We start from the raw sequence: 72,089 nt of genomic DNA, 5'->3' as shown, positions 1-72,089 counted from the left end.
AAATACATCCCAATGATCATAAAATAGTTTCTCCGATAATGTGTACAATCACACCGGCGCCTTCCCACGGTCCTCGCTAGTACCTGAAACACATAACACAACGTTTTATAACACAACATCTGTAAGCATCAATGCTTAGTGAGTTCCCCAAAATACAACTTACGCACATACGCCTTTCTAGGCCCTAACCTTCCGGTCCATGTGTCTCAGGGGACTTCCGTCCCGACTAGGTAAACCTTTCGGTCCGACCTACGTCAACCTTACGGTCCACATCACAACGCCTTCCGGCCATTAACGTATACGCCTTCCGGCCCATAACATAATGCCTTCCGGCCCATATCAAGCATATCATACATGGCACATATAAACGATTAACTTATCACATACAATGCATATAACTCATAACATATCCGACCTTCTGGTCACACAATAAAAACCCTTCCGGGTACAATATAGTGAGAAAACTCACCTCGTGGAAAGTCTAAGATCTCGCGTACTCGCTATCTCCAAATCCCAACGACGACTCTACCTCGCCTAATCATAAAAATATCATTTAATAATCAAAGACTTCCACAACTAAACTTTACCCCATTATCATCATTCCTCAGAGGGTAAAAGACAATTTTACCCTTCCTTGACCCAAGGTCTTCATGTTGACCAAAACCCTAAAAGTCAACAAAAGTCAACCCTGTGAGTACGCGGGGCGTACTGTTTGATGTACGCGGGGCGTATATCGCCAACCCATGGATCGGGGTCTCCACCCAGTACGCTACGCGTACTGGGAGTTACGCCCAACGTAACCATCAGACTTTAACATACTTCATTTCTGGTCTTAATCGGTTAAGCCATTACTCCAACTTTTAGATCCAACTTTGCTTATGCGTCTAAACCCATAAAGTCGAGACCTTTAAGCCTTGGAATAGCTGTAAAGGCTCCAACACTTCTTAACATCATTCTATTCCAACTCAAGGACCTAGATCTCATGCATGGTGCAACATTCACGTCTAAGATATCATTTTTATGAGTCTACACCTCCAATAGACCAGAAATATGATGGATCTAAGCTTCTGGAGGCCATTTGCACAAAAAGCCTCCACCTTTGGGACTAAAACCCTAGAAAATGGTACTTGAAGCATATAACATGAACCATATGTCAATATCCAAACTTTTTACCTGATAATGAAGCCTCAACCTTTGCAAAGCTCAGATCCACACTTGAACACCACTTCTAGCCTTCCCAATGAGCTCTTCTTCTCCTTTGCTACCTTGGAATGGCACCAACAAGCTTAGAATACTCACAAAATGGCCTAAGAACGAATGCACACTCTCTTTAGGGTTTCTCTCTGAGGTATGGTGGCTGAGAAGTCCAGCCGCACATTCCTTTTATGGCCCTCCAAAAGAATTAGGGTTTTTAGGTCTGGACCGGTTACGCCCAGCGTAACCTTGGGTACGCCCAACGTACCTGAGGGTGAACACATCCAAATGAAGCGCACGAGTACGCGCAACGTACACCTTGTACGCCCAACATACTCGCCTAACATGAAAGCCCTAAAATGACAACATATCAAAGATGCAGGGCCAATAGAAGGATACCTGTATTTCGGGCTGTTACAATTCTCCCCCACTAGAACCAGACTTCATCCCCGAAGTCTCATACTGAAAACGACTCCGAATACTGGTCCCGCATATCAGACTCCGACTCCCATGTCATCTCGGACCCCTTCCGATGTTGCCACTGCACTTGTACCAAGGGTACTTCCTTGTTCCTCAGAACCTTAACCTTCCGATCCCTGATCGCCACTGGTCTCTCCACATAGTTCAGGCCTGCATCCACCTGAATATCATCTAATGGCACCACTGCCGACTCGTCGGCAATACATTTCGTCAACTGCGAGACATGAAAGGTATTATGGATCTGTCCCAACTCAGTAGGTAGATCCAACCGGTAGGCTACCCTAGCAATTACCCTGAAAGCTCCAATATACCGGGGTCCCAACTGATGGGTTTTGAGCATTCTAACACTTCCTAAGTGTACATGCAACCCTAATAACCTTGGATCTATGTTTGTCTAATTATCATGCAAAGTTGAATTCCAAGGCTATATTCCTATCTAGCATACATAGGGAACAATTTTTAACTTGAATGAAAGATATAATAACTTACCTTGTTGCTGCTTATGTTCCTTGAAACCTTGTGAGCCTAGCACCCCAAGTGTGATGCCTCAAATGCTTCACACAACACCAAATGCTCTTGGAATGATTTTTGAGAGAATACACACTTCTTGAAATCGGCCTAGCCCTCTTGTTTCATATGTGTAGCCGATTTTGGTGGAGAATAGGATTCTTATATAGTGTTGACACATCTAAGGTTACACCATGTAAACCCTATTGTGTCATGACTCTTCATTTCCATGACCCATGGGTTTGTAACTCCCATGGAGCATCCATGGAGCATCCTATGGGTGGAACCCAACTTGATAATCCATGGAGCCTCTTAGCCCACTATAAAGGATATGGATGATTTACATAATCAACCCATATATTTAATTAGTTATCTTTTGATCACTTAATTAATTCTAAATTAATTCTTGATCAAACTAATCAAATAATATTATTAATATATTAGAACTTATAATATATTAATAATCTCCAAATGTTATTTCTCTCATTTAGTCTATCCAATTGCATATTGCCATGCAACCCAAATGGACCATGCCGGGTCGGGTCAAGTACATACCAGAAATAGTTATGGACTTAGACACCTTATCCAACAGTCTCCCACTTGGATAAGTCTAATAACTATTACTGCAAGTATGACTTCAGGAACCGATCGACAATCGTAGCTCTTTTCAAGGTTTCTCGGAACTGAGAAGATGATGGTACTCCATTTAAGATAAGTGATCATATAATCCCTGTTTTAGATATCAGCCGGACAAATACATGGAACAATGTCTTACTTATTGTCCAGCAGTTTGTTTCCCGATTTCCGATTTGTTTGACAAAGAACTTAATTGAACACATCAACTTAGTTCTGACCGGGCCCGGTACATAGGTCAAAACAAAATCATCGAGGGGCCCAGATTGATGGGTTTTGAGCATTCTAACACTTCCTAAGTGTACATGCAACCCTAATAACCTTGGATCTATGTTTGTCTAATTTGTCTAGCATACATGGGGAACAATTTTAACATAAAGTATAGATAGAATAACTTACCTTGTTGTTGCTTGTGTTCCTTGAAACCTTGTGAGCCTAGCACCCCAAGTGGTGATGCCTCAAATGCTTCACACAACACCAAATGCTCTTGGAAGAACTTATGAGAGTATACTCACTTCTTCAAATCGGCCAAGCCCTCTATTTCTTTGTTGCAACCGATTTTGGTGGAGATTATGTTTCTTATATAGTGTTGACACATCTAGGGTTAAACCCTAATGTGTCATGACTCTTCATTTCCATGACCCATGGGTTTGTAACTCCCATGGAGCATCCATGGAGCATCTTAGCCCACTATACAAGATATGGATGATTTACTTAATCAACCCATATATTTAATTAGTTATCTTTTGATCACTTAATTAATTCTAAATTAATTCTTGATCAAACTAATCAAATAATATTATTAATATATTAGAACTTATAATATATTAATAATCTCCAAGCGTTATTTCTCTCATTTAGTTTATCCAATTGCATGGTGCCATGCAACCCAAATGGACCATGCCGGGTCGGGTCAAGTACATACCAGAAATAGTTATGGACTTAGACACCTTATCTAACAGTCTCCCACTTGGATAAGTCTAGTAACTATTACTGCAAGTATGACTTCAGGAACCGATCGACAATCGTAGCTCTTTACAAGGTTTCTCGAAACTTGAGAAGATGATGGTACGCCATTTAAGATAAGTGATCATATAATCCTCTGTTCTAGATATCAGTCGGACAAATACATGGAACAATGTCTTACTTATTGTCCCACATTTGTTTCCCGATTTCCGATTTGTTTGACAAAGAACTTTATTGAACACATCAATCTAGTTCTGACCGGGCCCGGTACATAGGTCAAAACAAAATCATCGAGGGGCCCAGATATCAGCTTCTAATCCAAGAAGGAATAGATAAACTTCGACTCATATGTTTGTTCTACTACTCATTGAATTACACATAAGAGCACGATTTTATAACATCGAGTTACCAATGCGTTTTTCGTACAATCAATGCATAACCAACTCGTAAGTAACAAATCATATCTCTAGGTTTAAAGACTTATATGATATTACCGTCTCACGATCACTCGAGATAGAATTCCATGAAGTGATTCCAGTGAGCGTGGGTTGAGTCCAATGCTCAGAACTTATGAGCACTCATGATTGTTGTAGCCTTGTCCCAGACCTCTACAATCAAACATGACAGTCTTGATTCATACCTACTTCCAACATATGACCGACTGTGGAGGTTTGAATAATATGTTATACCAAACAAAATTATTCTGGAAGTCAAAACATGCAAAAGAAATATAGTAAACGATCGACAAGAGATAGCAACACTTTACTCATAAATAAAACACTTTTATTCATCATCAAATGTCAATTACACTTTACAAATTTCGAGATTATCTAACTACTAAATCTAATATCATCCTTCAGCCCTATGCTCCGAGCATGCTGGAGATGCTTAACCCGAGTCAGTCCCTTCGTGAGGGGATCTGCCAGATTCTCATCTGATGATACCCTCTTTGCCACGAGGAGTCCTTCTTCGATCCGATGTCTGATGAAATGGTATTTTCTGTCGATGTGTCTGGATCTCCCGTGATCCCTTGGTTCCTTGGCTAAGGCAACAGCACTTTCACTATCACAGAAAATTTCCATCGGCTCTTTAATAGCTGGTACAACTCCAAGGTCTCCAATGAAGTTCCTCAGCCATAACGCCTCCTTTGCCGCTTCGCTAGCTGCAATATACTCTGATTCACAAGTAGAATATGCCACTGTCTCTTGCTTGGAACTCTTCCAAGAAATTGCTCCTCCATTTAGGGTAAAGACCCAGCCCGACTGAGAGCGGAAGTTATCCCTATCAGTCTGGAAGCTAGCATCACTATACCCTACAACTCTCAAGTCATCACTCCCACCGAGGGTAAGGACCCAGTCCTTAGTCCTTCGTAGGTACTTGAGAATATTCTTTACTGTAGTCCAGTGTGCCTTGCCAGGATTCCCCTGAAACCTGCTAACCATGCTCAAGGCAAAGGCTATATCAGGTCGAGTACACGTCATAGCATACATGATCGAACCTACAGCCGAAGCATAAGGTACTCGACTCATTTCTGCTATCTCAGCCTCAGTGCTAGGGCTTTGTGTCTTACTCAGCTTGGCGCTACTCTGGATGGGTAACTCTCCTTTCTTGGAGTCTTGCATTCTAAATCTCTTCAGAATCTTCTCCAAGTAGGTACTTTGACTAAGTCCAATTAGTCTTTTACTCCGATTTCTCAAAATCCTTATCCCCAAAATATAGGCAGCTTCACCAAGGTCCTTCATAGCGAAACACTTTCCAAGCCAGGACTTTACTTCCTGCAGGGTTGGAATGTCGTTTCCTATGAGTAGTATGTCATCCACATACAATACCAAAAAGCTAACTATACTCCCACTAGCCTTGACATATACACAAGATTCATCTTCACTCCTAGAAAAGCCAAATTCCTTGACCTTTTCATCAAAGCAAAGATTCCATCTGCGAGGTGCTTGCTTTAATCCATAAATGGATTTCTCAAGCTTACACACTCAATTAGGGTACTCGTTACTGACAAAACCTTCTGGCTGACTCATGTAAACATCTTCAGCCAACTTTCCATTAAGGAAAGCGGTTTTGACATCCATTTGCCAAATTTCATAGTCATGAAATGCGGCTATGGCTAACAGAACCCGAATAGACTTAATCTTGGCTACCGGAGAAAAGGTCTCATCATAGTCCACTCCAGGAATTTGAGAGAAGCCCTTTGCAACCAGTCTAGCCTTATAAGTGTGTACTTTACCATCCATGTCGGTCTTCTTCTTGAAGACCCATTTGCACCCTACAGTCTTTCGACCTGGTACATTCTCAACCAAGTTCCAAACTTGATTGTCATCCATGGATTGTATCTCGCTATCCATAGCCTCTTTCCATTTGGCAGACTCGGGGCCCGCCATGGCTTCCTCGTAGCTGTTAGGGTCATCTTGACTTACTAGTGTCTCATCACTAATAAGTGTCTCACCTTCTGCAGTAATATGGAATCCATAGTAATGCTCCGGTGCACTCCTAACTCTCGTGGAACGCCTCAGAGGTACAGATTCGTCAATTGGCTCAACAGGAGTTTCCTCCTCAAGTTGAGGGCTAGAGTTTGAAGTTCCTTCACCACTTGACTCTTGAATTTCTTCAAGATCAACTTGCCTCCCACTGTCTCCTTGGCTTATAAACTCTCTCTCTCGAAAGACTCCTCTTCTTGCTACAAAGACCACATTGTCACTAGGTCTGTAGAAGAGGTAACCAAAGGATTGCTGTGGGTAGCCGATGAAAATACACCTCTCGCTTCGGGGTTCGAGCTTATCATGAGTCTCGCGTCTCACGAAAGCCTCGTAGCCCCAAATCTTGATGTGGTCTAGTTTAGGTACTTTACCAGTCCACATCTCGTGAGGAGTTTTGGCAACTTTCTTTGTAGGGACTAGATTAAGGATATGGGCGGCAGTCTCTAAGGCATACCCCCAGAATGATATTGGTAGCGATGCTCGACTCATCATGGAACGAACCATGTCCAACAAGGTTCGATTACGCCTCTCAGCCACACCATTCAACTGCGGTGTCCTGGGAGGTGTCAATTGTGAGATAATCCCACATTCCTTTAGATAGTCAAGGAACTCTGAACTAAGATACTCACCACCTCGATCGGATCGAAGCATCTTAATGTTCCTGCCCAATTGATTCTCGACTTCCTGTTTAAATTCCTTAAACTTCTCGAAAGTCTCTGACTTATGCTTGATTAAGTAGACATATCCATATCTACTGTAATCATCGGTAAAAGTCAAATAATAACGATTAGCATCCCTTGTGGCATGTTTGAATGGTCCACACACATCCGTGTGTATAAGGTCCAACAAACCTTCACCCCTTTCACATGAGCCTGTGAAGGGTGACTTTGTCATTTTTCCAAGTAAGCATGATTCGCAACTATCATTTGACTTTAGGTCAAACGACTCCAGGACTCCATCCTTTTGGAGTTGGCCTATGCGTTTCTTGCTTATATGTCCAAGACGACAATGCCATAACGATGCTTTATCCAAGTTATTATTATTAGTAGAATCAATACACAAAACATTATTTCCTAAGTTATCTACAATAGATACAGCTTCATACACACCATCACAAGGTAATGCTTTAAAATAAAGTACATTATTAAAGAAAGCATTAATCGAACCAACTTCATTATCAAACGAAAAGGTGAAACCTTGTTTGTACAATGCATGAAAGGAAATAATATTTCTTGCCATTTCTGGCGAATAACAACATTTATTCAAATCTAAATTTAACCCACTACTTAGCGATAAAGTATAAACTCCAATCTTGGTGACAGGTGTAACTTTCCTATTCCCCATGATTAAGTTTATTCTTCCTTGCTCCACATTCTCACTTCTTCCTAGTCCCTGCAAGTCACAACAAATATGAATACCGCAACCTGTATCAAGGACCCAAGATTTCGAATGGGGTGAGTTATTAGAAATGATAGTGTAAATACCTGCATGGTTGGGTTTGACTTTCCCATCCTTTACATCTTGCTGGTACTTTGGGCAGTTCCGCTTCCAATGAGCTTTTTCTTGGCAATAGAAGCATTCCGCCTCTTTTGGGTCAGAAGAAGGAGTAATGAAACCTTTCTTGGTTCCACTTGAAGAAGAGCCATCAAGGGTCCGAGCCTTGGTACCCTTTGAAGATCTCTTTGTCTTCCTCCCTCGACTTTGCCCGATTGCCAAGACCGGAGTTGTTTCTGGAGTAGGAGTGATAGCAACCGACTTCCCCTTAAGACCTGTTTCTGCGGTCTTGAGAAGTCCCTGAAGTTTGCTGAGGGTGACCTCTTCCTTGTTCATGTGATATGTCATGCGGAATTGATCATAGCACGATGGTAAGGAGTGCAAAATGATATCTATTGCAAGCTCCTCAGGGAAGTTCACATTGAGCTTCAGCAACCGATCCACATACCTTTGCATTTTCTGCATGTGGCTCGTGACGGACTCTCCGTCCTTCATCATGGTTGTTATCATGGAGCAGATGACTTCGTACCTCTCTTGTCGTGCACTTTGATGGTATCTTTCCATCAAATCTTGGTGCATTTCATAAGGGTAGAAGTCTTCATAAGACGTTTGGAGTTCAGCTGTCATGGTGGCTAACATGATGCAAGCCACCTTGGTTGCATCTCTTTCATGAGTATGAAAGTCAGCGATCTCCTGGGGAGTTGCAGTGGACTCTTCAATTTCCTTAAGCTCCTTGTCAAGGACATATTCTTTGTCCTCGTAGCGGGTAATCATCCTGATGTTTCTGATCCACTTATTGAAGTTGGATCCATCAAAGGTGACTTTCCCACACAGACTCATAAGAGTAAAGGAGCCATTAGGATTCGAGCCAGAAGCATTAGTTGAAGACATCTGAAAAAGAAGAACAAGTTTAGTTTAGATTTAAGAGAGTCCTTAATAAAACACCCAAATGTAATATTAAGGCTAGGATCCAATCACAATATAATATAACTTAGAAGAGGTATGCCGTAATCTAAGCTATACCATATTTGAAAGGTAGGTGAATAACGATTCACCAATTTCCACCACGAAAACCGAAATATTAAATATTTAGTTTTTATTGGTTTTAGAAATTCCTAGATTCTTTGAGATCCAATGAACTTTTCAAAGGCATGTTTCGATCTCGGGAGTGCCCTCCAGGTTTTGTGACTGGGATGCCGAGGATCACAAAACGAGGTGTGAAGTAACCATGCAAATCACTTGGTACCCTTAAAGTTTATCACTCAATCGATGTGCCGGTAAACCACACACGCTCCACCGATACTATAATAAACCTTAAGTCACCCTTTACCTACCTTGTTAAGTCCAAGTTAGTGTGCCGGTTAACCACACACGCTCCACCAACGACTCAGACAAAGTGTAAAGTGTAATTTCATGGATTAGCACCTTATTCACATTTTTCCTAAATTAACTAAGATTGGGAATTTAATAAACATTTAGTTACTTTATATATTCATCATACTTTGAATGAGAATTTATAAGTCCTTGTCTTACCCGTTCGGCTAACGACCCTCCACCAGTCAAGCAAGCGGTGGGTGAGAATATACACCCATTAAGTCACCATTTTATAGGCAACAACCTTATACCCAACTTATAGACCGGCTTCGTGAATGAGGCGTACTAGCGGTAAGACGACTTGTTCTTATACATATATATATAATTATTAAATCATCATAATATAAGTATAAGGGTTGAATTTTAACTTTTAAAATTCTAGGGGTTGGAACTAAAGTTTTAACTTAACTTTACTTGTTCCAAAACTTGAGGGCAAGTTTTGTAACTTTCAAAACTTTTCATTTCTTGTAACTTATGAGTTTAATAGAGTCATAAAATGAAGACTCTTCATTTTTATAACTCTTGTGTTTTCTTAATGGTTTTAACTCAAGTGTGACTCTTGGTTTTCCATAACTTAAGGATAAGTTATGGACTCCATTAAAACACATTATGATCAAGAATTAAACTACCAAATAGGTTACAAATAATTCCTATGATCATCTAAAACATCATAAGAACAAGAACATGAATATGAACATAATCAAAAATTACATAAAACTTTGTAATTTTGATAACTAGTTGTTGTAAATGAATTAGCAAGACATTACACCACCAAAAAACAAGTTTACATTTACTAAAACAGTTTAGGGTAATGTTTCTAATTCATTTTCCAGCAACTGAATCGAAATTCTGCACTCATTCGACCCTACTCGCCGAGTGCATGAACATGACTCGCCGAGTTGGTTGAAGATACACATGGACTCGACGAGTCCCCCCAATAGACTCGACGAGTCCGATCGCAGACAGCAAATTTTCGATTCTGTTTTTCAACTTTTAAGCACAAATAAGAACAAACAAGCCTAGGCTCTGATACCACTGATGGGTTTTGAGCATTCTAACACTTCCTAAGTGTACATGCAACCCTAATAACCTTGGATCTATGTTTGTCTAATTTGTCATGCAAAGTTGATTTCCAAGGTTATATTCCTATCTAGCATACATGGGGAACAATTTTAACATAAAGTATAGATAGAATAACTTACCTTGTTGTTGCTTGTGTTCCTTGAAACCTTGTGAGCCTAGCACCCCAAGTGGTGATGCCTCAAATGCTTCACACAACACCAAATGCTCTTGGAAGAACTTATGAGAGTATACTCACTTCTTCAAATCGGCCAAGCCCTCTATTTCTTTGTTGCAACCGATTTTGGTGGAGATTATGTTTCTTATATAGTGTTGACACATCTAGGGTTAAAACCTAATGTGTCATGACTCTTCATTTCCATGACCCATGGGTTTGTAACTCCCATGGAGCATCCATGGAGCATCTTAGCCCACTATACAAGATATGGATGATTTACTTAATCAACCCATATATTTAATTAGTTATCTTTTGATCACTTAATTAATTCTAAATTAATTCTTGATCAAACTAATCAAATAATATTATTAATATATTAGAACTTATAATATATTAATAATCTCCAATCGTTATTTCTCTCATTTAGTTTATCCAATTGCATGGTGCCATGCAACCCAAATGGACCATGCCGGGTCGGGTCAAGTACATACCAGAAATAGTTATGGACTTAGACACCTTATCCAACACAGATATCAGCTTCTAATCCAAGAAGGAACAGATAAACTTCGACTCATATGTTTGTTCTACCACTCATTGAATTATACACAAAAGCACGTTTTATAACATTGAGTTACCAATGCGTTTTCGTACAATCAATGCATAACCAACTTGTAAGTAACAAATCATATCTCTAGGTTTGAAGACTTATATGATATTACCGTCTCATGATCACTCGAGATAGAATTCCATGAAGTGATTCCAGTGAGCGTGGGTTGAGTCCAATGCTCAGAACTTATGAGCACTCATGATTGTTGTAGCCTTGTCCAACACCGTAGACCTCTACAACCAATCATGACAGTCTTGATTTATACCTACTTCCGACATATGACCGACTGTGGAGGTTTGAATAATATGTTATACCAAACAAAATTATTCTCGAAGTCAAAACATGCAAAAGAAATATAGTAAACGATCGAAAAGAGATAGCAACACTTTACTTATAAATAAAACACCTTTTATTCATCATCTAATGTCAATTACACTTTACAAATTTTGAGGTTATCTAACTGCTAAATCTAATATCATCCTTCAGTCCTATGCTCCGAGCATGCTGGAGATGCTTATCCGAGTCAGTCCCTTCGTGAGGGGATCTGCTGGGTTCTCATCCGATGATACCCTCTTTGCCACGAGGAGTCCTTCTTTTATTCGATGTCGAATAAAATGGTATTTTCTGTCGATGTGTCTGGATCTCCCGTGATCCCTTGGTTTGTTGGCTAAGGCAATAGCGCTTTCACTATCACAGAAAATTTCCATTGGCTCTTTAATAGTTGGTACAACTCCATGGTCTCCGATGAAGTTCTTTAGCCATATAGCCTCCTTTGCCGCCTCGCTTGCTGCAATATACTCTGATTCACAAGTTGAATCAGCCACTGTCTCTTGCTTGGAACTCTTCCAAGAAATTGCTCCTCCGTTTAGGGTAAAGACCCAGCCCGACTGAGAGCGGAAATTATCCCTATCAGTCTGGAAGCTAGCATCACTATACCCTACAACTCTCAAGTCATCACTCCCACCGAGGGTAAGGACCCAGTCCTTTGTCCTTCGTAGGTACTTGAGGATATTCTTTACCGCAATCCAGTGTGCCTTGCCAGGGTTCCCCTGATACCTGCTAACCATGCTCAGGGCAAAGGCTATATCAGGTCGAGTACATGTCATAGCATACATGATCGATCCTACTACCGAAGCATAAGGTATTCGACTAATTTCTGCTATCTCAGTCTCAATGCTAGGGCTTTGTGTCTTACTCAATCTGGCATTACTCTGGATGGGTAGCTCTCCTTTCTTGGAGTCCTGCATGCTGAATCTCTTCAGCACCTTATCCAAGTAGTCACTCTGACAAAGTCCAATTAGTCTTTTACTCCAATCTTTCAAGATCCTTATCCCTAGAATATAGGCAGCTTCACCAAGGTCCTTCATAGCGAAACACTTCCCAAGCCAGGAATTTACTTCCTGCAGCCTTGACATAAACACAAGATTCATCTTCACTCCTACAGAAGCGAAATTCCTTGACCTTTTCATCAAAGCAAAGATTCCATCTGCAAGGTGCTTGCTTTAATCCATAAATGGATTTCTCAAGCTTACACACTCTATTAGGGTACTCGTTGCTGACAAAACCTTCTGTCTGACTCATGTAAACATCTTCAGCCAACTTTCCATTAAGGAAAGCGGTTTTGCCATCCATTTGCCAAATTTCATAGTCATGAAATGCAGCTATGGCTAACATAACCCTAATAGACTTAATCTTGGCTACTAGAGAAAAGGTCTCATCATAATCCACTCCAGGAATTTGAGAGAATCCCATTGCAACCAGTCGAGCCTTATAAGTGTGTACATTACCATCCATGTCGATCTTCTTCTTGAAGATCCATTTGCACCCTACAGTCTTACGACCTGGTACATTCTCAACCAAGTTCCAAACTTGATTGTCATACATGGATTGTATCTCGCTATCCAAAGCCTCTTTCCATTTAGCAGACTCAGGGCCTGCCATGGCTTCCTCGTAGCTGTTAGGATCATCCAAGCCTACTAGTGTCCCATCATTAATAAGTGTCTCACCTTCTGTAGTAATGTCGAAACCATAGTAATGCTCAGGTGCACCCCTAACTCTCGTGGAACGCCTCATAGGTACAGATTCGTCAATTGGCTCAACAGGAGTTTCCTCCTCAAGTTAAGGGCTAGTGTTTGAAGTTCCTTCACCAATTGAATCTTGAATTTCTTCAAGATCAATTTGCCTCCCACTATCTCCTTGGCTTATAAACTCTCTTTCTCGAAAGACTCCTCTTCTTGCTACAAAGACCACATTATCACTAGGTCTGTAGAAGAGGTAACCAAAGGATTGATGTGGGTAGCCGATGAAAATACACCTCTCGCTTCGAGGTTCGAGCTTATCATATGTCTCGCGTCTCACGAAAGCCTCACAACCCCAAATCATGATGAGGTCTAGTTTGGGTACTTTACCAGTCCACATCTTGTGAGGAGTTTTGGCAACTTTCTTTGTAGGTACTAGATTAAGGATATGGGTGGCAGTTTTTAAGGCATACCCCCAGAATGAGATTGGTAGCGAAGCTCGACTCATCATGGAATGAACCATGTCTAACAAGGTTCGATTACGCCTCTCAGCTACACCATTCAACTGTGGTGTTCTGGGTGGTGTCAATTGTGAGACAATCCCACATTCCCTTAGATAGTCAAGGAACTCTGAACTAAGATACTCACCACCACGATCGGATCAAAGCATCTTAATGTTCCTGCCCAATTGATTCTCAACTTCCTGTTTAAATTCGTTAAACCTTTCGAAAGTCTCTGACTTATGCTTGATTAAGTAGACATATCCATATCTACTGTAATCATCAGTAAAAGTCAAATAATAACGATTAGTATCCCTTGTGGCATGTTTGAATGGTCCACACACATCCGTGCGTACAAGGTCCAACAAACCTTCACCCCTCTCACACGAACCTGTGAAGGGTGACTTTGTCATTTTTCCAAGTAAGCATGATTCGCAACTATCATTTGACTTTAGGTCAAACGACTCCAAGACTCCATCCTTTTGGAGTTGGCCTATGCGTTTCTTGCTTATATGTCCAAGACGACAATACCATAATGATGCTTAATCCAAGTTATTATTATTAAGAGAATCAATACATAAAACATTATTTCCTAAGTTATCTACAATAGATACAGCTTCATACACACCATCATAAGGTAATGCTTTAAAATAAAGAACATTATGAAAGAAAGCATTAATCGAACCAACTTCATTATCAAATGAAAAGGTGAAACCTTGTTTATACAATGCATGAAAGGAAATAATATTTCTTTCCATTTCTGGCGAATAACAACATTTATTCAAATCTAAATTTAACCCACTACTTAGCGACAAAGTAAAAACTCCAATCTTGGTGACAGGTGTAACTTTCCTATTCCCCATGATTAAGTTTATTCTTCCTTGCTCCACATTCTCACTTCTTCTTAGTCCCTGCAAATCACTACAAATGTGAATACCACAACCGGTATCAAGGACCCAAGATTTAGAATGGGGTGAGTTATTAGAAATGATAGTGTAAATACCTGCATCGTTGGGCTTAACTTTCCCATCCTTCACATCTTGCTGGTATTTTGGGCAGTTCTGCTTCCAATGTGATTTTTCATGGCAATAGAAGCATTCAGCCTCTTTTGGGTCAGAAGAAGGAGTGGCGAAACCTTTCTTGGTTCCACTTGAAAAAGAGCCATCAAGGGTCCTAATATTGGTACCCTTCGAAGAACTCTTTCTCTTCTTCCCTTGACTTTTCCCGATTGCCAAAACCGGAGTGGAGTTTGGAGTAGGAGTGTTAAAAACCGACTTCCCCTTAAGACCTGTTTCAGTGGTCTCGAGAAGTGCTTGAATTTTGCTGAGTGTGACCTCTTCCTTATTCACGTGATATGTCATGCGGAATTGATCATAGCACGATTGTAAGGAGCGCAAAATGATATCTATTGCAAGCTCCTTAGGGAAGTTCACATTAAGCTTCATCAATTGATCCACATACCTTTGCATTTTCTGCATGTGGCTCGTGACGAATTCCCCATCCTTCATCAAGGTTGTTATCATGGAGCAGATGATTTCATACCTCTCTTGTCGTGCACTTTGATGGTATCTTTCCATCAAATCTTGGTGCATTTCATAAGGGTAGAAATCCTCATACGACTTTTGAAGTTCCACAGTCATCGTGACCATCATGATGCATGCCACTTTCGTAGCATCCCTTTCATGTGCCTGGAAATCAGCGATCTCCTGAGGAGTTGCAGTGGTCTCATCAATCTCCTTAAGCTCCATGTCAAGGACATATTCCTTGTCCTCGTAGTGGGTAATCATCCTGATGTTTCTGATCCACTCATTGAAGTTGGATTCAACAAAAGTGACTTTCCCACACAAGTTCATAAGGGTAAAGGAGCCATTTGGATTAGAGCCAGAAGCAACATTGTTTGAAGACATCTGAAGGAAGAGGACAAGATCAGTTTAGATATTAAGAGAGTCCTTACTAAAACACCCAAATGTAATATTAAGGCTAGGATCCAATCCGAATATATTATAACTTAGAAGAGGTATGTCGTAATCCAAGCTATAACATATTTGAAAGGTAGGTGAATAACGTTTCACCAATTTCCACCACGAAAACCGAAATATTAAATATTAGGTTTTTGATTGGTTCTTAGAAATTCCTAGATTCTTTGAGATTCAATGAACTTTTCAAAGGCATGTTTCAATCTCGAGTGTGCCCTCCAAGTTTTGTGACTGGGATACCAAGGATCACAAAACGAGGTGTGAAGTAACCATGCAAATCACTTGGTACCCTTAAAGTTTATCACTCAATCGATGTGTCGGTAAACCACACATGCTCCACCGATACTATAATAAACCTTAAGTCACCCTTTACCTACCATGTTAAGTCCAAGTTAGTGTGTCGGTTAACCACACACGCTCCACCAACGACTTAAACAAAGTGTGGAGTGTAATTTCATGGATTAGCACCTTATTCACATTTTTCCTAAAGTAACTAAGATTGAGAATTTAATAAAACATTTAGTTACTGTATAAGATTCATCATACTTTTAATGAGAATTTATAAGTCCTTGTCTTACCCGTTCGGCTAACGACTCTCCACCAGTCAAGCAAGCGGTGGGTGAGAGTGGACACCCATTAAGTTGCCATTTTATAGGCAACAACCTTATACCCACCTTATAGACCGGCTTCGTGAATGAGGCGTACTAGCGGTAAGACGACTTTGTTCTTATACATACATACACACACACACACACATATATATATATATATATATATATATATATATATATATATATATATATATATATAATTATTAAATTATAATAATATAAGTATAAGGGTTGAATTTTAACTTTTAAAATTCTAAGGGTTGGAACTAAAGTTTTAACATGACTTTACTTGTTCCAAAACTTGAGGGCAAGTTTTGTAAACTTTCAAAACTTTTCATTTCTTGTAACTTATGAGTTTAATAGAGTAATAAAATTGAAGACTCTTCATTTTTCTAACTCTTGTGTTCTTTTAATGGTTTTAATTCAAGTGACTTTTGGTTTTCCATAACTTGAGGACAAGTTATGGACTCCATTAAAACACATTATGATCAAGAATTAATCTACCACATAGGTTACAAATAATTCCTATGATCATCTAAACATCATAAGAACAAGAACATGAATATGAACACTTTCATAAATCAAAATTACACTTAAAACTTTGTAATTTTAATAACTAGTTGTTGTAAATGAATTAACAAAGACATTACACCATCTAAAACAAGTTTTCAAGTACCAAAACAGTTTAGGGTAATGTTTCTAGTCCATTTCCAGCAACTAAAGTCGAAAATATGCACTCTGGGGCTCCTACTCGCCGAGTGCATGAACCTACTCGACGAGTAGGTTAAAGATACAAGTGAACTCAGTGAGTCCCCCCATGGACTCGGCGAGTTCAGCAGGCAGACATGAAGTTTTTCGACTTTTTTCAACTTTTTAGCACAAATAACAAACAAACAAGCCTAGGCTCTGATATCACTGATGGGTTTTGAGCATTATAACACTTCCTAAGTGTACATGCAACCCTAATAACCTTGGATCTATGTTTGTCTAATGATCATGCAAAGTTGAATTCCAAGGCTATATTCCTATCTAGCATACATGGGGAACAATTTTTAACTTGAATGAAAGATAGAATAACTTACCTTGTTGTTGCTTATGTTCCTTGAAACCTTGTGAGCCTAGCACCCCATGTGTGATGCCTAAAATGCTTCACACAACACCAAATGCTCTTGGAAAGATTTTTGAGAGAATACACACTTCTGGAAATCAGCCTAGCCCTCTTGTTTCATATGTGTAGCCGATTTTGGTGGAGAATAGGATTCTTATATAGTGTTGACACATCTAGGGTTACACCATGTAAACCCTAATGTGTCATGACTCTTCATTTCCATGACCCATGAGTTTGTAACTCCCATGGAGCATCCATGGAGCATCCTATGGGTGGAACCCAACTTGAAGACATGGAGCCTCTTAGCCCACTATAGAAGACATGGATGATTTACATAAACAACCCATATATTTAATTAGTTATCTTTTGATCACTTAATTAATTCTAAATTAATTCTTGATCAAACTAATCAAATAATATTATTAATATATTAGAACTTATAATATATTAATAATCTCCAAATGTTATTTCTCTCATTTAGTCTATCCAATTGCATGATGCCATGCAACCCAAATGGACCATGCCGAGTCGGGTCAAGTACATACCAGAAATAGTTATGGACATAGACACCTTATCCAACACCAACTTGCCCCTCTTCCTGAATCGTATCACTCCTTTCCAAGGAGAGACCTTAAGGAGCACAAGGTCACCAACCTGAAACTCGAGCTCGGACCGACGCCTCTCTGAATAACTCTTCTGGCGACTCTACGCAGTCAACAACCTCTGCCTGACCTGCTGAATCTGCTCGGTCGTCTGGAGTACATTCTCCATGCTACCCATCACCCGCTACTGGTATGCGGTTTTGAAATGCAACCTCGTACCCAACTCCTCATGAAAATTCTTCCAAAACCTGGAAGTAAATCGTACATCCTGATCTTAAACAATCGACATCGGAACCCCATGCCGTGATACCACCTCCCTTACATATAATTCTGCCAACTTCTCTACAGAAGAGCTCTCACTGATGGCTAGAAAATGAGCGCTCTTCATCAATCTATCCACAATCACCCAAATCGCATTGACTCCCCTCGCAGTCCTCGGCAATTTGGTGATAAAATCCATGGTAATCTTTTCCCACTTCCATTCGGGAATCTCCAGCGGCTGCAATTTACCGTGTGGACGCTGGTGCTCGGCCTTAACCTGACGACAAGTCAGGCACCTCTCGACGAACCATGCAACATCCCTCTTCATACAGGGCCACCAATATTCCTTCTTTATGTCCAAATACATCTTAGTAGCCCCTGGATGAATCGAGAATTTCGATCGATGCGCTTCCTCCATCAAAATAGTACGCGTACCGCCCACAAACGGTACCCAAATCTGACCCTGAAAAGTCATAAGTCCTCGACCATCTGTAATGAATTCCGATACCTGACCGACAACCCGCTCCCTCTTCTAGTTTTCTGGTCTCGCAGCCTCAGCCTGAGCTCCTCGGATGGTGTCCAAAATCGGGGTCATCACCGTCAACCTCATATAAATGTCTCAGATCGGGGAGCTTTCCGCCTTACGGCTCAATGCATCGGCCCCCACGTTAGCCTTGCTCCGGTGGTACAGGATCTCACAATCATAATTCTTCACCACATCCAACCATCTCCTCTGTCACATATTCAGATTTGGCTGATCCATCAAGTACTTCAGACTCTTGTGGTCTGTGTAGATGGTACACCGAACCCCATAAAGATAGTGCCGCCAGATCTTGAGGGAAAACACCACAGCCCCCAGTTCTAGGTTGTTGGTGGGATATCTTGACTCATGAGGCTTTAGTTGCCCGGAAGCATACGCTATAACGTGTCCCCTCTGCATAAGCACCGCCCCTAATCCCGATATCGATGCATCACAGTATACCACGAAATCCTCCATCCATTCCAGGAGTGCAAGCACCAGGGCCTCGCACAATTTATGACGAAGGTTCTCGAATGAGGACTGCTGCTCCGGTCCCCATGAAAATGCAACACCCTTTCGGGTCATCTTAGTAAGTGGCATGACGATCTTGGAGAAATCCTTGATAAACCTTCGATAATAGCCGACCAATCCCAGAAACTTCCTGATCTCAGTGGGCGATCTCGGCACTTCCCATCTCATCACCGCCTCGATCTTGGCCGGATCGACCAATATCCCTTTCTGGTTAACAAGGTGCCCTTGGAACTGGACCTCTCATAACCAGAAATCACACTTGGAGAATTTGGCATACAGCCTCTCCGATCTCAATACTCCAAGAATTTCCCTCAAATGCTCCTCATGCTGCTCCCTAGTGCTCGAATATACCAAAATATCATCAATGAATACGATCACCGACCGATCCAACATCGGCCTGCATACCCTGTTCATGAGATCCATGAACGCAGTCGGGGCATTGGTGAGCCCAAAAGGCATCACCACAAACTCGTAATGTCCATAACGAGTTCTGAATGCAGTCTTCTGAATATCTTCATCCCGAACCCTTATCTGATGATAACCCGACCTCAAGTCTATCTTAGAGAACCAAGATTCCCCTGCAACTGATCGAACAGATCATCGATCCTAGGTAACGGATACCGTTTCTTAACCGTCAACTTGTTCAAGTCCCGGTAATCGATACACATCTGGTGTCAACCATCCTTTTTCTTGACAAATAGAATTGGTGCTCCCCAAGGTGAGCTACTCGGTCGAATAAACTCCTTTCCGAATAGCTCCTGAAGCTGTGAGGATAACTCCTGCATTTCTGGTGGAGCGAGGCGATAAGGCGCCTTGGCGATGGGCGCTGCTCCCGGAACCAGATCGATACGGAACTCCACTTGCCTTTCCGGAGGCACGCCTGGTAATTCTTCGGGGAACACATCCGAAAACTTGCATACTACTGGAACCTCGTCAACCGAATTGGGCCTCCCTGCAACCACTCGAGTTTCCATCACATAGGTTATGAATCCACTACAGCCCTGCTGCAAACTCTGCCTCGCCCTAGCAGCCGAACAAAACGCTGACCCACATCGGGTCCCCCCGCTGCAAACTCTGCACTCCCCCACTAGGGTCTCGTATAGTCACCAACTGTCTCTTGTAGTCAATAACTGCCCCAAACTTACTCAACCAGTCCATACCCACGATGACGCAGACATCTTCCATCGCTATAGGAATCAAGTCTATAGGGAACTTGACACCAAAAATCTTGAGCACACATCCTCGAATCACGTCAGTGGCGTATACCGCTTTCTAATCTGTCAAACTCAGGTGGCTTTGTGTTGCTGAACTCCCGGAACAGCAACGAGTCACCTCCCTGTGGTCTGGCAGTGGTCACAGCTGCGGTAGCTGCAGCGGCTGTGGCCTCAGTCATCGCGGCGTACTGCTCATCAAAAGTCTCCATCAGAGTGGTCTTAATAGACCCAAACATCTCCGGGATCTCGTCCCGGATCACCGCAACCACCTCCTCATGAATCATTTGACGAAGCTCCTCGTCACTCACACCGCTCGTACCAGGTCTGTGGCGTGGTCCAACCATAATGCCTCTGAAATACAACATAAAAATATCAGAGACTCCATCGAGCATAATCGCACTCGATAACGCAACCCTACTCGGTCTCTGATACCCAAGGATTCTTACATGGGTTGCCCGCTGACCCGGTGTCTTCAGTAGTACGGGCCCAATACTACCAACTACACCGCATCAGCATTCACCCCAAGTCCTCCTCCCAGAACCCCGGATCGTGAGTACTCTATTCTTGCTATGTGCTGGCTAGCCACTCGCTCTCAAAGCCTCTCATAGCAGCAGTTTCCCCTAGACTAAGGCATCACAAATCAGGCCACTCTAGTCCTAATATGAATACCTAGTCTACTAGCATGTGTATCATATCATAACATATCTCATAACAGATATTGTAAGAGTATTTTGGGGATTTTACCGTTCGGACGCTGGCTGACCGTACACATTGCTTCTCTTTTGGTTGTTTCGAAATCTCTTATCAAATTTTTTTTATTGCTTTTATTAATTAAAATTTTTCCTCAAATCCCCGGTTTGAGTTCAGTTACGCCCGAAGGTGTATCCGAATCCCTCAAACCAAGGCTCTGATACCAACTTGTAACAACACAAATTTTAAAACAAAATTTTGATTTTTGCAAACATCAAAACCCATCGTTTAATATTCCAAATTCAAACGTGAACAATATTATCATAACAAAATACATCCCAATGATCATAAAATAGTTTCTCCGACAATGTGTACAATCACGCCGGCGCCTTCCCACGGTCCTCGCTAGTACCTGAAACACATAACACAACGTTTCATAACACAACATCTGTAAGCATAAATGCTTAGTGAGTTCCTCAAAATACAACTTACGCACATACACCTCTCCAGGCCCTGACCTTCCGGTCCATGTGTCTCAGGGGACTTCCGTCCCGACTAGGTAAACCTTCCGGTCCTACCTATGTCAACCTTACGGTCCACATCACAACGCCTTCCGGCCATTAACGTATACGCCTTCCGGCCCATAACATAATGCCTTCCGGCCCATATCAAGCATATCATACATGGCACATATAAACGATTAACTTATCACATACAATGCATATAACTCATAACATATCCGACCTTCCGATCACACAATAAAAACCGTTCCGTGTACAGTATAGTGAGAAAACTCACCTCGTGGAAAGTCTAAGATGTCGTGTACTCGCTATCTCCAAATCCCAACGATGACTCTACCTCGCCTAATCATAAAAATATCATTTAATAATCAAAGACTTCCATGACTAAACTTTACCCCATTATCATCATTCCTCAGAGGGTAAAAGACCATTTTACCCTTCCTTGACCCAAGGTCTTCATGTTGACCAAAACCCTAAAAGTCAACAAAAGTCAACCCTGTGAGTACGCGGGGCGTACTGCTTGATGTACGCGGGGCGTACATCGCCAACCCATGGATCGGGGTCTCCACCCAGTACGTTGCGCGTACTGGGAGTTACGCCCAGCGTAACCATCAGACTTTAACATACTTCATTTCTGGTCTTAATCGGTTAAGCCATTACTCCAACTTCTAGATCCAACTCTGCTTATGCGTCTAAACCCATAAACTCGAGACCTTTAAGCCTTGGCATGGCTGTAAAGGCTCCAACACTTCTTAACATCATTCTATTCTAACTCAAGGACCTAGATCTCATGCATGGTGCAACATTCACGTCAAAGATATCATTTTTATGAGTCTACAACTCCAATAGACCAGAAATATGATGGATCTAAGCTTATGGAGGCCATTTGCACAAAAAGCCTCCACCTTTGGGACTAAAACCCTAGCAAATGGTACTTGAAGCATATAACATGAACCGTATGTCAAGATCCGAACTTTTTACCTGATAATGAAGCCTCAACCTTTGCAAAGCTCAGATCCACACTTGAACACCACTTCTAACCTTCCCAATGAGCTCTTCTTCTCCTTTGCTACCTTAGAATGGCACCACCAAGATTAGAATACTCACAAAATGGCCTAAGAACGAATGCGTTCTCTCTGAGGTATGGTGGCTGAGAAGTCCAGCCACACATTCCTTTTATAGCCCTCCAAAAGAATTAGGGTTTTTAGGTCTGGACCGGTTACGCCCAGTGTAACCTTGGGTACGCCCAGCGTACCTGAGGGTGAACGCGTCCAAATGAACTGCGTGAGTACGCGCAACGTACACCTTGTACGCCCAGCGTACTCGCCTAACATGAAAGCCCTAAAATGACAACATATCAAAGATGCAGGGCCAATAGAAGGATACCTGGATTTCGGGCTGTCACATAAATCATCTAAATTCTCGTGGTTTTTAACCAACATTTAGAAACAATGTAGTCGTAAAAAGGAGTATATTTGAAATAATTTTTATTACAAACCAACTGATTTAGTTATCACATGCTATGTATTACAAATCACGACATATTAATCCTGACAGGATTCCCAAAAACTTTTCTATTGCTTTCAACTAAATTAGTTATGAGTACTAGAATGCATATGACTAACCTAAGGGTTTCAAACAACTAACTGTCTCTTTTCATTAACTATTATAGGATTGAAACATCCCTCGAAGACGAGTTACAAAATGCAACCACATACCACAACCAAACCCATACCCAACCCCAATGGACTCATCAACTATTGAAGTTGTGACATCCGCAAATTCACAGTCATTTTAATATTTTTATTTATACTTATTTAAAAAAAAAATTAGAGTATCCATTTTAAAGAATAACATTGCGGAATTTGTTCCCAAAAAACATGATAAAGATATTATCAAAGCATTTTCTAAGAAGTGTATTTTGTTTATATTAAAACTTTGGGATGTCATCGTCAATACAAAAATATAAGCATAAACAGACCTTACATTCATTTACACTAATGATTTACATCTCCGTTAATCTCTTAGTGTAATGTATCTTCGCATTAAAACCTATGATACAAATAAATTGAATGGGTCAGGTTGGGAAACCTGGTGAGTACATAAAGTTTTCAACACACAATAATGTAATTATTATGTTTAATCATCAAACAATTAACCCAACTCCCCATCTCCATTATCTTCTTTATTCTTAAGGATCTACCATGAGAGTCATTTATTCTTCATTCATTCATTTCTAAGGACTGTCCTAAGGAATAGGCACGAACTCCATCGCTGCCAGGATTTATCCAACATGAACTAAGTCCATAGTTTCCAATGGCACAGTTGCCAATGTTATTTGTTAAGCACTAAGTCCATAGCTATCAATGTTCATTTATTTGTTAGGTACTAAGTCCATAGCTGCCAATGTTCGTTTGTAAGGCACTAAGTCCATAGTTGCCAGGGTTTTTAGAGTACATATGGTGAACACGTCGTTAACAACACCTACAGATTGTGAGCCTGCTAGCATTCCACTGGAATGTCTAGAATAGTCCGTGGTCGTCGTCTATACTCTGCTAGATGATTGGATCGTCATTAAATTCAAGGCTTCTCATCATCTATATTATCTTTCATCTCTCATCATTCATCTACTCATGTTTACCCAATATATTTATAGGTATAAAAATACATATATAGTTTAAATCACGTAAAACATGTATAAATTGTTCATCTAGCATAAATATCAGGAACACAGATAATAAGCACATATAGCATGTATTAATACTTCATATCTATGTGTAAGATGAAAGTAACTATGCACTCACTTGTTAAAGTGATGACTTGAAATTTGGGTTGCACTTCGCTTCTAACAATCGTCTTTTCCTTCGACGAAACCTAACATTATTATCGTTAAGTTTTTTTAGTCTAAAATTTATTGCGACTAATTATTAATCTAGATTTATCATTAACTCAAAGTCTACTTGATGATCTATAAAGTAAGGAACAACCAGGTATGGTCATATCAGAGGTAGGGTCCGTTTGGTATATGAAGTATACTGTTTGGAAATCCCACTTTAAACACCTCACTAAGTTACAACCTAGACATCATCCCTGTAAGTAGATCAATCATTATAACAACTTGGAATCACTGATAAATCTTTTTTTATAGGTTCATAATAACGATAATGAACTTAAACATATGTTAAACTTAAAGTAGGGTAAGCATAACTCACTTAAAAGGGAGTTTAGCGAGGAACCAGGTTCTGCACAGGAAGAACTTATGAGCCGAAAGCTCTTTTTATTGGAGCCTTATGGCGCTCCGGGAGTCACTACTCACACTTAGGAAGTTCTAGGGAAAGGAGAAGAGGGTTTGGGAGTAATTGGGAGAGAAGTTGAGAAAAGGTGTGAAGAGAAATGAGCAAAAACGCCTCTATTTATAGGTTGAGGATTGTTCGTACGTGGGGCGTACTAGAGATGTACATTGGGCGTACTCAGTACATAGGGCGTAACAAGCCCTCCGTTGGGCGTACGTTTCCATGTGTCAAAATTGCATGCAATGCCGTGGTGAGAAAGGTGCGGTTGAGATGGTGCCACGTGTCACCTCCGGAACTTAACCCCATAATTAATTATCTTCTAAATTCTGTAACTTTCGCATACAAGCTCCGTTTTTTATGTTATTTATATCCACACATAGTTAGTGAAGTGACCCACAACTTTTGTTTAGACTCCATCGGCTAATTTTGACTTTATTTTTAAAGTTATATTTTAACAGGCTTAGACAGTTAAAAATTCATAACTTTGTCATCCGACGTCCGTTTTTTACTGTCTTTATATCGCTGAGCTCCTATTAATGAGATCTTCAATTCTCATTTAGGTTGTGTCGGCTAAAAATAGATCGATCTAAAATTCGATTTCCGACCTATATACTGTTATGCTAGATTTTAGAAAAATCATAACTTCCTCAAACAAAGTCAAATTTGGACGTTCTCTATATGCATGCTTTCGGTTTAACATCTACTACGAACTTCATTTAGATAGCTAAGGAAAAAACATTAGTTTATCCAAAATTCACTTTTTACGATAAGCGATGCCGTGTCAGTTTAGTCGTAAAACTTCAACAGGTTATAACTTCTTCGTTATAAGTCGGATTTTAGCATTCTTTATATGTATGGAATCCTTGCGACACATACTATAACTTTGGTTAATATTATTTATTTAAAATAATCTTCTATCAAAAATTCATTTTTAATGCTTATTATCTCTAAATTGAGTTACCCGAATCTGCGGGCGTTACAGAAGCACTAATCGCTCAACACATTGCGGACGCTCTAGCTAACTTCGAAACCAATAGGAATGTCAGATCCGGGCAAGGAGAAAGAATCAGTGGAGATAGTAAACATGGAGATAATATAGGTTCTCAAAGGGTGTGCACTTATAAGGACTTTATGAACTACAAACCCAAGCCTTTCTACGGAAACAAAGGGGTAGTTAGCCTGACTCGCTAGATTGAGAAAATATAGTCAATATTTGAGATAAGCTTATGTGTCCAAGATTGAAAAGTTATATTTGTTGCCTGTACCTTCGTAGATGCAACATTATCATGGTGGAATAGACATGCAAAGGCCATGGGCATTACCACAACTATTGCCATGTCTTGGGATGAATTAAAGCCATCACTTATTGATGAGTATTGTGCCAGAGAGGGGATGAAAAACGGGAGATAGAGCAATGGAATTTAACCATAAAGGATACATACATCACAAATTATACCAACCGCTACTGCATTCAGGCCAACTACGTACAGTTGTGCTTAGAGGTTGGCCTTTAATTTGACTAGCCGGGAGATTCATCAGGGAACTATGGTCTAGAAGGCTGACCTCCCAAAGTTTGGAAACAACAAGAGAAAGTCTGATAGTGACTTAGGACAACCATCATGAAGAAATCAAGTCTTGGAGAAAGTTTACGCAACAACTATCCCCTCACCTACTCCACTAAGACAGTATGCAGAAGATCTTCTGTTATGCAATGAGTGCCACTACCACCACATAGATGCATGTAGAGAACTGGTTTGTAACAACTGTGGTAGGAAGGGACACAACACTAAGTCTTGTAGGAACCTAACCCGTGTCGTAAACCAAGGAACTAGTACTGGTGGAAATCATAGTTGTTATGAATGTGGAGAAGTTGGCCACTTCAAAAGTGACTACCTAAAATTGAAATATGGAAAGATTAATGCTCGAGGAAAATCATTTTTTATTTTCAAGAAATTTTAGAGTTTTCTAATGAAGGAACCTTGAATAACACTAGCACTTAGCCAGATGATGAGACTCGTGTTGAGCTGGTGGTTGTCGAGGCCAACAAAATTAACACCCCAAATATTACACACTAAATAGTGTATAGTGGTAAATGGATCGTATCCATGGAGATTGGTTCAATTTTATAACTCTATGAAAAATCTCTTTGTAAAAATACTTGTAAAATGACAAATAAAGTAAAAATGTGGGGTTTGGTCTTTTTGATTGTTTGACAAAATTACAAGTAGCCAGAATGTAAATATGACAAGTAAACAAGTAAAGGATTTGATTAAATTTAATGAAGTGAAATTGATTGATTTTGGGATACACCACATGGATGACATAGTTAACTTATCATTAGACGAAATGGAACAAATCTTGTAAATTTGTTTAACTTGGCTATAACAATTCATAAGCACAAATCGCCTCAACTCTTCTTGATATTAGAATGGTTAAAGCAGCTCTAACACATTCCTTTAATTAAAGTCACAAGATCAATGAAGCATATAATCTTGTGAAAATCAATTAGCTTTAAGTTCTAAGAATTACCAAGTCCAAAAGATAATCAAATGCTTACATTAGCATTATGGAGGAAACATTTCCATGATCTAAATGAAATGAAAATAAACATATAAACCATTTGTTGCTTACTAATTTGAGGGTCCATTACTTAAGCAAGAAAATAGTCAACAAAAATAAGCATTCATTCATCTAAGCTCATGATCAAAGATAAATAAACACAAAAAGATGTTTAACTAGAAAACATTTCCATAAACTTCAAACACAAGATAATAATAAGTCTTCAAAAAAACTAACATCCATGGGTTAAACCCTAATCAACCAAATGAAAATCTAGCCAAAAATGGCTAAAATAAAAGAAATACAAGGTAGGTTAATGGTACCAAACATTGTTCTAGTTGCAAGATGGAAAGAAATTACACCAATCTTCTAAATCATCCAAGTTTTCCAAAACCTTCTGAGAGCAAAATGGAGTTATTCTTCCAAGTATTCATGATGCCAAAATGCTTCAAATCTCTAGTAATAGAGGTTCATTTCTAGATTCAAAAAGTTGCCAAAAGCCACCCACCAACCTTCCACAAATAGAGTCAACAAGTCAAAACCCGGTTTCACTTCACCACTCTTCACGCTGACCGCGTGGGTCATCCTGAATGCATGCTTTCGCCCATTTCAAATACCATCCAGCCCAATCTTCTAATTTATGCTCCGGCCCATTTGTGCAAGTTCTTGATAGCCCAATTGTGCCATTCCAAAGCTCTTCCAAGATGCTCCAGTGCTCCTTTAATATTCTATAGCTCGAATTCTCGTCGTCCCGCCCGAAATTTAAGCCTGACGTGATTTCTTGTTTATGTTGGCACCAAGCCCAGTTGCACCACTTCAAGTCCTAGACAAATTGCAAGCCTCTAGCAGCCCCACACTCCTTCAACGCCTCCAATAAAAAAAGGCTTCGATAAATCCTGCAAATAAGCTCAAAAGACTGGAAAGCACCCGGTAATGGAGAAAAATAACAAAAAGAGAAAATATGCATGAGATTAACTAAAATGAAATGGTTTTAACTAAAAATAAACTATGAAAAGAAGTAATAAAAACGAAACTATCAAATCATCCCAATCTTAAACTTTACTTGTCCTCAAGTAAGACAAGACTAAAATGAACTTGGGATTAACTATCCTAGAAAGAAAAAACAATGAATATCTTAGGTGGAAATTCACGACACGACCTTAAAATAAAGACATATAATCCAATTTTAGGGATAAGAATTGCTTTAACTGACGAGCTTTTGTGACCTTTCTAGCAAGGGATACATGTTTATCAAGATTCAAAATGAGCATGCATACTTCGCTATTATGGTTTAAGTGACATTATTTCATGGTCCGATCTAGCCCACAAGCCATAAGAAAGTGTCCCTCGGTTAGAATGTTCCTCACTCCTCACAACTACAACCCCAGGCCAAGAAATAAAACCTAGAAAAAAGATAACTCGGGCAAAAAATGGCAATGAATGAGCTATGAAAAGGATGGCAAACCATTATCATCTAGAAGAATCAGTGCTTCCACCAAAATAAGATCATGTAAAGCAAAGAATCGAACACGTGATGAGAAAAGGTGTCATCGTAGTTGCCAACAAAAATGATATCTAACTAGAAAAACATCAAACTAGAAACTAATTACATGAGCTAAAATCCGAAAAAAAACTAAACATCTACAAAAGCAAACAAATGGAACTAACTCTGTGGCCCGGCCTTTTCTTTTATATATATATATATATATATATATATATATATATATATATATATATATATATATATATATATATATATATTATTTTATTTTATTTAATTGTTTTATTTTTTATTTTTTGTATAACAAAACCCCAAAGACATGTTACAAATACAATAACTTAAGACACAAAGAGAAAAACACTAAGCAATATATAATTACATTCACATTTTATGATTGCGATGATATTTGAGTTTTCAAAACCATTTTTTTTTAAATACTAGAACCAGCAAACATAAGGTTAAAATTTCACGAAAGATCAAAATTTGACTTCTCCAAACAAGTTGGTTACATATAAAATCTCACGTACACGAACTAAACACTAGACTTTATTGAAATTTTTGGGTGAATTGATGCAAAAAATATATGTATATTTTTTTTCGAACGACACTTTTTAAACAATTTACTTTTGACTCACAAAACAAAACAAAACTGGAAAAAAGGGGGTAGTTGTCTCTCTCTCTCTCTCTCTCTCTCTCTCTCTCTCTTGGGCTCACTTTTTTGGTTTACCACAGGAGTTTTACAAGAATAGTATGAAAATAAGAAAAAACAAAACTATATACAACTATAAGCAGAATCTAAGTCTAACCCAAACAAGAGGCCAAACGAGCACAACTACACTAAGGCTAATTCAAGACCGAGTGGGAAAAACGTGTCTAAATCACAACATAATGAGATATGATGTGAATTGTAGCAGTTAGATACTAAAGATCTCAAAATAGCACAATCTAGTTTTTATTTCTTTTTCTTTGGGGTTTGATTGTGGCTTGTGAGAAAAATGCAAGTGAGGGACTAGTCGGCTCGAGGCTAAGTTGTCCCCTTACTTATGCCACACTTGACATAGGTTGGTTCATATGCATAACTACTTTCACTCTCTCCCCAAATATATAAAAGAAGATGCAACACTGAAGGTCCCTAAGAGCGATTCTTATTTTTTATGTGAGTTTCCAAAAGAATTGTATTTAAGGTGTGTCGAGTCTTTCAAGTAAAGATGTTCGGAGATGAGAATAAAGAGATAACAAAAGTGCATGAATGTTAATGCCCTAAGCTAAATGTCATGCAAAAATAAAAAGTGAAAAGAAGAAAATAAAATCTTTTTGGAGTTTTATAGAAAATAAAAAAAATGAATGTAATTTAAGGCTAAAATGATATGCAACCTAATTAAAATGCATGAGAAATCAAAAAGAAAAGGGAATACCCTACCCCAAGCTTAGAAATAAGCATTGTCATCAATGCTTGGGGAGAGGTTGAAGTACCTAGACCGAGGGGTCGGGAGGAGGATATGGGTATTGGGGGTAGGGGTAAGGGTAAGGTGGAGGTGGATAAGGGTGGGTGGGTGGAGGGTATGGATAGGGAGGAGGAAGTGGGACGTTCTCAAAATGGTTTTGTGATTGGTGCCACCCCCACATATGGTGCATCTGTTGGGACATGATTTGGTTGGAGACACAAGGGGCCTCGAACCTTTCGGCAAAATTGGGGGGAAGCAGGTAGTATTCGGGAGGTGCTTGGGGCTGGGCTTGCTGTGGACCATGGGTGGGCTCATCACCAGACTCTTCATCTGCATGCATCTCGACATCATCTTGAGCCTGTAGCGCGTCCTCATTGACTGACTAAGTGATGGTCCTCGCGAGTCTTCACTAAGTGCGATAGTGGGGGGGGGGGGGGGTGAAGTTGGAGACTCGAGGGTCGGGGAGAATAAGATATCCAATCCCATGAGGGCAATACCATGTAAAACTGCTCCTGCTTCGATGACGGATGTGGTGCATGTTTGTCAGATCACACTCATCCAAAAGTGTTTTATTGAGAACAAGTTGGTATTCGTCTGGGAGCTCGATGTCAAGACCGCAGGCTAAAAGGGTGACAAATCCACCAATGAAAATATCACCGGACGCTTTGGTTCTCATGAGTGCACATTTATGGAAAAAGAATGAAGCAAAGTCCAAGATTGGTGGATTTTCATGTCGTGTCATGCACCAAAGGAAGAAAGCTCATTTTTTGTGACTTGAACGGCTTCTTTTCGGGCAAAAACAGTGCACACCAAGATACGATGGGCAATGCGAAGGTACTAGTGAATGATGGAGATTGCTTTATCTCGACCGGCGCACGAAAAGATCCCTACGGTGATTTCCATCCAGAAGGTCTCATGGTTGAACTCGACAGGCAAGATGTCAAAAACCGTGGATGTGTTCGAGGAAGGCAAGCCCAAGATGTCATTTGTTGTTGCAAAATCAATATACCTTCGGTCCCCCCAGAAGTTAGAATGAGGCTTTTTTCTTTTCGCCATCTAACCCGCAATCAACAAGAAACTCTGTAGTAGGGAGATCGTAAGTGTGTGCCATGAGATTGAGAAGGTTTTCCCACCCGATGTTACGGAACAATTGGGTGACCCCCTTGAGAACCCCTAATGAAATGAGTGTGGGTTTGCACACAAATTTGGTGGAGGCAACCTTTCTAGGCAAGCTCTTCGTGTATTTTTCAGCCGTCTTGGCATCCCGAAATCTTGGAATGCCAGGTGCATCATTTTGAGCTCTAGCGGGGGCTTTTCCTCGAGCGGCAGCTGGGTGTTTCCTAGATGTGGACATGGTCTACCTGCACTAAAAACAACTACTACACGAACCACAATCCCAACAAATGGTATTTCAATTCCAATCACCAATCAACTCCATATGGACTTCTAAAATGATTCAACACTCAATGCAAGAAACATTATCAAGACTCAACTGATGCGATACCATATAAATTTTTGTTCTAAAACATGCATATTCATCAATTAAACTCAAGAAAAGAATGTACCAGTGTTATATTTACACACGAAAATTCAGAATTTGAAATTCTTGCAACTCTCCACCCCAAGCTTTAAGCTTTGTTCAATATCCCGTGAGAAAAATTTTACCGCGAAAACCCGAGAAATCCTGCAAGGGCTTGAGATTCCAGCAAAATTTTCCAGCGAGCTTTGAGATATATTTTTAGTGGGGTTTGTAGCCTTGACCAAGGGGAGCACAATGGTGGTGTTGGAATCACGAGAGGTGGCCGGAGTTGGTCGGAAAATAGCGATTTTGTGGTGGTGGCACCTGGGATTGCAGCAACGGATCGGGCTGTATTTTGGTTGGGGTTTGTAGGGAATGGAAAATGGTGAAGAATGGCGGTGGTCTCGCGTAATTCCGACTGGCGGTTTGACGGGAAATTGAGTTTTAGTGGTGGAGATGGAGGTGTTTTAATGGAGTTTAGGGAAAAGAAGTTGTAGAAGAAGGGAAGAAGAGGGTCAGCTGGGGTGTTTTATTAGGTTAAGTCACGGTCAAATGTGTTCAAAATCGGGTCAAAGGAGGTCAACACCTCACACGGACACGTTCGCGAGTACACGCGGTTCGCGTGAATAAACCTGCTACACTTCTGTCTGCCTTCTTCACAAACGGATGAATCTAGGGAGCCTACGCGGTCCGTTTGTATAAACACGCGAACGGATCCATGAGTACATGCGGTCCGCGTATAAGTGCTAAAAACAGTCCATTTGTTTGACTTTTTACGCGATCATCATTCCGAGCACACGCGGTCCGTTTGTATAAACACGCGGATGGACCCACGAGTACACGCGGTCCGCGTGAAATATCATGAAATCCTTCTGTCTTTTGATGTTGGATGCGGACATTTTTGGGAACCACATGCGGACCATTTTTTTATTAACGCTGATACACCCCCGAGTACATGCGGTCCGCGTGTATCCTGCAACAATTTCCTCAATTTTCTCCCTTTGACCAAAACGAACACCGGGCCTTAAATTCCAACACTCATTTATTTCAAGAAGGATGAAGAAGAAATGTGAAATGCAAAAAGGATCTATCTACGAAATTTATTTGGAATTAGAAAAGATGAAAAAACTTGACATTTTCCAAAAATGCCCTTCTTTAACGTCTTTGGCGATTTCCATTGACTTTAAAGATTTGACCCAATTGGATGAAATCTAAGGCATTTGCATTAAAACATTCATAGAAAGGTTTCAAACGAGTTCCATTGACTTTAAAGATTTGACCCGTTTCTTCACTATGGATCTCAACTGCTCCATGCTGAAAGACTTTTTGCACAACAAATGGACCTATCCATCTCGACCTCAACTTTGTGGGAAATAATTTCAATCTCGAGTGGTAAAGCAATGCCCTATGTCCTGGCTCAAAATTCTTGCGGGTAATGGACTTGTCATGGAAAAGCTTCATTTTCTCCTTGTAAATTCTCGAGTTTTCATAAGAAGCATTTCTTAATTCTTCCAACTCTTGAAGTTGAAGCTTCCTATGCCTTACCACCTCATCAATGTTGAATTTGCATTGCTTGACCGCTAGAATGCATGGTACTCCAATTCCACAGGAAGATGACATGGTTTTCCAAACACCAATCTAAATAGAGACATTCCTATTGGGGTCTTGTACGCAGTCCGATAGGCCCACAAGGCATCATCAAGCCTCAAACTCCAATATTTCCTTAAAGGATTCACCGTTTTCTCAAGAATACTCTTCATCTCACGATTTGAAATTTCCGCTTGACCGTTCGTTTAAGGGTGGTAGGCGGTAGAGACACGATTGGTCACATACTTTTTCAGCAAGGTCTCCATCATCTTATTGCAAAAATGCATCCCTTGATCACTAATTAAATCCCTAGGCACACCAAATCTCACAAAGATAATAGATTTCAAAAAGTTGATAACTGTTTTGGCATCATCCGATCGTGTGGATTTGGCCTCAACCCACTTAGAAACATAGTCAACCGCGAGCAAGATATAAACATTGCCAAATGAGATGAGAAATGGACCCATGAAATCAATCCCCCATACATCAAAATTTTCACAAATGAGGACTGGATTTTGTGGCATTTGGTTCTTTTGCGAAATGTTACCCGTCCTTTGGCACCGTTCACAACTTTTGCAAAACTAGTAATAGTCACGTGACATGGTTGGCCAAAATAGTCCATACTCAAGGACCTTTCTCAAGGTCCGGCTAGGTCCGAAGTGTCCCACACAAGCAAATTAATGAAAAAATTGCAATATGGATTGATGCTCTTGTTGGGGCAGACATCGCCTAATAATTTGATTGGGACAATGTTTCCACAAATAAGGTTCATCCCACACATAGTATTTTACATCACTTTTCAGTTTATCTTTTTGAGCACGTGTGAATGTGTCGGGATACCTTTTCGTGACCAAAAAGTTAATGATATCGACATACCAAGAAGTAGATTGAGTAAGGGAAAAGAGATGTTCATTGGGAAACTCGTCCCGCAACGGGAGAGGAGTCTCATTTCAAGTGATTCGGCTTAGATGATCGGCAACAAGGTTCTCGCATCCACTCTTGTTCCGGATTTCCAAATCAAATTATTGAAATAATAACATCCACCGGATGAGTCTTGGCTTTGCATATTTATTTGTCATCAAGTACTTGAGAGCCGCATGATCCGAATACACTATAACTTTGGGGCCAAGTAGATATTGCCGAAACTTCTCCAAAGCGAACATTTTGGCCAATTGCTCCTTCTCCGTGGTAGAGTAGTTTCTTTAAGCATTGTCTAGTGTCCTAGATGCATAGTAGATCACATGGGAGGCTCTTCCATTCTTTTGACCCAAAACGGCGCCAATAGCATAATTACTTGCATCACACATGATCTCGAAGGGGAGATCCCAATTTGGAGCTTGTATGATAGGAGCGGATGTATGCAACTCTATGAGCTTGTTGAAAGATTCTTTGCACACCTCATTGAACTCGAAATCAACATCCTTTTGCAAGAGTTGGCACATTGGTCTTGTTAACTTTGAAAAGTCCTTGGTGAATTGTCGGTAGAAACCTGCATGGCCCAAAAAAAGAGCGAACTTCCCGAACACAAGTTGGGTAAGCTAAGCTTTGAATAACATAAATTTTTTGCCTTATCTACCTCAATTACTTTTTTAGACACAATGTGACCCAAAATGAGACCTTGACTCACCATGAAATGACATTTCTCAAAATTTAGAACCAAATTCGTTTCAATACATCTTTTCAAAATTTTGGTGAGATTGGTCAAACATTCTTGAAAGGAGTTTCCATATACTGTAAAATCGTCCATGAAAACTACAATTATATTTTCAACATATTCTAAAAAGATACTAAACATGCAACGTTGGAAAGTGGTCGGGGCGTTACACAATCCAAATGGCATTCTATGGTATGCGAAAGTGTCAAATGGACATGTGAAGGTTGTCTTTTCTTGGTCTTCCGGTGCCACAGGAATTTAGTGAAAACTAGAGTACCCGTCTAGACAACAATAATGGGATTTCCCGGCCAACATTTTTAACATTTGGTCAATGAAAGGTAATGGGAATTGATATTTTCTCATGTTTGCATTGAGTTTGCGGTAGTCAATACATACTCTCCACCCGTTTTGCACACGGGTGGGGACCATTATACCTTTGTTGTTCTCGACCACCGTGATCCCCGTCTTCTTCGGTACCACGTACACCGAGCTCACCCATTCTCTATCCGAGATTGGATAGATCATCCCTACATCAAGAAGCTTCAATATCTCTTTCTTCACAACTTCCATCATTGACGGGCTCAATCTCCTTTGTGCATCCTGACTTAGCTTGCATTCATCCTCCATCAAAATCTTATGCATATAAGTGGAGGGGCTTATCCCTTTGATATCCACAATCATCCAACCCATTGCTTATTTATGTTCCTTCAATACTTTGAGGAGTTGCTCTTCTTCACACTCGGTTAAGTGAGTTGAAATGATGAATGAAAGAGTCTAGTTGTTTCTCAAGTACGCATACTTCAAATGTTAAGGAAGGACTTTTAATTCCAACGCTGGTGGTTGAAGAAGGGAGGGCGGCAATCTTTTGTGAGTTTGAGGTAATTCAATTTGCTTCACACTAAATTGAGTGGTTTTCTTGATCTCTAAATTGTTGATCAATCTTTCAACTTTTGGATCTAACGAGTAGAGCTTTAACTTCTTGGCTAATTTACCACAATCAAATCCTTTGCTCAAAATCATCTCCAACATGTCACCATTAGACAACTCGAACAACTCTTGGGTTAATGGTTCGACAACATCATTAAACCATAAGGATGAAACATCACTAGGATATCTCATAGCATCATAAATGTTAAATCTTATTGTTTCACCATCATTCTCCATTGTTAAGCTTCCCACATATACATCAATCTTCATTCTAGCCATCTTCAAGAATGGTCTCCCAAGTAAAATTATACCCGACTTTGAGGATACTTGTTCATCTAGATAATCACATAGAAATCCGCCCGGAAGACTAATTGGTTCACTTACTCTAGGACATCTTCCAAAACACCTCTAGGAAATACACTTGATTTATCCGCAAGAGAGATTATGACACCGGTTTCACTTAAAGGACCAACATTCAATGATTCATACACCGAATAGGGCATGACATTAATAGAATCACCAAGGTCAAGCATGGCACTACTAAAAGTGACATCTCCTATCTTGCAAGGAACCGTAAACATTCCCAGAATTTTGCATTTGGGTGGAAGTTTCCTTTGTAAAACTGCAGATGCGTTTTCATTCATAGAGATTTTCTCATTTCCCTTCAACTTCCTCTTGTTGGTGCAAAGCTCCTTTAAGAATTTTGCGTATCTAGGAATTTTTTTGATTGCATATAGTAAAGGAATATTAACTTCCACCTTTCGGAAGGTGTCCAAAATCTCTTTCTCATCCATGTTCTTCTTCGAAGTTGCAAGTCGGGAGGGGAATGACGGTTGAGTGACTATTGGTGTCACTAGAGGGGTAGTCTTCTTTAGGGTTCCGACTTGTGAATTATTATTGGCTATCGGGTCATCAATGGGAATGACTTCTATTTCCTCCTCTTCATCCCTTGGCTTCTTCTTTGAACTACTTTCTTCGGTTTGTTTGCCACATCTCAAGGTCACCACATTGACATTTGGGTTCTTTTCGGTTTGAGAAGGGAGTTTACCACAGGACTCCAACTTGCTTATGGATTTAACTATATCTCCCATCTGTGCTTCAAGGTTGGAGATAACAGTCCTTGTCTATTTTAGGAATTGTTGGGTGCTAGTGGCTAGGGATTTGACAATATCTTTGAGGGACATTCCGGAGCTACTTGGTTGGGATTGAGGAGGTTGTTGGTGATGTGGAGGGTGTGGTTTGGATTGATAGTGTGGTTGCAGGTGTTGGTAGTGAGGTTGTGGTGGTGAATAAGAAGGTCTAACCCACGCATTTTGAGGCAATGGTCTTGGGATGTAGCTTATGTTAGGTTTTGGCTTCCAACTTGAATTATATGCATTTTGGTAACCGGATGATTTGTGATGTGTGTGAAACGAACTAGTTTTAAACCTACTTTTAATTATAAAATAAACACACAAAGGCAGTGGACCTATCAATTGTGATAAAGCTAAATAAGTAGGGTATCGAACACAGGGAACGGTAAATTAAAACTAAGAACTAAGTTTATCTAAGTTTATATAATAAAAGGGGTTTTTCTCTAGTTTTACAAGACTAGAAACTTACTAACTATTACTTAAACAAAAAACTAGAAAAGCAAAGATTCAACTAAATTCAATGATGAAGGGGACTTCTGCTTAGTTCAAATCAATTGATCCTATGGTTGATATTATGGTAATAGTGCAATGGATTAATTCTTCTATTGGCTACCGATTCAAGTGATTAGCTTCGCGTTCGCTGCACTAATCCTTAGAGAACAAACTAACTCAAATAGTGATCAGTTGTCTAATTTAATTTAATTCACTAGGTTATTTATTTGGGTTAATTTTAGACTTTTAATAGCTAACTAATTTGGTCCTTTAGTTAACCTCTTCTTGATGGTCATCACACAAGCTCACACATGACTTTACCTATTTTTCTATTATTTCTAGTTAGGGCTGTCAAATCGGGCAGTCGTGTCGTGTTTTTGTCTAACACGACATGACACGACAAGGTTTTGTATAACACGAACACGACATGACACGATGTCGTGCTTTTTTTCGTTAACACGAAAACGAACCAGTTACAACACGATACGACACGACAAATATAATATTACATAACTATTAGTGTATTTCGTTCATACTTAAAGATATATAACACAACAAAAACGATAAACACGAAAAACATGACAATCACATGCTTAATCGTGTCAATTTCGTATCGATTTATGAGCACGAACACGACACGACATCGTGTTTTTTAATCTTGACACGAAAAGGACACGAACACAAATTCGAATTTTGATTTCGTCCCGATTTCGATTCGTTTCGTGTATTTTTGTCGTGTCGTTTCATAAATTGACACTCCTATATCTAGTTTCACAGTCTCTAATCCTAGTCATATAACAAAGTGGTCACATAAGTTATATGAGGTAGCCATTAAGAGATGTTCATACAGCTTAATTAACTTCCTAATAACATAAAAATATTTGTCAATCACACATGAGGTTCTTTAACAAGCTAGAATCAATAGAATCACCAATATTAAATCAATCCTACCATAAATAGTCAATCCATAGTTTCAACTTTGTCTCCCCAAACAGAAGTTTAAAGGTTTTAGCTCATGATTGAGGTGATTAACAACATAAAAGCGAAATCTAAAAGTCTAAACATAATAAAGAACAATAGATTAAAGTAAGAATGATGTAGGTTTGCCTCAAATCTTCTTCGGAATTGGTTTTAGGGTTGTATCTTCGTTCTCTAGCTCTCTCCTGACTCTGATTTGCAGCTTGCTTCTCCCCAACGGTTCTAGAATTTTTTATGTCGATCTGGAAAGCTATATATATATATATATATATATATATATATATATATATATATATATATATATATATATATATATATATATATATTCGAACCGACTCGTCGATTCCATTGCTTGATTCCCGTGCACGGTAAGTCTTAGAGTCCTTATCTTATCGATCCTTCGATGCGACTCGCCGAGTAGTCGACCCTACTCACCGAGTACCTTATGTTTTTGACATTTTCTCCTTTGTTCAAATCCTGAGCTCCTAACCACTTCTCCTGCTTCCTTTGGCTCCAAAGCTTTGCTTGTGGACTAAAAACACAATTCAAACACTTTTAAGTATCTTTTGTCCATGATATGCAATAAATTAGCTAATAAATGATAAAAATCTTTACTTAATATAAGACTAAATATGCAAATATCAAAATACCCCACACTTGAGTTTTGCTTGTCCCCAAGCAAAACTGAGTTTTAACACATTAGAATCACATAAGACAACTCCAATCGAACCCAACCATTATGCCAAGACAGCAACGCATGCATTTGTGTCTAAAATTTTCCTAATAACCCTCCATACTCCAAATACTCATAATCCTCATAAACATTCGCCCACTTTTCCAGAATAGTTCTCATTTTATGCCTCCCTCCGAATCGATCTCCAGAAAACCTCTTAACCTCAAGGTATTTTTGGTTGAGCAACCCAAGCATACATAATCTAGAAAAAATTACAACTTTTGATACCACTATGGAGCTATTAGAATTCTTCACTTCATTGATAATTTGATCTTAACTTCTTTGAATTCACCACCTTTTTGATTGATTTTTTTGGTATCTTCAACTTTTTGAATTTCTCCAGAATTTTGATCCTTCATATTTAACTTTGATGCTCCAAAAATTCTTCAAACTTTTCTTGTAATTCTCTCTCTCTCTTTTTTTTTACATGTACTCACTTTTTTTCTTCACTCAAAACCCTACATGCTTAAGCAGGGGCGCTCAACTTCAACCTTTATTGGCTAAAGATAATAATTTTCCTGGATACATTTTTGGTACACGATGCTAAACATATTGCATCCTTCAAACTAAGCGAGGTTGTATTTTTTTTCCCATGATTTTACTGGAATAAGGAAGCCACAAATGCACTAGAACGCATATAGGCTCAACTAAACATTTGGGTTTTCATGCAATCATCCACACAATTCGAACATGGAATCCTAATTAATCTTTAACAAATTTTTCTAAATTAAATCCTAAGTATTTTTGGCATGCAAAAATTTACTAAATTTACTAAGATGTAACCAACTCCCCACGCCACACTTAAATTATGCAATGTCCCCATTGCATGTTATGCATGAAAAACATATGAAATATAGAGAGAATTTGTAACAGCTCAAATTTTGAAATAAATTTTTCATTTAAAACAAAACATCATTATTCGACAAAAGAGTTTATTCCAAGTTTATTTCAAAAGTATAAATAATAAATCTCCAAGATCTTCAACAATGGCAGTGTGTACGTGTCACGCCGGCACCTTCCCACGGTCATCACTAGTACCTGAAAAACATAAAAACAACTAGTAAGCATAAATGCTTAGTGAGTTCCCCAGTATACGACTTACCCACATACGCCTTCCGGCCCGGACCTTTCGATCCACATAACATTGCCTTCCGGCCCGTAACATAATCGCCTTCCGGCCCATAACATATCGCCTTCCGGCCCGTATTAAATTGCCTTCCGGCCCATAGTATTTTGCCTTCCGGCCCATAGTAATATAAAACATAACACATGTAACATAACGCACATAACACATAAGTCATACATCATACCGTTCTTTCTATCACATAAAGTCTCGCCTTCCGGCCCGTATAAGCATACATCACATATAAGCATTCATCACATATAAAGCATCTACCTCTCTAGACATAGCATAAATATAACACATAGGACCTTCCGGTCTCGCAGTCAAACCCTTCCGGGTGAAGTATAGTGAGAAGACTCACCTCGTAGTATGCAAGCTATAAACCCTTCGAGCTACTCGCACTAGATCCGCTAATCCGCAGGTTCCCTATAATACCACATACCTTTATTAATGATCTTATCAAACAAGACAACTGACCCTACTAAGTTACATACAGGTCAACGGTCAATCTTGACCGGACTCGTCGAGTGCAAAGGGCAACTCGGCGAGTATAGACACCCTGACTCCACTCGCCGAGTCTGAAGAACGACTCGACGAGTCCTAGTAGATCTTCAAGCTACTCGCCGAGTTTGAAGAACAACTCGGCGAGTCCTAGTGAATCTTCAAGCTACTCGCCGAGTCTGAAGAACAACTCGGCGAGTCCTAGTGAAACTTCAAGCTACTCGCCGAGTCTGATCATTGGACTCGGCGAGTCCTCGCCATGCAGTCAATCCGCTGCCTCCTGTATTTCGCATGATTTCGAAGTATATAGATATGGGGCTTCCTGGACTTTCACATATACTATTACAGGGGTTTTTAAACACTTATAACAACACTATAATCTAACAATTCCTTAAATGGGTTTCCTAAACCCTAAATTCGCATACAACGTAAAAGCTACAGATTTTGATCCGAAGATTACCTGGAAACGTGTTCCCTGTGTCCCCAACCTCCAGTACTCGACTCCTTGGACTCCCTTTAATCACCACCTTGCCCCTCCTTGTCTAACAATCCCTTCAAGCTTCCTCTAGCCCTCACTCTTGCTCCAGATGCCCACAAACTCCCAAGGTATCTTCAATCGGCCAAAAGACGCGACATGACGGCCATAAGATCATTATATACGATTCAGAATTGAAACGGCTAGGGTTCAGCTGAATCAGCGTCGACTGGCCGAGTCCCTATTTGGACTCGTCGAGTCCAGTCGTGTATCTGCGACCAAGACCATGGCCCTACTCGGCGAGTCATGCACCAACTCGCCGAGTCCCCTCCTAAATGTGCCCCAAAAATAATTTAAAGAAATACCTGAAATTCCGAGCTGTTCCAGAATTGGAACAAACTCCCTTGGGATAGCAGTTGCGAACGCGGTTTTCTTCAATTAAGCTTATACTTCAATCGACTTTAGCCATGGAAACAGTGCATCCATGTCTCGGACATCAAATCACATGTGGGTAGGTTCAAATGTGCAGGAAAAATACTATAAAATCTTCAGGAATTGATTGCAAAGAATAAATGGTCAAGTAGTGTAGCCATCAGCATTAAGTCAGCATCCCTTGTGGTGGATAAATGTAGGACTCATCGAGTCAAAGAACGACTCGTCGAGTAATTACGCGAAATTGCTGAAATCGTGAAAATGAACTGCTACTCGTCGAGTAGTTTATATGCACTCGACGAGTCGGCGCTGGGCAAACAAAATTTTACTCTATCCTGAATCCAGCTTCTAGTGGGCTTCAAAACCTCTCAGAGCTTTAGTAAAGCTCACTCATAAACCCTCTCGGACTGGACTCGACACTTAAACGCAATACGTCGATCTTTCTTGACTCGTTTCCATGTTTTTCTCACATACTCTAGACTCCTTATGCAAGCATTTCCTAAACCAAATTTTGAAATAAACCAAGGCAAATAAAACATTAAGCACAAAAGAGTTTTAAGACGTAATTAAAAACTTAAAACACACCAAACAAAATAAAAAAACAAATAAAAATTGTTCCATAAGACAAAAAACTAATCATCTTCTTCCTCATCATGGCCATGCACATCCCCGCTCCCACCAGCTCCACTCCGTTTTGCGTTACTGACCTCGTCCCAAGAATGAATGTAGGGAAAGCTACCCCCATCAATGTGTGGAATATGGAAATGGTCAAAAAGTCGCACGTGCGATTCGTTGCTAAAATTAATACCCCTTGACATTTGTTCTTGGAATCACCGGCAGTTCCTCCTCCACTTCTCGCTCACGTCTCGATCGAACCCTCCGTCCTGGTGCCTCGGGCCCGATCACCGGATCATCATGTGGGATAGCATAATGACCTCCTCCATAATCTTCAATAATTCGTGCCCTGTGAAAAAGAATAGGATTAAAGGGAGATGTCGGAATCTCCGTGAGCAAGCTCCAAGCACCGCTAGTCATTAACTCGTAAGAGTGGGCTAAACGTGTCACGAACATGCCACCATTAATTTTTGAAGTTTTGCGTTCTTTGACCACTCCCTCCGCCAAGTATGAAGCGATGCACCATGGAATGTTGCAAAAAGTATGGGGTGTAATGATGCTCCAACGAAAGAAAACATCAAGGTTAGAAACCTTGTCATCATCTTTCCTTTTGTTAATGGTGTTCGAAATAAGCCGGTGAATAAGACGGTGTGTAGGGGATCGTATGCTCCCTTCCTGAGCCGACTTTGGAATGTAAACTTTATTAGCAATGGTACTCCACCAACTTGAACTTGTGATCCCATCCGGAAATGCTTTATGGCAATGCTCCAGAAATGTACAAAATGCATCCGTGTTGACCACATGTTGGTCATATAACCCCAATCTCCAAGCTAGTTCGACCATAGAACAATGACAAAGCTCGCCCCCAAGGCAAAAAGTAACACTTCCAGGGTTGTAATAATCATCCACACCCAAAAAATATATTGTGTAAAAGAACTCCAAGCATAGCTCACGATAGATCGGTTCTCAAATACGGAAGAAACGACTCCATCCATCACATGTGATGGACATTCCATTGTGTACAAATGTCTTGACAATATAAGGGGCCAATTCTTCTTCATAACGAACGCTCCCCAACCATTCCCAATCTATTGTATTGGGAACATATATCTCTTTTTTCTTGAGCTCCTCAAGCTTCTTCTTCCAATTATTCCTTGTTGAATTTGAGTTGATTTGTGAAAAATTTAACCAAGGGAAATCTCCTTGACTTCCTCGAGAGCTTCGTCCACGTGAAAACATGGTTCCTGTAAAACAATTAACAAACAAACCACAAGACACAGAAACACATTAACAACAAATTTTTTTTTTGACTTCCCGACTCGACTCATCGAGTCCATGAACGACTCGGCGAGTTTGATGAACTGTGCGAGTCAGTTGACGGGTGCTGTAAAATTTGACCATAAAAACTCAAAATTCATTCAAGGATTTGTCCAGGGATGTCCATAAGGTGTATTAGAGCAATAAAATCCATCCAAAACAATACAATTATTTCCAAAATCAAAACCCTAAAAATCCACTAAACTTCAAAAACGGGTATTCTAGAAAACTGCTACCTTAGAACATCTAAAAATCATGACTTTAATAGAATTATGGTAGAAATTAATTACCTTTGGTGATGAAATTTGAGAATTTTGAAGAAAAATTGAAAAAATTGATGAGTGCTTGAGAGAGAAAGCAAAGGGTGGGCACACGACGAGTATGAATGGGATATGATCTCAGTAGGGTTAAAAACCCTAGTTTTACCAGATGTAAAAAAAATATAACTATTATTTTTTTCTGTAAATAACATCGACTCGTCGAGTCAGGGTCAGACTCGGCGTGTACAATCGCAAATTGCAACTCATCCGGATGCTGAATAGACCCGTCGAGTCAAGGTCAGACTCGGCGAGTCACTCGCAAACATTTCAAAAATTATAGTTTTATCCATGTATTTATGAAAACAATATTTAAACCACCCCACACTCAGACCATGCGAACTCTCAAGCAGTCATGTTTGATGATTTAGAAGATGAAAACAGAAAAAGAAAATCCTAAAAAATAAAAATAAAACGAGAAAGATTAAAGGAAGCAAACTCTCATAACGGGTTGCCTCCTGCCCAGCGCTTCTTTTTAAGGAGTCGTTAGCTGGACTCCTTCCCATCTACGTTGCTTCATTTTCCTGCATCGGGAATGCACGCCTAATCTTTTGCGGTTTATACTTCGTCTTATAGGCATGTATCTTCCTCTTGTATGCCCGTCTCAATTCTTTTCTCTTTTTCCTTGTGGCATGTTCTTCAATTGCATGCATGTTCCTTTTCCCCATCTTCTTCTTCACCCCACTCTTTGGACCCATCCTTTGAACTTCCTTTTCTTCAAAATTAATGACTTCATATGTAGAGAACACTCGGGCTTGAGTTTTGGTTAACTTGATCACTCTATTTGTGGAAGAGTTATTAGTATTACCATTCCACGCCTTTGCATTCTCCTTTTCTCCCAAGCTTGCCTCCTCGTCAAGTTGAGTTCCCTCATCTTCTTGTATAATTGAATTAAGGTTAGCTATTTGAACATTTTGGAAGTCATAATGTTTTTCAAAAACTCCTCCATCTGCTGCTGTACCTTCCAAAGTATTAGGACATATGTTCATGTCAAGAGCATGCAAGGAGCTGGTAACAAGCACGTCAAGGCTGTCTTCTTTTCTGCACTTTATGATGGGACTCGTCGAGTCTGTCAAAGCGACTCGGCGAGTCGGAGCGTATTCCATTAAATCCTTTGTTTCTTCTGGATCAGCTCCCCCAAGCAACCTCTCGATCTCTTCTAAGTCTTTATCAGCCTCGAAGTTTTCTTCAGACGATAGCAAAAACTTATTTGGATCTTCTTTTTTGCAAGAGTGCAAGTTCTTTTTGAAGTATTTCATCATCCAAATCCATGAAGGGAACGTCTTCTTTTCTTGCTTCTTCTTGCTTAATCTATGGTAGAGCTTTAAACACTTTTGACTCATCTCCTACCCTTAATGTTAGTGTGGACTCACATACATCTATAAATATGCATGCGGTATTCAATAATGGTCTCCCCAAAATAATTGGGATTTTGGGGTCTTCTTCCATATCAAGCACTACAAAGTACACGGGGAATACAAATTTGTCCACTTTTATGAGAAGATCTTCACAAACACCTCTTGGACAAATGATCGTCTTATCCGCCAAATGGATCTTCATATTAATAAACCTTGGCTCCGGTAACTTCAGTTTCTTGAAGAACGAAAAAGGCATTAAGTTTATACTTGCACCCGAATCGGACAATGCTTGAGTAGCAAGTATATTTCCAAATTGGCACAGAATGGAGATGCTTCCTGAATCACCCTTCTTTTCTGGTAGTTCGCTTAACACTAATTCTGCGATTTCTACCATATCTTTTCTAGCAGCAAAGAGACTCTTAAGCAAATTCAAATATTTGGGAGTTTGAAGCATTGTTTCAACAAATGGGACGTTGACTTGAAGGGCTTTAACATGTTCCATGAAAGCTCTGTATGCCAACCTTTTCATCTGGTATGGCTCGAATTCGAAATGGAAAAGGAGGCCTGTAAGGCTTTAAGGAAACACCAGATTTGTCATCAGCGCATGGACTCGTCGAGTCCATTAGAAGGAGTCGGCAAGTCTGGTCGGGTTTAGATGAACTCGACCCTTCTATCTTTTCTACATGCACCTTAGTTGAGACCTTCTGTGCAGGGGTCATAGGAGTGGAAAATTTTCCATAGCTAGAGGTTATAGCTTTCGCATTCTCCATTCTTGGATTATTCTCGGTTTTACTTGGAAGTTCACCCGGTCTTCTCTCGTTCACTTGATGTGCAAGTTGACCTAGCTGTTTCTTAATGTTAAGAATAGATGCTTGTGGATTCCTAAGTATATTTCTGGTCTCATGTATTGCAGCATCATGATCATTGTGCCTTTTCTCGGACGCGGTTATAAATCTTGTGAGCATTTCTTCTAAATCGGTTTTTTTTTCCATAACCGGTTCTTCCTTTTGATAGAAACCCCTCTCTTTTTGCTTGTATTTCTCTTCATTTTCCTTTTTGTATTCTTCGTATGGGAGCCATTCATTCTTTGGTTTCCGCCAATTCTCGTCGTATATGTCCCCACTTGAATAGAAAACTTGCGCCTTTTTGTTTCCATTCTCATCCAAGTCACAGTCTTTAGTTAGCTGCGGTCCCTTACAATTTTCACATCCTAATCGGATAGCGTGGATTGTTTGATCCATCTTTGTCATTCTTCTATCTAAACTATCTAGTTTAGCCATCATTGTCGCCATGCTATCGTTGACCGTGTTCACTACCCCTCTGCTTACTTCATTTCGTGGGTAGTGGTATTCTCTAGAATGTTTAGAGATTTCTTCAATTAATTCTTTGATTTCTGGGGGTGGCTTCCTTGTGAGCGGGCCTTACGAGTCAAGTAACTGCCTTGTGGTGACATTGAATCTGTCATAGAAGATGGAGACTTCTTGTTGGCTATTAAGGTCATGGTGTGGGAAATTCCTTAGCAGGCTCTTGTACCTCTCCCAAGCTTCATATAGTGACTCTCCAGCTTGTTGTTCAAGGTTAGCAATGACCTTCTTCAACTTGGATATTTTGGAAGGTGGGAAAAAGTGATCAATAAATTCTTCTTTCATCTTGGCCCATGTGGTGACTGACTCGGGACAGAGTGACTTGAGTCAATCTTTTGCAGCACCCTTGAATGTAACGGGAAGCATGCAAAGTAGTTGGGTTTCGCGACGCATATTTGGAACATTAAAGTAATCAGCTACATCATTGACTTCATCCAAGTGCTCGTAAGCATCTTCGTGGTTTTTCCATAGAAAGGAATCTCCTTTAGTTGAGCGAGTATGTGACCCTTTAGTTCAAAAGTAGCAGTAGCAGGAATTGCAGGTTGCACAAGTCCCGGGCCGGTGTCATCACGCATCCTCTTCTTCCATTCCCCCATGGGGATTTCATCGATGTTAGCCATGACAATGGCTAATTCGTCATCAAAGTCAGATTCGTGCCCGAAAGTGGGATCTTCTTCTCCTTCGGTTTCATACTTGGTGTCCTCTTTGATCGGGTCTTCTATTGCTATAGAGGTGCTGGAAGCTCCTGATTTGTTGCTCTTATTTTTGCTGAAAACGGACTTTAAATTCTTTAGTGGCGAGTTCTTTGAAGAAACGGACTCTCCAACATATTTTCCTTTGTTCTTCCTTAGGGAGGACTCCGGATCTTCTAGTGGAGGAACCAAAGGTGTATCAGCTCCTCGGGTCATGAAACAACTGCAAAGAAAACACAAAAAACACGTAAAAAGAACAAAAATAAAATAGAAACTAAAACTGTGAACAACGATGGACTCGCCGAGTTGTCACGAGTGCACTCGGCGAGTTCAAGGCAAAAACAGAAAAATTTTCTAATTAACTTATTAAAACATATATTTATTAAAACCTATACTAACTACTAAATTACCTAAGAATTAACTTTGTGTAAGATAAATCCCACACAAAGGATCGATAAAAATAGAAATTAGTGCTAATTTAGAACCGTTCCTCGGCAACGGCGCCAAAAACTTGATGTGTGTGAAACGAACTAGTTTTAAACCTACTTTTAATTATAAAATAAACACACAAAGGCAGTGGACCTATCAATTGTGATAAAGCTAAATAAGTAGGGTATCGAACACAAGGAACGGTAAATTAAAACTAAGAACTAGTTTTATCTAAGTTTAAATAATAAAAATGGGTTTTTCTCTATTTTTACAAGACTAGAAACTTACTAACTATTACTTAAACTAAAAACTAGAAAACCAAAGATTCAACTAAATTCAATGACGAAGGGGACTTCTTTTTAGTTCAACTCAATTGATCCTACGGTTGATATTGTGGTAATAGTGAAATGGATTAATTCTTCTGTTGGCTACCGATTCAAGTGATTAGCTTCGCGTTCGCTTCACTAATCTTTAGAGAACAAACTAACTCAAATAGTGATCAGTTGTCTAATTTAATTTAATTCACTAGGTTATTTATTCGGGTTAATTTAGACTTGTAACAACTAACTAATTTGGTCCTTTAGTTAACCTCTTGTTGATGGTCATCACACAAGCTCACACATGAATTTACCTATTTTTCTATTAATTCTAATTTCACAGTCACTAATCCTAGTCATATAACAAAGTGGTCACATAAATTATAAGAGGTAGCCATTAAGAGATGTTTATACAGCTTAATTAACTTCCTAATAACATAAAAATAGTTTTCAATCACACATGAGGTTCTTTAACAAGCTAGAATCAATAGAATGTCTAATATTAAATCAATCCTACCATAAATAATCAATCCATAGTTTCAACTTTGTCTCCCCAAACAGAAGTTTAAAGGTTTTAGCTCATGATTGAGGTGATTAACAGCATAAAAACAAAATCTAAAAGTCTAAACATAATGAAGAACAATAGATTAAGTAAGAATGATGTAGGTTTGCCTCAAAGCTTCTTCCCAACTCTCATGACTTTTAAAGAACAATAGTTCTCCAGCTCTCTCATGACTTTGATTCACAGCTTGGTTCTCCCCAAGGGTTCCAGAATTTTTTATGTCGATCTGGAAAGCTGTATATATAGATTCGAACCGACTGGTTGATTCCATCGCTTGATTCCCGTGCACGGCAAGTCTTAGAGTCCTTATCTTCTCGATCCTTCAATGCGACTCGCCGAGTAGTTGACCCTACTCACCGAGTACCTTATGTTTTTGACATTTTTCTCCTTTGTTCAACTCCCGAGCTCCCAACTGCTTCTCCTACTTCCTTTGGCTCCAAAGCTTTGCTTTTGAACTGAAAACACAGTTCAAACACTTTTAAGTATCTTTTGTCCATGATATGCAATAAATTAGCTAATAAATGATAAAAGTCTATACTTAATATAAGACTAAATATACAAATATCAGTTTGTTGTGGTAGTTTTGGAATTCTCTTGTGGCATTTACATGTTCCGCATCTTCTTGGAGAATGGGACACATATCCGTAGGATGTCCCATTGTTGCACATATTCCACAAATCATCACTTGTGGAGTTTATCCCATGGCTAGCTTTTGAACAACGGAGGTTAAGTCTTTGATTTAAGACTCAAGGTTTGATGTTCCCACCTCATTGACTTTTTGTTGAGTCTCTCTTTTCATATCTTAACGAGGGCCAAAATGTTGTGAATTTGCGGCTATGGTGTTGAAGAGTTGTCTTGTTTGTCATGGAGTTTGCTAAAGACATCTTCACCACTTGAGGCATCAACTAGTCTTCTCTTCATTGGTAGCAATCCCTCATAGAAGTGTTGAATGAAGAGTTGTTCCGGAATTTCAGGTTGTGGGCAACTATAGAACAATTTGTTGAACCTCTCCCAATAATCATGAAAAGTCTCATTTTAACCATGGCCGATTCCACAAATCTCATTTCTAAGAGTTGAGATTCTTGAAGCGGGATAGAACTTGTCAAGAAAAGCTATTGCCATATCGGCCCATGAGTTGATTGACCCCGGGGGAAGATAGAATAATCAATCCTTTGCTCTATCAGCAAATGAAAAGGGGAATGCCCTTAGCTTAATTTGGTCATTGGTTGACCCGTGTGGCTTCATACTAGTGCAAATAATGTGGAACATCTTCAAGTGCTTATGAGGTTCTTCACTTTCTAATCCATGAAAAGTTGGGAGGTGATGGACTAAACTTGACTTCAACTCCGAGCCTCCTTCCAAAACTGGGTAATTGATACCGGTTGGGGTTTGTGTAACATCGGTTTCCATCATTTGTCTCAAAGTTCTCTCGGAAACTTCTCATCCGTCCTCCATTGCAAATGGTTCAATAATGGATGGATTTTGTTGTAGAGGAGGTGTTTTGGGAATTTCTTGGCGAGGGTTCGGGACAAGAATCGGGTTTCGTATCACTTTATGAAGCGGATTCAACCTAAGGATCCCCGTGAGGACTAGAAGTCTGACCACGTTCAATTCACTTTTCCTTCGCCAAACACCTTGCTTCTTTTTCAATTTCTGGGTTGTAAATCAAGTCACATGTATGCTGAGATCTGGGCATAGAGAAACAAATTGATTAAAAATAAACCAATCCCCGGCAATGGCGCCAAAATTTGGTGGTCGTCGAGGCCAACAAAATTAATACCCTAAATATTACACACTAAATAGTGTACAGTGGTAAATGGATCGTATCCACAGAGATTGGTTCAATTTTATAACTCTATGAAAAATCTCTTTGTAAAAATACTTGTAAAATAACAATAAATTAAAAATGGGGGGTTTGGTCTTTTTGATTGTTTGACAAAATTACAACAAGCTAGAATGTAAATATGACAAGTAGCAAGTAAAGGATTAGATTAAATTCAATGAAGTGAAATTGGTTGATTTTGGGATACACTACATGGATGACATAGTTGACTTATCATTAGACTAAATGGAGCAAATCTTGTAAATTTGTTTAACTTGGCTATAGCAATTCATAAGCACAAATGGCCTTAACTCTTCTTAGATATTAGAATGGTTAAAGGAGCTCTAACATGTTCCCTTAGTTAAAGTCACAAGATCAATGAAGCATATAATCTTGTGAAAATCAATTAGCTTTAAGTTCTAAGAATTACCAAGCCCAAAAGATAATCAAATGCTTACATTATCGTTATGGAGGAGACATTTCCATGATCTAAATGAAATGAAAACAAACATATAAACCATTTGTTGCTTACTAATTTGAGGGTACATTACCTAACCAAGAAATTAGTCAACAAAAATAAGCATTCATTCATCTAAGCTCATGATCAATGATAAATAAACACAAAAGATGTTTAACTAGAAAACATTTCCATAAACTTCAAACATAAGATAATAATACGTCTTCAAAACAACTAATCATCCATGGGTTAAACCGTAATCAACCAAATGAAGATCTAGCCAAGCATGGCTAAAATAAAAGAAATACAAGGTAGTTTAATGGTACCAAACATTGTTCTAGTTGCAAGATGGAAAGAAATTACACCAATCTTCTAAATCATCCAAGTCTTCCAAAACCTTATTGAGAGCAAAATGGAGTTATTCTTCCAAGTGTTCATGATGCCAAAAAGCTTCAAATCTCCAGTAATAGAGGTTCATTTCCGGATTAAAAAAGTTGCCAAAAGCCACCCACCAACCTTCCACAAATAGAGTCAACAAGTCAAAACTCGGGTTCACTTCACCACTCTTCACGCTGACCGCGTGGGTCATGCTGAATGCATGCTTTGGCCCATTTCAAATACCATCCAGCCCAATCTTCTAATTTATGCTCCAGCCCATTTGTGCAAGTTCTTGATAGCCCAATTGTGTCATTCCAAAGCTCTTCCAAGATGCTCCAATGCTCCTTTAATCTTCTATAGCTCGAATTCTTGTCTTCACGCCCGAAATTTAAGTCTGATGCGCTTTCTTGTTTATGTTGGCACCAAGCCCAGTTGTACCACTTCAAGTCCATGGACAAATTGCAAGCCTCCAGCAGTCCTGCACTCCTTCAACGCCTCTAATAATAAAATGTCTTCAATAAATCCTGCAAATAAGCTCAAAAGACTGGAAAGCACCCGGTAAAGGAGAAAAATAACAAAAAGAGAAAATATGCATGAGATTAAATAAAATGAAATGGTTTTAACTATAATAAACTATGAAAAGAAGTAATAAAAACAAAACTATAATGAGCCCATTGATAATTTATTACCTCTTCGTCGGTCCAGTAGGGTTAGCGTTGCACTTGAGTTCTATAGTTTCTATATTACTGCAGAAGGGGAAATGTTTACCAGTGATAAAACACTGGAAAATTTAGAAGAATCTACTAACTAGAAGGAAGCAATGTCACGCCCTAAGGCTGCCAAATAAAAGGAGGCAATGGACAGTGAGATTCATTTCATGTATGATAGCCAAGTATGGAGCTTGGTTGATCATGAACATGGTCAGAAGATAGTAGGTTACAAATGGATCTTCAAGAAGAAGACCAACATATATGGTAAAGTACACACATTCAAGGCTTGAGTGGTTACGAAGGGAGTTACTCAAAATAAAGGGGTTAACTATGATGACACCTTCTCACCAGTGGCTAGGATCATGTCAATCAAGATTATTATTTCCATAGTTGCCTTTTATGATTATGAGGAACGGAAAATGGATATTAAAACCATTTTCCTAAATGGGAAGTTAACTGAGGACGTCTACATGAGTTAGCCATATGGTTTTATAGATGCCAAGTATCCTGATACAGTGTGTAAACTGAAGAAAACCATTTATGAATTGAAACATGCATCTCGCAACTGGAATCTTTACTTCTATGAGAAAGTCAAAGAGTTTGGATTCTCTAGGAATGAGGATGATTCATATATGTATGCCAAACCTAGTGGGAGTATACTAACTTTCCTAGTATTGTATGATGATGACATACTTCTGATAGGAAATGACATTCCAACCTTGTAAGAAGCAAAATCTTGTCTTGGCAAGTGTTTCTCTATGAAGGATCTAGGGGAAGCAGATTATATTCTTGGGATAAGGATTTTGAGGGACAAAAAGAGACATCTCATTAGCCTTAGTCATAGTACATACTACGACTAAATATTAAAGCTTTTCAATATGGAGAACTCCAAGAAATGGATTTACCCGTTCATTGTACTGTCAAGTTGAGTAAGACTCAAAGTCCCAATATTTAAGAATAAATAGATGATATGAGTTGAGTCCTATATGGTTCGGCTATAGGATCGATCATGTATGTTATGAAATGTACTCCCCTTATGTGGCTTATGCTTTGAGCATGGTTAGTCAATTTCAAGGAAATTATGGCAGAGCTCATTGGACAACAGTCAAGAGCATTCTCCAATATTTGAAGAGAACAAAAGACATGTTCCTAGTTCTTAGCGGCAGTGATATGTTGAGAGTGAGTGGTTATAGTGATGCCAACTTTCAAACAGATCATGTAAACTTTTGTTCTCAAACTGGTTAGGTCTTCTTTTTGAATGGTGGAGCGGTGACTTAGAAGAGTTCCAAGCAGTCAATGGTGGCTGAATCTACTTGTGAGTCAGAGTACATCACAACAAGTGAGGCATCAAAGGAAGCGGATTGGTTGAAGAACGGCGATCTCGGAGAGGTCCCAACCATTCAAGAGCGAATAAAATTATTCTGCGTTAATGAAGGTGCGGTTGCTTTGGCTAAAGAACCAACGGATCATGGTAGATCCATGCATATCAACATAAAGTACCAATACACCAGGCATAGAGTTGAAGATGGGCATCTCCTGGTGAAACGAGTATCATCATAAGACAATTCTACAAACCCTTTAACAAAGTCTCTGAGTAGGGTTAAGCACAACCAGCATGCTAGGAGCATAGGCTTGAGAGACTATATTAGATTTAGTAGTTCATTGACAGTTTTGAAACTTTGTAACAAAAATAAATGTAATTGAATTTGGTGATTAAATAATAGAGAATTATGGTTACTGCCTTCTTCAGTTATGTATTCTTAAGTTTCACTTTGCATGTTTTACTTCCCAAATGATTTAATTATTCAAAATTTCACAGTCGCTCATATTTTTGGAAGTAAGTAGAGAATTAAGACCCGAGTTCACCTGCGAACGCGAGGATCAAATGAAACAAAAATACCCACATGTCTTCCCGAACTCTTGAAGTCCCACTCAAAATGCAAATTTCGGGACGAAATTCCTTCTAACGGGGGGGATGATGTGACAACCGTCAAATTCTGGTCAAGTCAAAGTCAAACAAAGTCAACAAGTCAAACCGGTCAACTCATTTAACCTTTGTGTACTATGGTTTACGTTATTTAATTACTGTACAACTCGATATTCTAATGAGAAATCACTAATTGAAAATTTCATATATCATGATTTCCTTAATCTAAAATTGTGGTAAGTAATGAACCAAACCGATAAAACAATGTTGCATACTCATCGAGAGTGTGTAAGATCCTTAAACATGACTTAACGGGCTTACAGACTTTGCGTTGCGAAGCCGGACACTCAAAAGTGTCACAAATAGAACCTCTCTAAATCTCTTTCACTATATTTCTCTTTATTTGAAATCTCTCCCAAATCTCTCTCAAAAGTTCCTTTAACTTTTGGTAATCATTCGGGTCATCCCAACCCTTAACCGGGTTAAAAAAACGCTTAAAATTAGGTAAAAACGGGTAAAATAGACTTAAGGACCCGAAACCCCTCTTAAATGCCTGAACCCTCTTAGGGCCGAAGGTCCATGAAGGGACTGAACTGTTGAGCCGAAGTCCCAAGAAACGAAAGTGCCTTTCGGACCGAGCCTCGCAAGGACCGAACCCGAAGGTCCTCTCGGACCCGAACCTCGGAAGGACCGAACCCGAAGGTCCTCTCGGAAACGAACCTCACACCAACTTGAACCCATTTCGCTCCAACCGCTCGGTCCCTTTCACCTTCAAGCCAGCACCAACAAGGACCGAACCTCGGCCCAGGCACCGAGAAGCCTCACAGAAAGGCCATTCCTTCCCGGTTTTCGACTACGACTTCGTTTTAGGCCCGTTTTTCATCATTTTAACGCGGGATTTTCATCCAAAACTTTATTTTAACATATAAGGCCCCATATTTATTAATTAATCACGTTTTTGAGGTTAAATCTTATACAATAATATTGGGTGAAGTACTAGATGTGGAGTGTTGCCTCTTGGATGAATTCTTATGTATGATATCCATTTCAAAATAAGTTCTCTAAGGAAGTCTTAGTGCATTCTTATGACTAAGAAGAAGGGATCTTGAATTGTTGAAATGGTTAAATCAAGAAGATGAGTCATACTTCGTTCCAATACAAGTCTTAGAGTCATACTCCAAGATTGTAATTTGAGTGACATGTCTTAAGGAAGGTTTAAAACACTTGTCAAATGTAAGAGTAAAAGTTTTCTACTCTTGTACATTTGAAATTGGTAAGTTGTGATGTTTTGGATAAAACAAAGACCAACTTAGGCCAATTGTGTGAAGTGTTTGTCTTGGTTAGAATCCACACTATCTCTTGGATGTTTGACAAGGGAGTCTTATAGGTCAAGAGGACAGTGGGAGTATTAAATGTCTTGAAAGTCTAAAGAACTAATCAAGAATAGAACCTAGAGTTCTTCTCTAGCACACGACTTAAGGTTTATAACCTATCGTGTTGACATATTCTGTGCCCATTCCAATTAAAGTTGGCTTTGCATATGAGTTCTTAGAGTTCTCAATGTGTTGCACAACAACTTGGAAGCAATGGCAGGCCCTTGAGCTGCCAGGTGGCAAGAAGTTAAGATTGAGTTCAATCCATATGGTTTGGATTTGTCATTATCCTTGTCTTATGACTATGGTTTTGACAATTCACATGGATTAGAACACATACACCATTAAATCTAAGTGTCATAAGGTTTCTCTCCGATTCATGAAAATGATGGTGAGGAAACACTTTCACTAAGTAGGTTTTAGTTAGATAGAAATTGTGATATTTGCATTCTCAAAGTCGTTAGTGGAGCGTGTGTGGTTTACCGGCACACTAACCTGGACTTGTGAGAAGTGGAAAAAAGGTCTAACCATTATGATTACGGCATCCCTCTTCATAATTGTTTAGACACACATGTGAGCTATCTAAGAGAGGTGTATGATATTGATAAAGTCTTATCAAGGAAATCTAGTATAAGAAATCTGAACTTTGGTAAGAAAGTCAATAAAGTATTGATTTCTAGAAGTCCAGTTGATTTCTGAGTACATGTCAAAGCTAGTGGGAGCATAAGTGTTATGCTAATAATCATCATGTTAGTGGGAGCATGATAATTATGATAAGTATTGCAAGTTAGCAATGTTAATTTTAGAAAACAAAAGTTTCAACTGGGAAAAAGTTGTTTTGCTATAATTAAGGGAGAGGAAATTATACTTCATCTCAAATCTATAACCTTAGATCGTGAGGTTTTAATCATTTAGTCAAGGATATATATGAATTTCATGTTGGAATGGCTCAACGTAAGGAAATTCTGTATATGGGTCCATTATTTTCATTCTAAAATTCGATTATGATTACGGCATCCCTTTTCATAATCTGAATTATGAGAACTTGGCAAATAGAAATGGAAATGTTATAGCAAAAGACTGGTTTAGTCTTTATGTGAGACATCATGAATCGTGTCCCATATGCTTTGGATATAGGATCGATTACATGTGCTATAGTTATCCGTTCTAAAAGTTTCCAAATGCCTGGGGCATTAAGAAGGGAAAAGGTTTAGAACTGGATATGACTAAAAGGATTAAACAATGGTTGAGGACAATCTAAGGTTTACCAATGATTGGTTACTCAAGGATAGTTGGAAGTATAGTGATAATTCTGGAAGGACCATATTGACATAATCTGTAAGGAGGCAACTCTTGTTCAAAAGTGATAGTCAAAATGGAATCTGGAAATGTTTCAAAGTTAGAATTTTCAATCTGTTTAAGATTAGGAAACTTAATGCAAGAAAGATGTTTCTAAGGAGTTGATCTCTTTTGGAATTCTCTGTAATGGTTGTTGTCAAGTCTGTCTGACTTTGTGCATAATCATTACGAGAGGATCAATGCATATAAGTTTAGAATCTAACAGATTTCAGTAAATGACATGAATTTGGAATTCTTGTATTTGCAGTAAGGATTTGGGATTGTGAAAAGAGAATCATTGAAGTTATTTTCAATTGATCTAGTTCACAAAGTAAAGATCATAGACAAACATAGTATGCATACTTGGTGTATGACATGACTAGTGTTTAGAAAACATAGTGTACATGCTTGGAGCATGGGACAACTATTGTTTTAAATTCAAGAATATAGTTGATAGCTGAAACAGTATACAATGAATAATGTGTAATCATATGGTGATAAATAAAAGGTGTTTTATTTATGTTCATATATTTTGATACCATATTGGATTCAATTATTCTTGTGTTTCATTTTGCATGTTTTGACTTCCAGAATAAACTAGGTTATTCTTCCGGAATGACTAAGTTATTCAAACCATCCACAGTCGGTCATATGTTGGAAGTAGATATGAATCAAGACTGTCATGGGTTTGCTTGTAGAGGTCTAAGATGTTGGACAAAGGGCTACAACACCCATGAGTGCTCATAAGTTCTGAGTATTGGATTCAACCCGCGCTCATTGGAATCACTTCATGGATTTTATCACGAGTGATCATGAGACGATAATATCTTATATTCTTCAAACCTAGAGATATGAGTTGTTACTATGAGTTGGTTGTACATTGATTGCACGAAACTGCATTTGGTAACTCGTTGCTATAAAACGTGTCTTTGTGTATGATTCAATAAGTAGTAGAACAAGCCATATGAGTCGAAGTTTATCCATTCCTTTTACCTTCGGGATAAAAGCGATATCTGTAGGCCCCTCGATGATTTGATGATGACAAATGGAAGTGCTCGGTCGGGCCAGGACTGATTTGATTTGTTCAATTAGTCAGTCGTCATAAATCAGAAATCGGGAAACAACAAATGGACAAAGAGAATGATTATAATCCATGTCTCAGTCCATATGATATCTAGAATGGAGGAATATATGATCCCTTATCTAATGGACAAGTCATTGACAAAGATCAGCGTTTATCGACAAGGTCAAAGTTCGACAGAAGCTTTTGAGAGCTACGATTGCCAGTTGGTTCCTGAAGTCATACGCAATAATAGTTTTAGACTTATCCAAGTGGGAGACTGTTGGATTAATGTCTAAGTCCATAACTATAATTGGTAAGACTTGACCCGACCCGGCATGGTCCATTTGGGTTGCATGGCATCATGCACTTGGATAGACTATAATGAGAGAAATAAGACACTTATGGTTATTAATATATTATAAGTTCTAGTATATTAATAATAAGAATAATAAGATTATTTAATTAGTATTGATCAAGAATTAATCTAGGATTAATTAAGTGATCAAAAGAAGACTAATTAAATATATGGGTTGATTGTGTAAATCATCCATACTTGTATAGTGGGCTAATGCTCCATGGATAATCAAGTTGGGCTAAAACCCATAGGATGGTCCATGGATGCTCCATGGTGTATTTGAACCCATGGATCCAAGGAAATGGAAAGTCATGACAATTAGAGTTTACCCTAATTGTAACACTATATAAAGATCTTATTCTTGACCAAAATCGGCCACTAGTATTATTCTAGAGAGGGCTAGCCGATTTCATGAAGTGTAGAATTCTCTCAAGTTATTCCAAGTGTATTTGGTGTTGTGTGAACCATTTGAGGTGTCACACTTGGGGCACTAGGCACTCAAGATTCATGAAGACATTCTACATCAAAGAGGTATGTATTCTATCTTGTTATATTGATAGTTTTGTATGCTAGATTAGGATAATACCTTGGATGTTCATATTTGCATGTATAATAGAGAAAACATAGATCCAAGGTATTTAGGGTTGCATGTACACTTAGGAGTGTTAGAATGCTCATAACCCAACAGTTAGAACACCAAGAACACAACTAAACTCATCCAACATCTTTCATCATAAAAGTTTAACTCCATTCACGGTCTGTTTTGATCAACTTAAACATTTTAGTTTTCAAAAATGCATAAGATGAAAATATTTAAATTTATTACCTTTAAAATTACTACTTGCACATGTTCATACAATTTTTCTACAATTTTTGGCGATTTTTACAAAACTGTCTATCACTGTAGCTACGATTCCGGATTAGTATGTGAATATAGACATTTTCACACAAGTTAGAGACATCTAAAAAGCATGATAAAATTTATGAAAAAACTAGACACATTTTCTAAACTCCCAGAGTTTACGGATTTAGTTTTTGATTTCGTATGATTTTTCTGTGATTTTTCCAAACAATGTAGAATTGTTAAAAACAAGTTGACAGCTTACAACTTTCATCACACTTTGTAACATGTTGAGCAAAGTGTTAATCTTTGATGGTCTGATATTTTACCAATGTTTTCTGTTGTCGAATAGTTATATAAAAGAAAATACTCACTGATTTGTAAGAGTCCTTTGACATTACAAATAATACAAGATAATGCACGATAAACATAGTTATGTTTTTGCTATACATTCAACTCACATAAAATGGGGTTCTTTTGCATTACAAACGTTTTGGATAAACTATAATAGGTATAGTTTATCTTTCATATACGTTACAAACAGTTATGATAAACAATAATAGGTATAGTTTATGACACATTTACATAACAAACTCATTGCTAAAGGGTATATTTATACGACAGGGGTTTTCATTACGTTACACGTAAATTCGTTAATGACTTTTGTGAGACATTTGCTTCACTTTACAAATAAGTTATGTATTGTAATCAGAGTATCCTGGAGAGAGAGCGTGATAGTTTTATATAGATCTATACTGGGTCTGACAAACCCACACCTTAGTTGCACGCAACAGCTAGACCGGCAGGTCTGGGGTGACAAATGTCATAACATTTCCGACGCCTGAAGAACGTCGTTTCAGAACTCACATTAAGTATTAACAAACATAGGATTTACAGGGATTTCATTAAAATCAAATGAGTTTATGTCGATTTAAACTTGCATTATTTACTATAAGTGAGGAATGTTACTTATACATTCTGGTCGTGGGTTTTAAGACTACATTTTACGTATTAAGGAAAATATTGGATTTCTGGAACGAACACTACTTTTACAAGGAAAGGTTCTCATAACTACATATAAATGCTTATGAACTCACCAACCTTTGTGTTGACATTTTTTTTTTCAAAACAACTTGTATTCTCAGGAAATCACTAAACATGTAACCAAGTGCTTTTGAGGATGGGACGTTAAGGCGTAAAACATTTCATTTTTGTCAACATAATGTAATTGATTTGGAAAAATTTAAATTCATACAATGATGTAACTCTTTCAATTATATTTATGTTGGTTGTGTTTACTTTAATCATTATGGCAATTGTTGTTATGATACTATACATGAAGTCCTCCACCCCCGGACGTTTCCGCCATCCTTGGTTTGGGGGTGTGATAGATTGGTATCAGAACACGGTTTATAGTGAATTAAGTATATCGAACCACATAAGATATACAAACTATATACACATTTGGGACTAAAAGTCTCTGATTTGAACATTTTTCAATTGGTTATACTTTTAGAAAATAAATAGTTTTTCTTTTTTAAAGTATACATACGTGCTCGCATAGTGTCATAATCAGGGAGAACGTAAAGTAAAAGAAGAGGAGTTGAACACTATGAATATGCCTTGGTATGTGAATCAGTTTTGGGAGGGATAGAGCCTGATTAACTATATATGTTCGAGAAGTGAATTACACATACTAGGGGATAGTCATAATGGGCAACAAATCTAACAACCTAACTTCACTCTACAAAGAATGCTCTAAAGACCAAATCTAAACACTTAAAATACTATAGGAGTATTTTATGTTGCTATAGCGTAATATTATTATTATTATTATTATTATTATTATTATTATCTGGTACATGCTTCTTACACCCCTATTCTCGTACAGACGACATGGCAGGATCTCATCTACCAGGAGACCCATACTTTCCCACTCAGGGAAATGCTGGTTGTATTGAAGAAGAGCCCAAAGAACTGATCGAAGAAGATCATGAAGAGAATCCCAAAGAGGAACCCGAGGAGGATCCAAAGGAAGAAGAAGAAGAGGAAGACATCGAGGTAGACATGGATGAAGACGAAAGTCAAAAGGAACCAGTGGTCATCAATCCTCCCTATCTAGCCAGAGTTCCCACCAACCGATCCGACTACTTCAGACCCGTACCTCGATGGGCAACCATGATTGAAGGATGGAGTCGTCGCCAAAGATCACCATACGGAGGTCAATGAGGTTTCTATGACCTCAGCCATGTAGGACCAGCCAATAGAGCTCTCCTAGTCATGACTCAACAGATAGCGATCATGGATGATCGCAATAGGATGATTATCGATCGAGTCCAGGAGTTGAGTGCCATCATAGAGTCTACCACTGCTCACAACAGAGACCTAGAGCAGGACTCCCACTATAGAGATCAACTCAATCTGGACCTTCTCAGTGCTCGAGCAGAAGCAAGGGAGTATCACGAAAGGTATTTGGCTCTCGAAGTAAGGATGATCACGACCCAACGGAGGTTAGCAGAACTACAAGGCACATCGACATCATCCCAAGCTTCACCAGGGAAGGATTTTCGTGAGTAGGATTCATTACTATTCACACATCTTTGTAGTGTAGGTTTACGAGTATGCGTTGGTGCTACTCCTTTGTATGTAGGCTGACCCTGCGATTAACTGATTACACTATTCAAAGGGCTTTTGTGCTTCCAAAAATTATCCATTACATTGATGTAGTGTGGACCCCTATGAGGTCAAATTTGCCCCAAAACAATATGTAGTAAAAGTTTATCAATGAATTTGGCATGCATTTTACGTCATTGGATGTTTGGCACTGGATCTCATAACTTGATAACACAAACGATTCGCGAATACAATAAAGTTGGATACAATACCAATAATTTAGCTCAAATAGCACCTGACTCATCCTTACTAATGGAAAACTTACCAACTTTTTTTCCTTAAATGTTAATGACATAACCATGTCGCCAAGGAAAAGACCAAGACCTTCCAGCAGCGCAGCACCACCTCCTCCGCCACCACCCCCACAGTTTGATTCTGTGATGTTCCAGGCTGCAGTAACAACAGCCGTGGCGGCAACAATATCGCAAATAGGTACCAACGGTGCTGGCGGCTCTGGATCCGGGGCAACCCAATCTAACCATGGGGACAGTACGGGTGCACAAATGAGTGTTCTTACAAAGACTTCACGAATGGCAAACCCAATTCTTTTAATGGAAGTGGGGGAGTGATCGCACTAATGCAATGGTTTGAGAGAACCGAAGCAGTCTTCGAGATCTGTGCTTGTCCCGAAACGAGCAAGGTCAAGTACGCAGAATTCACTTTCAACGATAGGGCTCTCACTTGGTGGAATGGCCGAGTTAAGTCACTTACTCCTACATTAGCCAACTTCATAAGCTGGGAAGACTTGAAAACATTGATGCTAAAGGAGTATTGCCCGAGGGATGAAGTACAAAAACTCGAAGAAGAACTCTGGAACCTCAGAATGTCGGGCACAGATCCTGAAACTTATACAGCTCGACTCAATGACCTAGAACTCCTCTATCCAGCAATGGTCACTCCAGAAGAGAAGAAGGTGGAATGATACCTCTGGGACTATCATCCCAGAAGCAAGATAGTGTGCTGGCCTCGAAGCCCACTACCTTTGAAAGTGCCAAGGAATTGGCACAGCAACTTATCGATCATAGGGCCAGCCGTAGTATCGTGATCGTCGCCCCCGATAAAGAAAAAGGGGGAAACAATAAAAGAAAATTCCGGAGCAACAAAAAGAAACAGTCGGGATCAGACTCCGCCAAGAAATAGTAGACAGTTGCTGTTCGTGCTGCCACTACTCCTACTACTCCAGCACCACCAAGGCAATATGTTGGAACCCTCCCCAAATACAACAAGTGCAACTTCCACCACACTGGTGCTTGTCGGGAAATGCATTGCAGTAATTGCAACAAGAAGGGGCACACTACTCGATTTTGTAAAGTGTCAGCCCAATCCGTCAATCAAGCCGCCCCGGTCGCCAACACCGGAGCAAGTCGAACCTATTATGGCTGTGGAGGGACATGACACTTCATAAGAGACTGCCCAAAAGCACGAAACGCCAATGCTAAGGGTGCAGAAAGAGTCCTAGCCTTAGGACACAAAGAAGCAGTCAAGGACCCCACTATGGTTACCGGTACGTTTCTCCTCAATAACTCTTATGCATGCGTACTTTTCGATATGGGGCAGAAAGGAGTTTCGTGAACCACCAATTCAAACAATTACTTAAAAAAATCCCCAGTCATTAAAAGATTCATACGTTGTAGAAATGGAAAATGGAAAGGTTGAGCGCACTAATGATATTTACCCAGGGTGTACTCTCACTCTAGGCAACCATTCACTCAAAATCGATCTAATGTCAGTCACAATAAAATGTTTCAACGTAATCATCCATATGAATTGGTTAAGTACTCAACGTGCCGACATTCTATGTTACGAAAGGGTCGTTCACCCAAACCTGCCAAATGGCGAATCCCTTCTCATCTATCGTGATAAACCCAGTACGAACTTACGAATAAGCTCTTACGTCAAGGCTAGAAAGTATCTCCGAAAGGAATACCACGCCTTCTTAGCGCACGTCGTAGATAAGAAACAAGAGGTGAAGGATGTCAAATACATTCCAGAAGTGTGCAATTACCCTGATGTAATACCAGAATATCTCTCAGGTGTATCACTCGCACGACAAGTCGAATTCCGAATAGACTTGGTTCCTGGAGCTACCCCCGTTGCCAAAGCTCCATACCGCCTAGCACTGGAATAAATGCAAGAGCTGTCTATCCAATTGAATGAACTATTAAGTAAAGGGTTCATCAAACCGAGCTTTTCACCTTGGGGAGCACCAATCCTGTTTGTAAAGAAGAAGGACGGATCGTTTCTTGTGTGCATCGACTATCGGGAGTTAAACAAACTTACCGTCAAGAATCGATATCCCCTACCCCGAATCGGCGACCTCTTCGACCAACTACAAGGAGCGAGTTACTTTTCAAAAATCGACTTGAGGTCGGGTTACCATCAACTGCGGGTTCAAGAGGAGGATATTCCTAATACAGCTTTCAGAATGCACTACGACCATTACGAATATGTGGTGATGCCATTTGGACTAACCAATGCACATGCGGTGTTCATGGATCTGATGAACCGAGTGTGTCGACCCTTTTTAGACAAATTCGTAATCGTATTCATCGATGATATCGTGGTCTATTCGCGAAGTAAGGAAGAGCACAGCCAACATCTGGGATTAGTATTACAGACTCTAAGGACTGAGAAGCTTTTTGCCAAACTTTCAAAGTGCGAATTTTGGCTCTGAGAAGTGGGATTTCTTGTCCATGTGGTTAGCAAGAAAGGGATACATGTGGATCCCTCAAAGATCAAAGCAATCGAAAACTGGATTGCACTGACAACACCAACAGAAATCCGAAAATTCTTAGGGCTTATTGGATACTACCGAAGATTCATCCAGAACTTCTCCAAGATCACTAAACCACTCACCAACTTGACTTGAAAAGGTGTGATGTTTTAGTGGGGAGATAAACAAGAAACAACATTCCAGACGTTAAAACAGGCCTTGTGCAGCGCACCGGTCTTGTCCCTCCCAGAAGGGACCGAAGATTTTGTGGTCTATTGCGATGTTTCAAATCAAGGTCTTGGATGTGTGCTCATACAATGAGGAAAGGTCATTGCCTACACATCAAGGCAGTTGAAAACGCACGAAGTCAACTACGCCACACCCGACCTTAAATTGGGAGCAGTAGTATTTGCCCTGAAGATTTGGAGGCACTACCTTTACGGAACAAAGTGTACTATCTTTACCGATCACAAAAGTCTTCAACATATCCTAAATAAAAAAGAGCTCAACATGAGACAGAGAAGATGGGTTGAATTGCTAAATGACTACAAGTGCAAGATTCGCTATCATCTGGGCAACGCCAATGTGGTGGCCGATGCTCTGAGCATAAATGAATATTCGGGTGGAAGAGTAAAATCATTAACGATGACAATCCATTCACACTTGTCCACACAAATCAAGGAGGCTCAGTTAGAAGCCTTGAAACCGGAAAATGTGATGGGTGGGGCATTGCACGGAATCGATCAGAATTTTGAAGTCAAGCACGATGGAGCTTCTTACCTCATTGATCAAATTTGGACCCCAAAGTTCGGCGGGTTCCGAGACATTGTCATGAACGAAGCACACAAGACTCGATATTCCATCCATCCAAGTCCGGATAACATGTATCTAGACCTCAAGAAGTTGTACTGGTGGCTGAACATGAAAGCTGAGATTGCTACCTACGTGGGCAAGTGCTTGACTTGCACAAAAGTCAAGGTAGAATACCATAAACCCTTGGGACTACTGCAACAACATGATATACCTGAATGGAAGTGGGAACGGATAACTATGGACTTCATAACCAAGTTACCCAAGATGATGAGTGGACTGAATACCATCTGGGTAATCGTTGACAGGCTGACTAAATCCGCGCACTTTCTGCCGATCAAGGAGACGGATAATATGGAGAAACTGACCAGCACCTACATTAAAGAGATTGTATGACTGCATAGTGTGCCAATATTCATTATCTCTGACAAAGATAGTAGATTCACTTCACGATTTTGGCAGTCTTTATAAAAATCTTTAGGGACTCGGCTGGACATGAGTATTGCCTACCACCCACAGACTGACGGACAGAGCGAAAGAACCATTCAGACACTTGAAGACATGCTAATAGCTTGTGTAATAGATTTTGGTAAAGCATGGGATACCCACTTACCACTCATCGAATTCTCTTACAATAATAGCTATCATACCAGCATCAAAGTCCCTCCATTCGAAGCTCTTTATGGTCGCTAGTGCCGATCAACCTTGTGGTGGGCAGAAGTGGGGGACACACAACTAGCTTGGGGGCAAGTCCCTAATAGCACCCTCACTGGTCTTGAAATCATAAGGGAGACCACAGAAAATATCGTTCAAATTCGGGAAACACTGAAAGTATCCTGAGATTGGCAAAAGAGTTACGTGGATAAGCGACGCAAACCCTTGGAATTCTAGGTTGGTGATCGGGTACTACTGAAAGTTTCCCCTCGGAAAGGAATGATACGATTCGGTAAATGTGGGTAACTAAACCCAAGGTACATCGGACCATTCAAAATCCTTTCCAGGATTGGCCCAGTGGCGTACAAACTCCGATTACCATAAGAACTAAATCAAGTACATCCGACCTTTCACGTCTCAAACCTAAAGAAGTGTCTGACCGACGAGACTCTCATGATACCCCTCGACGAAATTGATGTTAATGAGAGTCTCCATTTCATGGAAGAACTAGTTGAGATCATGGATCGGGAGATCAAAAGAACGAAACAAATTCGTATTCCCCTAGTGAAGGTTCGTTGGAACGCTAAACGATGACCCGAGTTCACCTGGGAATGCGGGGATCAAATGAAACAAAAATACCCATATCTCTTTTCGAACTCCTGAAGTCCCAGTCAAAATGAAAATTTCGGGACGAAATTCCTTCTAACGGGGGGATGATGAGACAACTGTAAAATTCTGGTCAAGTAAAAGTCAAACAAAGTCAACAACTCAAACCGGTCAACTCATTTAACCTTTGTATACTATGGTTTACATTATGTAATTACTGTACAACTCGATATTCTATTGAGAAATCACTAATTGAAAAGTTCGTATATCTAGATTTCCTTAATCTAAAACTGTGGTAAGTAATGAACCAAACCGATAAAACAATGTTGCATACTCTTCGGGAGTGTGTAAGATCCTTAAACATGACTTAACGGGGCTTACGGACTTTGTGTTGCGAAGCCGGACACTCAGAAATGTCACAAATGGAACCTCTCTAAATCTCTTTCACTCTATTTCTCTCTATTTGAAATCTCTTCCAAATCTCTCTCAAAAGTTCCTTTTCACTTTTGGTAATCATTCGGGTCATCCCGACCCTTGACCGGGTCAAAAACCGCTTAAAACGAGGTAAAATAGACTTAAGGACCCTAAACCCCTCTTAAAGGCCCGAAGCCTCTTAGGGCCGAAGGTCCATGAAGGGACCGAACTGCTGAGCCGAAGCCCTAAGAACCGAAACTGCCTTTCGAACCGAGCCTCGTAAGGACCGAACCCGAAGGTCCTCTCGGACCCGAACCTCGCACGAACCTGAGCCCCATTTCGCTCCAACCGCTTTCGGTCCATTTCGCCTTCGGGCCAGTAGCAACAAGGACCGAACCTCGGCCCAGGCATCGACAAGCCTCGCAGAAAGTCCATTTCTTCCCGGTTTCCGAGTACGACTTCGTTTTAGGCCCGTTTTTCATCATTTTAACGCGGGATTTTCATCCAAAACTTTATTTTAACATATAAGGCCCCATATTTATTAATTAATCACGTTTTTGAGGTTAAATCTTATACAATAATATTGGGTGAAGTAATAGATGTGGAGTGTTGACTTTTCTTTAGTTTATGACACAAGCAACCACCCATACCCACTCCATAACCAACCCACACCCCTCCCCACCATCCTTAGTCACTTTATAGTCCTTCCCACTCATTTCCCAGCTATACTCACGCTCTAAGAGCTAGAAAACTCACCCTCTCTCTTCACTTCACTCATTTTCCCTCATTTCCACCAAAGATCAAACATATCTTTTCTCTCAAATTCTCTCTCACAATTTCGAGATTTCGAAGGCATCCTTCAATCTTTCCTTCTACATTTAGTAAGCATCATCATCTTTCATATGATTACTATACTTCCTTTTAACTCAAATCATAGATTCCTTACACAAACTCCATCATATTTGTGTTAGATTCTCGAATCTTCAAGGAATTCTCCTAAGTGTTCTTAGGTAAAACACTCCTTTTCTTCAACATTCATCCACTAATAACACATAAGGTGAGTTCATACCCCTATGTTTTCATGTTTTCTCAAGCTTTAAGGGGGGGGGGGGAGAATACAAGTTAGAACACCAAGAACATAACTAAACTCAACCAACAGCTTTCATCATAAAAGTTTAACTCCATTCACGGTCTGTTTTGGTCAACGTAAACATTTTAGTTTTCAAAACTGTGGTATATGAAAATATTTCAAGTTATTAGCTTTAAAATGACTACTTGCACATGTTCATATGATTTTTCTACAATTTTTGGCGATATTTACAAAACTGTCTATCACTGTAGCTACGAATCCGGACTAGTATGTGAATATAGACATTTTCACACAAGTTAGAGACATCTAAAAATCATGATAAAATTTTTGAAGAAAGTAGACACATTTTCTAAACTCCCAGAATTTACGGATTCAATTTTTGATTTCGTATGATTTTTCTGTGATTTTTCCAAAACAATGTAGAATTGTTAAAAACAAGTTGATAGCTTACAACTTTCATCACACTTTGTAACATGTTGAGCAAAGTGTTAATCTTTGATCGTCTCATATTTTACCTATGTTTTCTGTTGTGGAATAGTTATATAAAAGAAAATACTCCATGATTGGTAAGAGTCCTTTGACATTACAAATAATACAAGATAATGCATGATAAACATAGTTATGTTTTTGCTATACATTCAACTCACATAAAATGGGGTTCTTTTGCATTACAAACGTTTTTGATAAACTATAATAGGTATAGTTTATGTTTCATATACGTTACAAACAGTTATGATAAACTATAATAGGTATAGTTTATGATACATTTACATAACAAACTCATTGCTAAAGGGTATATTTATACAACAGTGGTTTTCATTACGTTACACGTAAATTCGTTAATGACTTTTGTGAGACATTCGCTTCACTTTACAAATAAGTTCTATATTGTAACCAGAGTATCCTGCAGGGAGAGCGTGATAGTTGTATATAGATCTATATTGGGTCTGACAAACCCACACCTTAGCTGCATGCAACAGCTAGACCGGCAGGTAACTCTTTCAATTATATTTATGTTGGTTGTGTTTACTTTAATCACTATGGCAATTGTTGTTATGATACTATACATGAAGTCCTCCACCCCCGGACGTTTCCGCCATCCTTGGTTTAGGGGTGTGACAGATTGGTATCAGAATACGGTTTATAGTGAATTAAGTATATCGAACCACATAAGATATACAAACTATATACACATTTGGGACTAAAAGTCTCTGATTTGAACATTTTTCAATTCGTTATACTTTTAGAAAATAAATAGTTTTTCTTGTTTAAAGTATACATACATGCTCGCATAGTGTCATAATCAGGGAGAACATAAAGTAAAAGAAGAGGAGTTGAACACTATGAATATGCCTTGGTATGTGTAATCAGTTTTGGGAGGGATAGAGCTTGATCAACTATATATGTCCGAGAAGTGAATTACACATACTGAGGGATAATCATAATGTGCAACAAATCTAACAACCTAACTTCACTCTACAAAGAATGCTCTAAAGACAAAATCTAAACACTTAAAATACTATAGGAGTATTTTATGTTGTTATAGCGCAATATTATTATTATTATCTATTACATGCTTCTTACATCCCTATTCTCATACAGACGACATGGCAGGATTTCATCTATCAGGAGACCCATACTTTCCCAATTAGGGAAATGTTGGTTGGATTGAAGAAGATCCCAAAGAACTGATCGAAGAAGATCATGAAGAAGATCCCGAAGAAGATCCCGAAGAGGAACCCGAGGAGGATCCAGAGGAAGAAGAAGAAGAGGAAGACATCGAGGTACACATGGATGAAGACGAAAGTGAAGAGGAATCAGAGGTCATCAATCCTCCCTATCTAGCCAGAGTACCCGCCAACCGATCCGACTACTTCGGACCCGTACCTCGATGGGCGACCACGATTGAAGGATGGAGTCGTCGTCAACGATCACCATACGGAGGTCAACGAGGTTTCTATGACCTCAGCCACGTAGGACCAGCCGATAGAGCTCTCCTAGTCATGACTCAACAGATAGCAATCATGGATGATCGCGGTAGGATGACGACCGATCGAGTCCGGGAGTTGAGTGCCATCATATAGTCTACAACTGCTCGCACCAGAGACCTAGAGTAGGACTCCCACTATAGAGATCAACTCAATCAGGACCTTCTCACTACTCGAGCAGAAGCAAGGGAGTATCAGGAAAGGTATTTGGCTCTCGAAGAAAGGATGATCGCGACCTAACGGGGGTTAGCAGAACTACAAGGCGCATCGACATCATCCCAAGATCCACCAGGGAAGGATTTTTGTGAGTAGGATTCATTACTATTCACGCATCTTTGTAGTGTAGGTTTACGAGTATGCATTGGTGCTACTCCTTTGTATGTAGGCTGACCCTGCGATTAACTGATTACACTATTCAAAGGGCTTTTGTGCTTCCAAAAAATATCCTTTACATTGATGTAATGTGGACCCCTATGAGGTCAAATTTTCCGCAAAACAATATGTAGTAAAAGTTTATCAATGAATATGGCATGCATTTTACTTCATTGGATATTTGGCACTGGATCGCATAACATGATAACACAAACGATTCGCGAATACAATAAAGTTGGATACAATACCAATAATTTAGCTCAAATAGCACTTGACTCATCCTTACTAATGGAAAACTTACCAACTTTTGGTCCTTAAAAATTAATGACATAACCATGTCGCCTAGGAAAAGACCAAGACCTTCCAGCAGCGCAGCACCACCTCCTCCGCCACCACCCCCACAGTTTGATTCCATGATGTTCCAGGCTGCCGTAACAACAGCCGTGGTGGCAGAAATGTCGCAAATAGGTACCAACGGTGCCGGCGGCTCTGGATCCGAGGCAACCCAATCTAACCATGGGGACAGCACGGGGCGCACAAAAGAGTGTTCTTACAAAGACTTCACGAATGGCAAACCCAATTCTTTTAATGGAAGTGGGGGAGTGATCGCACTAATGCAATGGTTTTGGAGAACCGAAGCAGTCTTCGAGATCTGTACTTGTCCCGAAACGAGCAAGGTTAAGTACGCAACATTCACTTTCACCGGTAAGGCTCTCACTTGGTGGAATGGCCGAGTTAAGTCACTTACTCCTACATTGGCCAACTCCATAAGCTGGGAAGACTTGAAAGTGTTGATGCTAAAGGAGTATTGCCCGAGGGATGAAGTACAAAAGCTCGAAGAAGAACTCTGGAACCTCAGAATGTCGGGCACAGATCTTGAAACTTATACTGCCCGACTCAATGACCTAGCACTCCTCTATCCAGAAATGGACACTCCAGAAGAGAAGACGGTGGAACGATACCTCTGGGGGCTATCATCCTGGAATCAAGATAGTGTGCTAGCCTCGAACCCCACTACCTTTGAAAGTGCCAAGGAATTGGCACAACAACTTATCGATCACAGGGCCAGCCGTAGTACCGTGATCGCTGCCCCCGATTAAGAAAAAGGGGGAAACAATAAAAGAAAATTCTAGAGCAACAAAAAAAATCAAGATCAGACTCCGCTAAGAAATAGCAGAAAGTTGTTGTTCGTGCTGCCACTACTCCTACCACTCCAACACCACCAAGGAAATATGTTGGAACCCTCCCCAAATACAACAAGTGCAACTTCCACCACACTAGTGCTTGTCGGGAAATGCACTGCAGTAATTGCAACAAGAAGGGGCACACTACTCGATTCTTTAAAGTGTCAGCCCAATCCGTCAATCAAGCCGCCCCGATCGCCAACACCGGAGCAAGCCGAACTTGCTATGGCTGTGGAGGGATATGAAACTTCATAAGAGACTGCCCAAAAGCACGAAACGACAATGCTAAGGGTTCAGGAAGAGTCCTAGCCTTAGGACACAGAGAAGCAGTCAAGGACCCCACTATGGTTACCGGTACGTTTCTCCTCAATAACTCTTATGCATGCGTACTTTTCGACATGGGGCAGAAAGGAGTTTCGTGAACCACCAATTCAAACAATTACTTAAACAAAATCCCCATTCATTAAA

General features: G+C 39.6%; 2 protein-coding genes and 1 non-coding gene across 3 annotated transcripts; 1 reads left to right on the top strand and 2 right to left on the bottom strand.

The window, feature by feature from the left end:
- Window positions 1-33,002: 33,002 nt before the first annotated feature.
- LOC145010586 (uncharacterized) lies at window positions 33,003-33,467 on the bottom strand. The gene has a single exon (XM_078969109.1). It carries the CDS (start codon window positions 33,465-33,467, stop codon window positions 33,003-33,005), a length of 465 nt encoding a protein of 154 aa, XP_078825235.1.
- A 2,928-nt stretch (window positions 33,468-36,395) lies between these two features.
- Window positions 36,396-36,809, bottom strand: LOC145010585 (uncharacterized). Its single transcript, XM_078969108.1, has one exon. The coding sequence runs from the start codon at window positions 36,807-36,809 to the stop codon at window positions 36,396-36,398; it is 414 nt and encodes a 137-aa protein (XP_078825234.1).
- Window positions 36,810-46,983: 10,174 nt separating this feature from the next.
- Window positions 46,984-47,090, top strand: LOC145013609 (small nucleolar RNA R71). Its single transcript, XR_013665157.1, has one exon. It is a non-coding gene; the product is annotated as a small nucleolar RNA R71 (small nucleolar RNA).
- Window positions 47,091-72,089: the final 24,999 nt, after the last annotated feature.

Source organism: Lactuca saligna, chromosome 8 (assembly GCF_052625555.1).
Source record: "Lactuca saligna cultivar CGN05327 chromosome 8, ASM5262555v1, whole genome shotgun sequence".
In the NCBI taxonomy this organism is placed as follows: Eukaryota; Viridiplantae; Streptophyta; class Magnoliopsida; order Asterales; family Asteraceae; genus Lactuca; species Lactuca saligna.
The sequence above is the reverse complement of the archived record's forward strand: the minus strand, read 5'-3'. Positions and strand labels throughout refer to the sequence as shown.

Coding starts and splice junctions, on each gene's coding strand:
- LOC145010586 (XM_078969109.1), bottom strand. CDS start 33,467: ATGTCATCTTCCTGTGGAATTGGAGTACCATGCATTCTAGCGGTCAAG.
- LOC145010585 (XM_078969108.1), bottom strand. CDS start 36,809: ATGGATGAGAAAGAGATTTTGGACACCTTCCGAAAGGTGGAAGTTAAT.